The sequence below is a fragment of the Schistocerca americana genome, chromosome 4, assembly GCF_021461395.2.
Source record: "Schistocerca americana isolate TAMUIC-IGC-003095 chromosome 4, iqSchAmer2.1, whole genome shotgun sequence".
NCBI lineage: Eukaryota > Metazoa > Arthropoda > Insecta > Orthoptera > Acrididae > Schistocerca > Schistocerca americana.
The window spans coordinates 376,913,634-376,985,722 of record NC_060122.1 but is presented as its reverse complement, the minus strand read 5'-3'; the positions used below and the strand labels follow the sequence as shown (position 1 = coordinate 376,985,722).

General features: G+C 41.5%; 1 protein-coding gene across 1 annotated transcript; it reads left to right on the top strand.

Moving 5' to 3' along the window:
* The first annotated feature begins 26,385 nt into the window (after positions 1-26,385).
* Positions 26,386-37,369, top strand: LOC124613115 (glycine, alanine and asparagine-rich protein-like). Its single transcript, XM_047141726.1, has 6 exons — positions 26,386-26,473; positions 27,498-27,563; positions 27,655-27,707; positions 30,015-30,320; positions 33,033-33,242; positions 36,667-37,369. The coding sequence occupies exons 2-6, from the start codon at positions 27,527-27,529 to the stop codon at positions 36,904-36,906; spliced, it is 846 nt and encodes a 281-aa protein (XP_046997682.1). The 5' UTR covers positions 26,386-26,473; positions 27,498-27,526; the 3' UTR covers positions 36,907-37,369.
* The last annotated feature ends 34,720 nt before the right edge of the window (positions 37,370-72,089 follow it).

Here is a 72,089-nt window from a genome sequence, read left to right as displayed (position 1 = left end):
GTCGGGAAACATCTTATTACAGGTGAGACTGCCCTTAACGCTATCTACGATATAATTCGAAGCACATCTATGTAATTCTAAGTACTCTTCCTCTCCAAAAGGTTTTCCAACGACCTGTTATCCGTCATTTGCATAAGCTGGTTAATGTACTGACCAGTTCGAAAACCGCGATCTATGGATACCTCACCATGAACAATACGTCACTAGTAATTTTATTGTATTCATGATAGCATGTGTATGTGCATGCAATTCAAAAGACGCCTGTCACCCTTGTTATTTAACGCAATGTGACATTAAAAGTTTTTAGCAGCAAGCTGTGCATGTGTTTGAACTTCACAAGAAATGATCAACTGTTTTGTTCTGGATATGGATTCAAACCCTGTAGGCAATGGAAAATAAACAAAGATTTCGTGCTGGACCTTAACTCGACCATAGGACTGATCTTCATTGTTGACTAGGCATAAAGAGACTTGGCATACTTCATTTTAACTAGTATAAGTTAATAAACCTGAACTAGAAATTAGAAGACGAAAATCTTCGTACTAGGCTCTGTCCTAATCACGAAAGACGTTAAACATGACTTAATTTACAAGTAACAAACTCGAAATGACCTAACGTACAGTTCTGTGTTGGACGGGATCTCTACATCTATACGCACATCTACATGATTACTCTGCAATTCACAATTGAGTGCCTGGCAGAGGGTTCATCGAACTAAGTTCAAGATATTTCTCTACCGGGCACTCTCGAACAGCGTGTGGGAAAAACGAGCACTTAAATCTTTCTGTGTAAGCTCTGCTCTATCTTATCATGTTGATCATTTCTCCCTATGTGGGTGGACGCCAACAGGAGAAGAAAGTTGAAGTTTGAAATTTCGACGACAGAAACTTCGCGAGAAGGTCCCGCCGCAACGAAAGGCTCTACGGGACTTAACATCTATGGTCATCAGTCCCCTAGAACTTAGAACTACTTAAACCTAACTAACATATGGACAGCACACAACACCCAGCCATCACGAGGCAGTGAAAATCCCTGACCCCGCCGGGAATCGAACCCGGGAACCCGGGCGCGGGAAGCGAGAACGCTACCACACGACCACGAGCTGTGGACAGCAACGAAAGCGCCTTTCTTTTTAATGATGGCCACCCGAATTCACGTATCATGTCCATGGCTTTCTCTCCCCAATTTCGCGATAATACAACACGAGCTGTCCTTCTTTCAACTTTTTCGATGTCTTCTGCCAGTCCCTTCTGAAGTATATGCCACACCACACAGCAATACTCCAGAAGAGGGCGGGCAAGCGTCGTGTAAGTACCCTCTTTAGTAGACTTGTTGCAGTTTCTAAGTGTTCCGCAAATAAATCGTAGTCTTTGGGTTGCTTTTCCCACAAGATTGTCGATGTGATCGTTCGAATTTAAGTTATTCGTAACTTAAATCCCTAAATATTTAGTTGAGTTTACAGCCTTCAGATTTGCGTGATGTATCGTATAACAGATATTTAGCGGATTCTTTATTGTGCTCACGAGGGTGAATTTACACTTTTCATGAGTCAGAGTCGACTAGCCCTTTTTGCACCATACACATACCTTGTCTATACCCTTTTGCAATTAATTTTGCTCATTCGATGACTTTACAAGACGGTAAATAACAACAAACAACATCATCAGCAAACGATCTAAGAGAGCTGCTGAGCTTGTCTCCTATGTCACTCATGTAGATAACGAACGGTAGAGAGCACATATCACTTTCTTGGGGGAACGTCAGATATTACTTATATTCTACGCGATGACTTCCCATCTGTTACTACGAAATGTGACCTTTTGACAGGAACTCACGAATCGAGCCACACAGCTGTGGCGAGATGATATATTCCTCTCCTGGGCGAAAGTCTTCATCTCAGAGTAGCAATTGCAACCTACGTCCTCAACTATTTGCTGGATGTAGCCCAATCTCTGTCTTCCCCATAGCTTTTACCCTCTACAGCTCCCTCTAGTACCAAAGAAGTCATTCCATGAAGTTTGAACAGATATCGTACCATTCTGTGCTTTATCCATGTAAGAGTTTCCCATATTCCTTTCCTCGGCGATTCTACAGAGAACCTCCTCATTCCTTACCTTACCACTACACCGAAATTTCAACAATCTTCTGTAGCACTACATCTCAAATGATTCGATTCCCATATTTTCCGGTTTTTCCGCAGTCCATGCTGTGCTCCAAACGTACATTCTCGGAAATCACTTCCTCTGATTAAAGTCTATGGTTGATGATACTAGAAGACTTCTCTTGGACACGGATGCCCATTTTGTCAGTACTAGTCTGTCTTTCATGTCGTCCTTGCTCAATCCGTCATGCGTTATTTTGCTACCTAGGAACAAAATTCCTTAATTTCATCTATCTACTTCGTAATCACCAGTATTGGTTTAAAAATTCTCGCTATTCTCGTATCTATTTCTTACTATGTCCCTCATTCTTCGATTTACTTTTAATTCATATTCTGTATCATTAGACTCTTCATTCCATAAGCAGGTCCTATAATTCTTCTTCACTTTCACTCAGGATAGCAATGTCGTCAGAGAATCTTATCACTGATATCCTTTCAACTTCACTCTTCACTCTTGAACCTTCATTTTATTTCCGTCATTGCTTCTTCCGTGTACATATTGAACAGTAGTGGCGAAACACGACATCCCTGCGTTACTCCATTTTTAATGCAACCAGTTTGAACTTCGTCTTCCAGTCTTATTGTTCCCTCCTGGTTCTTGTACATATTGTATATTAAGCGTCTTTTACAACAACTTACCACAGTTTTTCTCAGAATTTCGAACACTTTCACTTTTTTACTTTGTCGAACGTATTTTCCAGGTAGACAAATCTTATGAGCGCGTCTCGATTTTTCTTTAGTCTCGTGCCCATTATCAACCGCAACGTCAGAGTTGCCTCTCTGATATATTTCCTAAAGCCTATCTGATCGTCCTTTAACAAACTCTTAATTTTCTTTTCCATACTCCTGTATATTACTTTTGTTAGCAACTTGCATGCATGATCTTTTAAGCTGACTATGCGATAATTCTCGCACTTGTCGGCTCTTGCAAACTTCGGAATTGTGTGAATGATGTTTTCCGAAAGCTTGATGGTGTATCGCCTGACTCATACATTCTACATATTAACGTGAATAGTCGTTTTGTTGCCACTTTCCCAAATGACTTAAGAAATTCTGATGGAATGTTATCTAACCCTTTTGCTTTATTCGATCTTCATTCGTGCAAAACTCTTTTAAATTATGAGCTGTACCGACTCCTGTTTCTTCCCCCATCACGTCATCAGGTAAGTCCTCCCTCTCACAGAAGCAGTCAATGTACTCTTTACACCTATCCCCTCTCTCCTCTGTATTTAACAGTGGAATTCCCGTTTCCTTCTTAAAGCTACCACCATTGCTTTTAATTTTACCGAAGGTTGTTTTGACCTATCTGTGTGGTGAGTCAGTTCCACAGACAATAATTTATTCTTAGATTTCTTCACATTTCCATGGAGCCATTTCGTCTTAGCTTCCCCACTTTCCTATTTCTTTCATTCCTCAGCGACTTATATTTCTGTATTCCTTAATTTCCCTGAACATTTTTGTACTACCTTCTTTCACCGATCAACTGAAGTATTTCTTCTGTTAGCCATGGTTTCTTTCCAGTTACTTTCTTTGTACCTATGTTTCTCCTTCCAACTTCTATCTACTATGTTTTCCATTTTTAGAGACCTCCATTCCTCTTCAACTGTACTGCCTACGTAGTCATTCCTTATTGTTTTATCTATAACCTCAGAGACCGTCAAGCGTATCTTGTCATGCCTTAATACTCCTGTATCCCACTTCTTTGTGTAATGACGCTTCCTGACTAATCTCTTAAACTTCAGCCTACTCTTCATCATTACTACGTTGTGATCTGAGTCTGGGTACGTCTTGTAATTCAGTATCTGATTTCGGAATCTCTGTCTGTCCATAACGTAACCTAACTGAAATCTTCCAGTATCACCCGGCGATTTCCAAGTATACCTCCTCCTCTTGTGATTCTTGAACAGATTATTCGCTATTACCAGCTGAAATTTATTACAGAACTCAGTCTTTCTCCTCTCTCATTCTTTGTTCCAAGCCCTTATCCTCCTTCCCCTACAACTGCGTTGCAGTCCCCATGACTATTAGATTTTCATCTCAGTTTTTGTACTGTATTAACCTTTTTACATACTCATGTACTTTCTCTATCTCTTCATCTTCAGCTTGCGACTTCGGCATGTACACCTGAACTATCGTTGCCGGTGTTGGTTTGCTGTCGAATCTTATGACAATAACCCTGTCAGTAAACTATTGACAGTAACTCACTCTCTGCCCTGCCTTCCTATTCATGACGAATCCTGCTCCGATTATACCGTTTTCTGTTGTTTTTGAAATTACTTTATACTCATCTGATCAGAAATCCTTGCCTTCTTTCCATTTCACTTCACTAACACCCACTGTATATAGACTGAGACTATGCATTTCCGTTTTCAGATCTTCTAGCTTCCCTACCACGGTCACACGTCTAACATTTGATGCCCCGACTCGTAGAATGTTATACTTTCGTATTAGAAGCCACCTCTGAGGAACGGTGAAAAAAGCCTTCTCTAAACATAAAAAAAATCAATTTGATACTACCTTTCGATAGCAATCATTACTCCCTGAGTATGAAGTGATAGGTTTGTTTCACAAGAGCATGGTATATGTTCCAATATCCTAGTGCAAAATTGACGTTAGTTGTATGGATCCGTAATTTAGTGAATTACTCCCATTTCCTTTGTTGGATATTGGTGGCAATTAGCAACTTTCCAGTCCTTGGGCACTGATCTTTCTTCGAGAGTGCAACTGTGTATGATTGCTAAGTATGGAGCTATTATATCAGCATGCTCTGACAGTTAACTGAGTGGAATACAATCTGGATCTAAGGCGTTTTCTGTATTAAGTGCTTTAAGCTGCATTAATACATTGGGAATATTTACTTCTAAGTTACTCATGTTGTCAGTTATTATCGATTCGAATTCTGGAACATTTACTTCGTTGTCTTTGCTGAAGGAGTTCCGGTAAACCATGTTTGGTAACTCCGCTTTAGTGACACTGTCATGAGTGACATTACCATTGTTATTGCGCAGTGAAGGTACTGATTGCGTCTTGCGTCTGGTGTACTTAACATACGAGCAGAATATCTTCGGGTTTCTGCTAGATTTCGAGTTTCGTTATGGAAACATTAAAAGCTTCTCGCACTAAAGTACCCACGACATTTCGAACTTCTGAAAACATCGCCGATCTTGATGATTTAGCTTTCTTTCAAATTTGGCATACTTTTTTTCTTTGCTTCTGCAAGAGTGTTCCGACCCATCTTGTGTATCACGGGGATCAGTGCCATGTCTCATTAATTTATTTGGTATATATCTCTCAACTGCCGTCGGTACAGATCACAGAATGTCAACCTCATATGGTCTACGCTTACATAATCAGTTCGGAAACATTGGAGACTATCTCTTACAGAAGCTCAAGTGAGTCTTTATCTGTTTTTTTTTTAAATACATGCTTTTTTTAGTTTATTTTTGGTGGGGTTAGATATTATAGTAGTCAGTCTCGCTACAACAACATTGTCATCACTAATCCCCGTATGTGTCATGATGCACCCTTAGTTATAGCTAAGAAGTCAATCATTTTGTCGCAACCATTTAAACGCCGAGTGGGCTCCTGAAGATTGTTCAAAATAATTTTTGAAAAAGAATTCAGTACAGTTTCGGACGATGTTTTACGCCTACCGCCTGCTTTAAACATGTATTTTCGCCAACATGTCGAGGTAGATTGAGATCACCACCAACTATAATTGAAATAAGACTCAAGTTTTCTTTGATCTTTTGAGCAACTAACTGTGTCATTTGAGTCAGGAGATTGATAAAAGGAACCAAGTATTCATTTATTCTGGTTGTCAAGTATAACTCTACCCATACTAGTTCACAAGAACTGTCTACTTCAATTTCGCTACAAGATCAACTACTTCTAACAGCAACAAACACACCACCGTCAACTGTGTTTTGCCTGTCCTTTCTGAACACCGTTAGGTCCTTGTGGCAGAACCTATCTCCCGCTTTAGCCAGCTTTCAGAGCATAACGATGTGAGCATTGTGATCCTTTAAGACCACCGTATTTGTCTTTCCCCGAGGACCTCTGTGCTAAAACACCGCTCACTCCACTACGCCACACATCCCCTGCTACCCACGTAGCCGCCTCCTGCACATAAGCGGCTCCTGTCCCATCTATCAGAACCTGAAACCCCACCACCCTATATTCCTCAAGAAGAGGAATCGTCAGCCTACATGGTCGCAGAACCGTCTGAGCCTCTGATTCAGACCCTCGACTCGGTTCTGTATCAAAGGACCACAGATGATTCAGTTTATCATGCTACAGATGGTGAGCTCCGCCTTCATCTCGCAATCAAGGTTGACAGTCTGTACCACTTAAACTAGTCGCCTGAAACCAGAGAGAATCTCTTCCAGTCCGAAGCGACATCACCGTTGATGCCGATATGAGCAACTAACAAGGCCCCTAGCAGGCCGAAGTGGCCGTGCGGTTAAAGGCGCTGCAGTCTGGAACCGCAATACCGCAACGGTCGCAGGTTCGAATCCTGCTTCGGGCATGGATGTTTGTGATGTCCTTAGGTTAGTTAGGTTTAACTAGTTCTAAGTTCTAGGGGACTAATGACCTCAGCAGTTGAGTCCCATAGTGCTCAGAGCCATTTGAACCGTTTGAACAAGGCCCCGGGAGTAGACAACATTCCTTTAGAACTACTGACGGCACTGGGAGAACCAGTCCTGACACAACTCTACCATCTGGTGAGCAAGATGTATGAGACAGGCGAAATACCCTCAGACTTCAAGAAGAATATAATAATTCCAATCCCAAAGAAAGCAGGTGTTGAAAGATGTGAAAATTACCTAACAATCAGTTTAATAAGCCACAGCTTCAAAATACTAACACGAATTCTTTACAGCCGAATGGAAAAACTAGTAGAAGCCAACCTTGGGGAAGATCAATTTGGATTCCGTAGAAATATTGGAACACGTGAGGCAATACTGACCCTACGGCTTATCTTAGCAGCTAGATTAAGGAAAGGCAAACCTACGTTTCTAGCATTTGTAGACTTAGAGCAAGCTTTTGACAAGGTTGACTGGAATACTCTCTTTCAAATTCTATGGGTGGCAGGGGTAAAATACAGGGAGCGAAAGGCTATTTACAATTTGTACAGAAAACAGATGGCAGTTATAAGAGTCGAGGAGCATGAAAGGGAAGCAGCGGTTGGGAAGGGAGTGAGACAGGGTTGTAGCCTCTCCCCGATCTTATTCAATCTGTATATTGAGCAAGCAGTAAAGGAAACAAAAGAAAAATTCGGAGTAGGTACTAAAATCCATGGAGAAGAAATAAAAACTTTGAGGTTCGCCGATGACATTGTAATTCTGTCAGAGACAGCAAAGGACTTGGAAGAGCAGTTGAACGGAATGGACAGTGTCTTTAAAGGAGGATATAAGATGAACATCAACAAAAGCAAAGCGAGGATAAAGGAATGTAGTCGAATTAAGTGGGGTGATGGTGAGGGAATTAGATTACGAAATGAGACACTTAAAGTAGTAAAGGAGTTTTGCTATTTGGGGAGCAAAATAACTGATGATGGTTGAAGTAGAGAGGATATAAAATGTCGACTGGCAATGGCAAGGAAAGCGTTTCTGAAGAAGAGAAATTTGTTAACATCGAGTATAGATTTAAGTGTCAGGAAGTCGTTTCTGAAAGTATTTGTATGGAGTGTAGCCACGTATGGAAGTGAAACATGGACGATAAATAGTTTGGACAAGAGGACAATTGAAGCTTTCGAAATGTGGTGCTACAGAAGAATGCTGAAGCTTAGATGGGTAGACAACATAGCTAATGAGGAGGTATTGAATAGAATTGGGGAGAAGAGGAGTTTATGGCACAACTTGACAAGAAGAAGGGATCGGTTGGTAGGACATGTTCTGAGGCATCAAGGGGTCACAAATTTAGCATTGGAGGGCAGCGTGGAGGGTAAAAATCGTAGAGGGAGACCAAGAGATGAATACATTAAGCAGATTCAGAAGGATGTAAGTTGCAGTAAGTACTGGGAGACGAAGAAGCTTGCACAGGATAGAGTAGCATGGAGAGCTGCATCAAACCAGTCTCAGGACTGAAGGCCACAACAACAAAAACCTGCATCTGGCTACGCTCTCATTTCTTCATGGCTCCTGGAAGCACCCTTTCCACATCTAGAATGACAGTCGTGGTATGCACAAAGAGTGTACACTACATTCCTTTTACTCCGTGGCAGCCATGTCCCTAAGGAGCCCCATTATCGCCTAACGATGAAGCTCTGAACTACCAGTTAACGCAACTTACGTGAATTCCCAGAAATTACAGGCCGAGAGGCTTCCTCAGGAAGAGGTCAAGCTACTGTATCTGACTGAGGGACTTCGCCGGAGAAAGGCAGCGCAGAAAACTTGTTCGTGGGACGAACTAGAAATGTCCTCCGACCGGTCCTTCTAAAAGTCCTTCGCTGCCTACCACTTCTTGGAATGGTCTCCCACTGGACCACGTGTCATCCTCAGCGCAGGCAGTACCTGGGGCAGCTATAACAGTGGCTGGATCACGGGACTCATGGGTCGTGCTGGACGTCCCTCGGATTTTCACGTCTGGCACCACGCTGTGATCCCCACTGGCAGCAGCTTCAAGCTGTGTGACCAAAGCCAACACTGCCTGGAGCTGTGAGTGGAGATCACATCTGATCACAGCAATCACTGTTCCTATTCATACTAAAGTCCCTGTCTATACACATAATCATATAGTTAACTAAGCACAGTAAGATGTTAGATATAGAATTTTTGGAGCAGTAGCGGAATGTCGGAACCTGAAATGACGAGGTGAATGAATAAATTTTGCCCTCTCATGATTCTAAGCTGATACTTATCGCCATTTCTTTAGCGAAACTGGAGGTTAAATATAGATTTCTTTCACCAGTAGCAAGATGTGCCCATGTTTGAACTAGAAATGACATGACTAAGAGTCCAATGCTTACTAGAATCGAATCCCACACATATCACTGTTGATGACATGTGAGGAGACTTAACTGTGAAACTCTTTTTCCACCAGTAACTAGCAGTGGTATGTATGAATTTGAAATGATGTGACGAAAAGCCCTGTGTCAGACTGTGAGTAAATACCGTCCTATACTGTAATTATTGACACTGAATGAAGAGGCTTTAAATCAAAGTTTGTTTTCCACAGGCAGTAGTTAACTGTGTTCATGCTAGAGCTAGAAAAGACAAGAGGAAAATTCTTGTGCTGGACCAGGATTAGAAGCCAGACACGTGCCTTACAAAGGAAAAAGTAAGGAAGATTGGGTTTAACGTCCCATCAACTTCGAGGTCATGAGAGATGGAGCACAAGCTCAGATTAGGCACCGACATTGAGGAGTTTAGAATCCTGAACAGAAAAAGAATTGATCGGACTGTATTGTCACCAATGAATCAGATCGTTCGACAAGAAAGATGAGAGTCCGAATTCCCATACAGAATCAAGATACTCAATATCTTAAGCTCAGTGATGTAGTGGCTAGCGTTGATGCCTCTGGATCACGGGGTCCCGGGTTCGATTCCTGGGCTGGTTGGGGATTTTTCTGTGCCCAGTGACTGGGAACTTGTTTTGGCCTCGTTATTCGTGACATTGCTTGTATTGGTATGTGAAAAATTTGGGCTGTGTGAAAATTGGGACTTTGTACGGGCGCTGATGACTGCGCAGTTGAGCGTCCCACACACCAAACATCATCATCATCATCATCTTAAGCTCAAATAAGAGATTGAATATGTATCTTGTGACATAACATAGGATTTCGTTCACTACTAAGGTGTAAGAAGGTTAAGTGGTGACAGAGTTTCTACATCCTGGCACTTCCACACATTTTTCCATCCAACTTAACCTCTAGCCGGTTGCTAAGTGACATCACGATTAATGTGTATTTGGAACCACAGTGAAGTCTTACGTTGTTTACTTGGCACTGTCGAATGTGAATACGATCCGTTTATACCTACTAAAAATCGTAGCCACCGTAGAAACCGAATCCAGACCGTAAGTATAGGCACCTACCCTCGATCCACAAGACAACCAAACTCCACATGTGGCTGGGTAACTATTTATTCGTAACGCATGTGAGCCACACTCACTGACTCTCTGGAGTGAATTACAGCTTGTTCAGTAGATTCATTTCCTTCGCTAATCGGATCGTATTAACCAGCGGTCTCTACTACCCAATGCAGACATTCCTCATGATTTCGTAATCACTAGAATAAAATGACAGAAAGGCTATCCACGCAAGTAGCTGACACCGTACGATGCGGAAGTTTTCACATTAATTGTTGCCTACTACTTTAGCTTCTCTGCTGCACGTGGTGAACATCGCGTAGAGCTAAAGAAAAGTTTTGTTTTTGAACTCGATTTTTCCGTAGTTTAGTAAACCAGAACTCGTCAGTCTGCTAACAATATCATTCTGTTGGAGGTTCAGTGATAATTTGGCTAACCCGCCAGAAATAGTAAATATCGGAAAAACGATTTGAATTGCAGACTTTTCTATTAGCGATTGGAGCTCTGGCTTTTTCCAACGCAACTACGACAGTTTAAATTTACGACCTTCATTGTTCCTGTGTCTACCCCCTTTTTTTCATCCTGCACCCTTTGAAACTGAAGCCCTTGCTGCACTTTTCCGAGACCCTCTAACCTAAATAACAGCCCAGTTCCCCCCACACAGCGGCCGCTACCCGTACTGCTGCTTGCTGTGTTTTGTGGACTCCTAACCTGTTTAGTAGAATCCGGAAACTCACCATGATGTGCCGCAGACCGAGGAATCTGCAACCTACACGGTCGCATAATCTTCTGAGCCTCTGATCTAGACCCTCTACTCGGCTCTGTACCAAAGGATCACAGTCGGTCCTGTCGACGATACTACAGATAGTGATATCTGTCTTCATCTCGCAGTATAAACAGGCAGTCTTTGCTAGTTCAGTTAGCTGCCCGAAACGAGAGAGAATCACTTGCGATTCAAAGCGACACACATCGTTACTATCAACATGAGTCACCACTTGCAGTTGGTTTCAACCTGTGCTGTTCATGGCATCCGGACGCCCTCGTTCCACATCTGGAATGACTCCTCCCGGTATGCACACGGGTGTACATTAGATTCATTCGCTTCCTTGGCAGACATATCTGAAAGGGACACCGTTACGCGCCTAACGTTGGAGCTTCCAGCTACCAATCCCACCGTCTGTGAATGTCCAGATCTTGCTGGCAGAGAGACTTCCTCTGGAACAGCACGAACCATTTCATCTGGGTCAGGGACTTGGTCGGCCAAATACAGTGCCCGTCCCTGTTCACCAGACGAACCGGGCAGGCCGTCCCATGCGCCCCTTGGGAAGTCTTTCACTACCAGCCAGTCTTGGAACGACCTTTCGCTCGACTACAGGTGGGGGATCAATCTCAGTGTGGTCAGTACCCACGGCAGCCGCAGTAGTGGATCGATCAGGGGGCACATAGGTCACGCGGGACATCCCCAGGATCGCCCCGTCCAGCCCACACGGTAATGCCTATTAGCAACAGCCTCAAGCAGCGTGACCGAAGCCAACCCTGCTTCGAGTTGTGAACGAAGCTTCACCAACTCAGCTCGCATCCGAACATAGCAGTCAAGGTTCCTACCCGTAATAAAGATGACCTGACAAATACACAAGCACGCACGAAATATAGGAACTGAAGCTAAAGAACACTAACGAAATTTAAAACCATTCGCCTCTTAAGAGAGGCTATGTCAGCTCACAGAACTCGTAAACATAATTCGCAACAGTACTCGCATTTATCTGCTGCAGGAACGTAGATCTCTCTCGCTGACAGTCTAACCGACATTGAGGTAATATAGCCAAAACAACCAAACAAAAATCTTGCAATACGAGGGTCGATACATGCGTTGGAGTACTTTACAATACCCTGCTGTTAAAACAAAAAACTGTGTCTAGTAAGTACAAAAACACACAAGAAGTAATAAATGGAACTAAACTAGTATCCACACAGATAACTGAAAATAGGTCGCTCCCGTCTACCGCTCGTAAATATAATTCGCAAACGAGCGGTGTATTCGCCTTTATCCGCAGCAGAAACGAAAGTCTTCTATCACTGAGGGTCTAGCCGACGAGCTTAATAACACGACGACCTGCAAGAGCTTAGGTGAATTAAACGAAATACGAGCTGGGAGTACGCAAGCTGGGAGCATCTATTCGCACACAACCAATAATGATGTGATGCAACTTTTGTCGCCTGTCCTGTAGCTGATAGGGTGGTTTGCTATTAAATATTCTAATACTCACAGCGAGAGAGTTACTTAAGCTTTGTAGAATAGTGTTTTTAGTGGAAAACCCATAGATGAAACAAGTTGCCAATAAAAGTGTACGTACTATGCTGATTGGCTAAAATGTGTAGACCATAAACAAACTCAGGGGCCATTTTGAGCTCGCAGAATTTAGGAGTCGGTGGCCACCCCGTGGGTTACGCCTTGTCGAGGGTAGAACAGAAGTCCTACTGCCCTGAGGGACGCAGAACATGTTAATTATTTTCGGTAGTACACCAATTTCATAAAACATTTGAGATCCCCACGGAATTGCCAAGCTTATTTCGACTGCGAAAAGACAACATGACTTCAAGTTATGTTCCGTGTGTAGGATCATAGTTTACGAGAAATCCTCAATGTAGTATGAGGAAGGGCAGAGTAGTGGAGTTGTAAGAGCTGTATGATGGTGTGGTAGTCTGTTACTCTTCTTTATCGCTTCCAAAACAAGGTGTTTGTCTTCTAGGAGGAAACAAAAAATCTACAAAAATATGTGCGCTTAAGATGTATTGCTGTAATTAGCTAGAATGTGACCGGACTGTGTTATATGTGGGATACAAAGGTGTTGATACTCTTCAAAAACTGCTGAGCGATTCTTTCAGCGGCAGAAATTAAGTCTGAGTTAGAATCTGTCTGCCAACGAACACTGTTAATGAATCGTGTCAGTCTGAGAAAAAGTATCAGCAGCATCTGAATCGTATACACAAATCCCAGCACCGTCTACCCATCTATACCATCGCATTCGTATCCCTAGATGTTGCTGTAGATCGTTGTGTGTAAACACCAATCCAGGCTATTTTTTAAAAATTTCTTTGTATTTAAGGACTTGCCCTTCATTAAAGTAATTAGTTAACTTCTAATTTACACTTTTCGTAGCAGTCCATTCTAACAATTACTCCTCAATAATTCTCATATGAACATTCTTATTAATTAGAGACTAAAACAAAAATAAAATAAAACAGTTATGACGAGGAGAGCTGCCCTGCTCTCAGTTTATGGTTTTCCGGTTGGCTTATATACATTAGCTTATAGCTGTCGTATTTCAGGAATCTGTCAGATTGATGACTGTTTCCGCTGCCTCTTTCAAGCGCAACTTCACTGTCGGATTGCTAGGACGCTCAAGAAACGCTCCCTCTGCTGCGAGAGTGCTTTGGACTTATAGAATATGTCTGGGAACCTGTGAGAGTCGAAATACTTCTTGGAGGGACACAGAATTATCCTGATAATTGATTTGATATTTTCTTGGTATTTTAATTAAATTTTCTGAACTATATTCAGTTATGATGTGTCATCTAACTATCAAAAGCGTGTTTTTAGCCCCAGAAGTTAATTCTGAGCGGAAACATCAACTAATTTTGACTTTTCATATCACTAGGACAGTGAGGGAGCACCAAATGCTGCATTTGGTCCCTAGGTCTATCTAAATGTCGTTGCCATGTAATGCGAAGGATGCATTGGTTCTATGTTCAAGTCTCCCAGGGGAATAGCATTTTGTCTCATAATAGACAAAGCTACAGCCATAGACTTCCGGAACGTGGCCAACAAGTCATGTCAAAACGATCCTACCTGTAGCAAGAAAACTATTTTTTGACGTGATTTCTTCTATAGGACTCACTCCATACAAGGCACAAATGTTAGAGATTCGTCCACAGCTTTCACACCACTATTAAATCCAAAGAGAACGAAATGTACAAGTGTTAAACTTTCTTCAGTTTGACTATTTTCTAAGACGTAAACAACGGTATTAACCTTGAAATAAGCTACGACCAAGGTTTCAATGCAAGAGCGACACTAGATCTTGAAATAAAAAAAAACCTTCATACTTATATGCCAAGCAAAATCACAACGAATGTATGGACCAACCTCCTTTTCCCGGATAAATTTTGCCCAAACACCTATAGTACTCCTCACGTCATATGCTGCTTGAACATTGGTTATGATGTCATCGTTGCTGCATGGTGTACACCGACACTGGAGACCAAACTACAATAGTAAATAATCTTGCTTGTCAAGGTGAGAGCAGAAATGCTCACTGTATATCATACGCTCAATACGCTGTCTCTCGTGATCACATAGACTTACGGCGACTACCGTGATGTGGTCATAGGCACGTAGAGCAGAAGTTGTTCAGATCAGGCGGGCAGGCACGTGGTCTTTCCCGAAACCGTTTTCCCAATGTTTTACTAATTTTGCCGGGTTAGAAAGAAGTAAATTATCTCTGAGTTTAGAACATATTGATACTGTTAGCAGAGAAACGAGCTGTGGTTAACTGTACTACGGAAAAATCGTCTTCAGTAACACATCTTTTTTTTTTTGCATTGCACGACGTTTACCACTAGTAAATAGCGTAGCAGAGTAGCTCAAGTAGAAAGCAATAATTTCTGCGAAAACTTACACATTCTGCACTGACAGCTGTTTTGGATGGCCGTTATGTGGTTTTATTTCAGTGATTATAAAATAACGTCAGATGTTTGCAGTGGGTAACAAAGGCCGCTGGTTAATGGTGATTCGATCAAACAAGGAAATTAATGTAACAAACAGGCTGTAATTCACTATGGGGAGTCACGGACTATGAATTCTCATCCTGTGTGTGAAGCATTATCGATAATGTATGAGTAGCGAACTGTCTTGTTTTACTTAAAAACATTGCAGTTCACTCCTGTTTACAAAAAAATGAAGGTCCTTGTGCACGAAATTACAGACCAATAAAACTGACGTCTATCTACTGCAGGATCCTAGAGTATTTGCTAAGCTAAAATGTTATGACATTACTGCAGGGAAACAAGTTTTTGTCAAAGAATCAGGACGTATTTAGGAAAGACAGCTAGCTTAATTCATACACGGGATGTGGCAAACAACGGATACAGATAAACAGATAGATTCCTGAGGGGCAGCCTGAAGGAAAACAAGTTTTTGTCAAAGAATCTGGACGTATTTAGGAAAGGCAGCTTGCTTTATTAGTACACGGGATGTGGCAAACAACGGATACAGATAAACAGATAGATTCCTATTTTGTCGAAAGTCGACATGTTGAGAAACGTGGCTGTTGTACTTAAGGTTTATAATTTATATAAAAACAGCTACCAGCCAAATGTATGGTTTAAAAAAGGTTTATTATCTTCAGTCTGAATATAATAAACCTTTTTTAAACCATACATGTGGCTGGTAGCTGTTTTTTATATAAATTATAAACCTTAAGATAGATTCCTGATGTGTGCTCGACAGTAGTAATGAGAGAGGAGAAAGACTACCAAGCAAGATATGATCACACAAAGTGTCTCCGCTGTTATGTGTTTTAGGTTGATGAATGACCATGTCAGAAGCTTGAGCGTGATAGGAAAGATACAAAATCTGAAAAGGGAAACGCTAAGGCTCAGTCTACTAACAGTGAGGGTGACTAAAGTGAAACATAAAGAAGACAAGGATTTCTGGTCAGAAGGGTATAGAGTAATATTAAGAGCAACGGAAAATGTTATAACGGTAGTAGATTCGTTATGAATAATAAGGCATGGTGAACAGTGAGAAACTGTGAATAGTTCGCTGATAGGGTTGTTCTCGTCACAATCGATAGCAAACTAACAACGATGACAATGTTTCAGATATACGCATTTACGTCGCAAGCCGACGATGAAGAAATAGAGAAAGTATATGAGGATATTGAACGGGTAATTTAGTACGTGAAGGAAGATGAAAATCTAATAGTCATGCGGAACTGGAATGCAGTTGTGGGGAAGGGAGAAGAAGAAGGGGTTACGGGAGAATGTGTGCTCGACAGTAGTAATGAGAGAGGAGAAAGACTAACTGAATTCGGCAATGAACATCAGTTGATAATAGCCATCACGTGACCAGAAGTAGACGAAGTTAAGGAATTCGGCTACCTATGCAGCAAAAATAACTCATTACAGATGGTGCAAGGACTATCGCTGAAACAAATGACATTCCTGGTCAAGAGAAGTCTGCTAGTATCAAACATTGGTCTTAATTTGAGGAAGGGATGTTTGAGAACGTACGTTTGGAGCACAACATTGTTTGGTAGTGAGAGATGAACTGTGGAAAAAACAGAACAGAAGAGGATCGAAGCCTTTGAGATGTGGTGTTACAGAAGAATGTTGAAGATTATGTGGACCGATGAGGTAAGGAATGAGGAGGTCCTCCGCAGAATAGACGAGGAAAGGAACATATGGCAGACACAAGAAGAAGGGACAGTATGATAGTACATCTGTTTAGACATCAGGGAATAACTTCCATGGTGACAGAGGGAGTGGCAGAGGTTCGCTAAGAACAAACAATAGGGTTACAGATAGGAAGATGCTGCATAGAATGCGTTTGCCAGTCAAGACAGCAAAGCGTGATGACTAACTCAGGCTCGAAACTATTAATGGTATAACAAAATCATTTCAAGAAAACTTGTGGCTGTTTGCAATATTTGTTACAGTGTAATTTACTGAAGCAGCTGCGATGTTCTCCAGCAAAAATCGATAAAATAATAACTACAATTTATTTTTTATCATCGACACGAATTACATAAGAAAATTCTGAAGTTCCTGGAGCAAGTTTTTCTTTGCGGCTATGTCGCAGCTTGTAAAACTACAGTTTTTGCCCTCTTTTCATCCGAAAATGAAAGAAAATGCTTAATTTTGGTACCAAATATCCGCCACCAAGCAATGTACCAAGCACATGTATATGTGGACGTAACAGGGAGAAGGGAATTAATGAAAAAAATGTGTAGTTTGGAGGGTAGTGGTAACTGTTTCTGTGAGTCCATTGTCGAAAACTGTCAGACAAAAATTCTGTGTAAAGGTGTACACACTTTTCATTGTGCATATGATCTCAAGTACTTGGTTTGATACAAAAATTAAAAATGAGCAGATAAATGTCTCACTGAAACTATATATTTGTAGATAGTTGAAAGTATAAATCGTAACAGATCAGGCTAAAATTTCAGACAGTTAAATTACTAATGAAAGTGTCCACTGTGATGAATCGACTGTTCCGCGGGTGTTACATCTAGATGATGTATAGTATGTGCAGAGATTCTTCGAATCGCACGCTTCAGCTAAAGGCGCCCGTTTCGATAACAGTGAGTTCCTGTTAAAGGAATTCTTCACTTGTTCGTACTGTAAAAAAGTTCGGGGAGACACCTAGCTCAGTTGAGCACTTGGTTACCACGATTCGCCACACATTCAGAGAGATGCATTATACAAAATGTAGGTAGATTTGAGCTGCTTCTAACGACGCATATTACGGTGTGTCTGATGTTGCGAGTTTAGAAGCTTGAACAGTGAGGATTCCGAATGCACTTAATAGTAGTTAGCAATTTACCTACCACAAAATTCCAATGGACGAACTTTATTATCACCATGACTGACACTGAAAAACTTATAAGGCATGCTGGCGTAATTTTTACAGCACTTTCATGTGTAGATTGGCGGAAAATGTCGAAATTATACCTGTGCTTGTCGTGAAGAAACCGGCTGCATGATTTTCCACAGGCAGCGATGGCTGTTACAGTTCATAAACTCAGTGCACGAACGCCATGCCGGCACATTTAGTTTGTGTAAAATGCGTACCGTCGTTTTAACGACGAGTATCGCAAGCGATGTCATTTTGAGTAAGTAGTCTCGTTTCCTGAATCGCAATCGTCAACTTGACTCAGCATCCGCTACGCACCCACTTTAAGTAGGATCGTTATTTATTTATGTGATGATATTCTGAAATATTTCCTTGTGAAATTCAGTGCATATGTCTATGGGACAGAAAAGCAGGGCCAACAGTACTAACAATACAACAATACTAACGAAAGAGCAACGAGTAAAACGGTGTTCACGTAAGATTTACAATTTTGATCTGCAGAGGAATATAATACAGCAGTCAGACACAATATTGATTGTAGCTGCCTAGTTAGTGAATTTCCCTCATCTTCAAAATGAAACGCACAATTGCAAATCCAATACAATTATCCACTGTTTGGGAATGTATACAGAGAATCTGTAAAGTCTCGAATCTACAGAAAGACCGAGCAGGATATAATAATTACACTGATGCTTTTCAATGACCTGGTCATAGTTGTAAGCGATAGAGAGGTATTTCGGGACACTGTTAATAGGTACTATGAGTCGAGAAACAGATTTAAATTAGAAATTAATGCGATGTAAATTGAAGTAATGAGTCTTGTAGATCTCCATTTTGGTGCTGAGAAACTAAAATCCATCGTGGAATACATGGGTATCAATGTGACGGAATCTATAGCGTTTAGCAAGTTTGTCCATTTCATGTTACAAAATTTATGATACGAAGCTCTCTGTTACAGAAATGTTGAACTCTATACTCCCTTGTACACCTCAGATTTGGTGTTCATATCGGAGACCTTACAAGAAACTGGACAGTTTCCATTTGAAACGTGTCGGGCACATATTTCACATTGAGATCTGTGTCCTCTTGAGGAACGCCGATATGCTAAAGTGTATACGCACTGAGACTCTCCTGAGATATGGTACCAGCAAAGTTGGACGCATATCTAAACCGAATGTACGATCACTCCCCGCTATAGATCTTTAACGGAGAGCTACGAACTAAAACGTGACAGGTTGGAATACAGAGATTTTGCTTCAACGACACAGCCAAACGTAACGTGAGACACTGGACCAAGACACGGAAGAGCTTGGAACGTTCTCTGTCAGGCAATCAAAATGGATCTAAGTGGCACACATATAGATGCAAGTATTCATTAAAACAAATCTACAAAGGAAAGGCAGGTGGAATGCAATGAAAGTAGGTCAAACTACAGTGTAATGCAATTTGAACTCTCTCCAGAATGCGATACACTCACATTTGTGACAAAAAATGGACCCACAGGTCATTCAAGGGCTAAAGAAAATAAAACAAAAGAAAAGACAAGTACGTCACGTATATACAAATACAGTGTGTCCCAAGCCAAATTAAAAAGACCGTATAGGATTTCAAACAGACAATAATATGGTAAGGAAGCAATGGTTAGAAATTAATACTTCTGGCGGCGCGAGGTTTGAAATGAACAGCGTGCGAGAGGCACGTATTTGAAGACTACTTACATTACTTAACGAAAAATTACCTGCCGATTCTGTAGTGACAGCGCTAGTTTGAAAAACAAAACAAGCTGGCCTGTGACGCGCACTCGAGGTAATTCACTATTCCTTACAATTCGTGACTGTTTATACAAAACTGGTCTTCAGTAGTTATAGAAACCTGCATTCACGTATTTAATGTGGAACAGACGACATTTTCTCATTATTAGTGAGAGATTTGGGTGAGCCAGACACGTTGAAACTATTCCACCTGGTGCACATGATATAAGACACTGGCGAAATGCCCTCATACTTCTAGTAGAATGTAATTATTGCAATCCGAAGAAGGCAGGTTCAAATGGTTCAAATGGCTCTGAGCACTATGGGACTCAACTTCTGAAGTCATTAGTCCCCTAGAATTTAGAACTAGTTAAACCTAACTAACCTAAGGACATCACACACATCCATGCCCGAGGCAGGATTCGAACCTGCGACCGTAGCGGTCTCGCGGTTCCAGACTGCAGCGGCTAGAACCGCACGGCCACTTAGAAGGCAGGTGCTGAGAGGTGCGAGTATTACCGAAATAACAGTTTAATAACTCATAATGGCAAATACTGACACGAATTATTTGTAGAAGAATGGAAAAACAGTTATAAGGCGACCTCGAGGAATAACGGTTTGAGTGCCGGGGAAATACAGGAACGCGCGAGGCACTACTGAGCCTACGACTTAGCTTAGAGGATAGACGAAAGAAAGATAAATATATGTAGATTTAGAAACAGCCTTTGACAGTGTTACTCTAATAGACTCTTTGAAATTCTGAAGGTAACAGGGATACCATTTGTACGTAAACGTGACTGCACTTGTGAGAGGCGGACACGAAAGGGAAGCAGTGGTTGAGAAGAAAGTAAGAAAGTAATGTTCAGTCTGTATTTTGAGCAAGCTGTAAAGAAGATCAAGGAGATATCTAGAAAATAATGTAAAGTCTCACAGGGAAAGAATAAAAACTTCGAAGCTCGTCGATGAGACTGTAAGAGACAGCAAAGGACTTGGAAGAATAGTTGAATGGAGTGCACAGCATCTTTAAAAGAGGTTATAGGATGAAAATCAACAAAAGTAAAACAAGTGCAATAAAATGTAACCAAGTTATATCAGGTGATGGTGAGGTAATTAGGTTAGGAAATGAGGAGCTAAAAGTAGTAGATGGATTTTGCTATACGCATAGCAAAATAATTGGTGATGGCCAAAATAGAGTTAACATAAAATGTACTGCGCAGGACATCTTACGGGAGTATGGATGAGGCTACTAGACGTGCCGCTGTCATTTCCACCACTTCCTGTTCCTGTCGCTAGTGATTAGCAGGAAGAACTATTATCGGGAAGCCACAGTGTGAGCTGGAATCTCACCAGTTTTACGTTCATGAACTCTTCCCGAGCGTACGGAATAGGTTCCGAGATATGTGAGTGGCTCGAAGAATTCTTAACTAATAGAACCCAATACGTTATCCTCGATTGCAAGTGCTCATCAGAGACAAGATTACCGACAGGAGTGCCCCAGGGAATTGTCATGGGAACACTGTTATTTTCTGTATTACATAAATGATGTGGCGAACAAGCTGGGCAGCAATCTGCGGTTGTTTGCTGATGACACTGTGGCACAGAGGAAAGTGCCGAGGATGTATGATTGTAGGATATTACAAGATGACTTGGACAAAATTTCTAGTTGGTGTGATGACTGGCAGCTGGCCCTAAATGTTGAAAAATGTAAGTTAATGTGTATGAGCAGGAAAAAGAAACCCTTATGTCCTACTTGACACCGTCATTCGTTTAAATATCTGGGCGTTACGTTGCAAAAGCGATATGAAATGGAACTAGCAAATGCGGAATGTGGTAGGGAAGGCGAATGGTTTATTGGGAGAATTTTAGAAAAGTGTGATTCATGTGTAAAGGAGACCGCATGTAGGACGTTAGCGCGACCTATTCTTGAATCCCTCTGGAGTGTTTGGGATCGTGACCAGGTCGAATTAAAGGAAGACGTCGAACCAATTCAGAGGCGGGCTGCTTCATTTGTTGCCGGTAGGTTTGAACGACACGCAGGTGCTACGTTAATGCTTCGGGAACTCAAATGGGAATTCCTGGAGGGAAGGTGGCTTTCTTTTCGAGGAACACTACTGAGAAAATTTAGAGAATCGCCATCTGAAGCCCACTGCAGAACGACCCAGCTGCTGCCAACATCTCTCGTTCTATCTGCGAGTGGGACAGGAAAGAAAACGAGTAGTAATGGCACAGGGTACCCTCCGTCATCTACCGTACGAGTACTAATGGCACAGGGTACCCTCCGCCATCTACCGTACGGAAGCTTGCTGAGTAAGTAGGCGTAGATGCAGGGGTAATAATATACTAGTTGACTCTTCTTGGAACGTACCCCCTTAGAATTTTAATACTAACCAACACCGTGGTGCGCATCACGTGTCTTGCAACGTCTGCGGCTGCAGTTCGTTATGCATCTCCTCGACGCTTGCGCGCTTATTAAATGAATGAGCCTGTAATGAAATGCGCTGTCCTTCTTCGGATCTTTTTTATTTCCCCCTATCAATCCTATCTGGTACGGATACGACACTGACGATCAACACTCAAGTGTTGATAGACCGAGGTTTTTGTGAGCTACCTCCTTTGTGGGTGGACTATACTTGCTGAGGATTCTTTCAACGAATCTCTGTCTAGATCTGCCTTACCTGCGTGATCTTTCCTCTTTAAACCGCTCTGTAAGCGTACTCTTAGATACATTTGTGAGTGCTTCCACTGATTGTTCTGCAATTGTGAAATCATTCAATAACTGGTCTTTCTGCCTATTTGTAGGCAGTACATTACATTTGTTCATATTGAGGATAAAATGCAAACCGCTGCGCCACGGCTCAATCCTGTGCAAATATTCCTGCATTTCAATGCAATTTTCTGACGTTACGGTTTCTCCATATACACATCTTGAATGTTAATGCTCCGCAGCTTCCAAATTTTTATTAAAGCACATCTTCAACTCACTATGGGCTGTACGACAAATGTTTTATTTGCCAAAACTGATTTTCGAGTTTATAGTCCATCATGAGTTTCATCCGATGGGAAAAGAGCAAGCAGGTACAAAGAGATAAGTTTATAACCTTACCTCACCGTAGTCACATTTTCGGCAAAATAAGTTATTTCTTTCGAAAAGCCGGCCTGCAAATTCACTCCAGGACAGAGAAAAATGTGAGATCACGTCTTACACATAAGAGGCAAAAATATGTCTAATGGGTATACAGTAACATCTCGTGAATGCGATAAATTTTACCTTGGACAAACAGGGAGAAACTTCAAGACGAGGATTAGAGAACGCATTACTGTTAATGAAGCGATTCCCTCAGCAATTAGCGCTCATTTAAGACTATACAAGCAATCTGTTAGTGATACTAACGAAAACATCACCATTCCCCATAAAGGAGAAAAAGATAGATTATTAACTATTACAGAATAAACTGAAATATACACCCACATGAGAAAACAATCAGATGAAATACTTAATTAACAAGCAGAATTACTGGATAAGATGTATATACAGAATTTCAACAATGTCTACGTTCTGCATGTAAAATTGTCTAATTTAAAATGAAATGGTATATTATTTTGCAATTTTATCCCTTTTTTAATATTCTTCCTTCACATTAAAGTTGTCAAAAAACTATAATTTATATACAGGAATATATGAATATGATATATATGAATATGATAGAAATAACAGAAGCCAGGTAACGCAGACACTTTGATCTGTAAGATCCATGTTTACTTTTTATAGTTATCTCTGTATTGTCTAATATTTGAAAGCAGTAACATACATGACTATCTGTATACGTTATAGGATAGATTTCAGATCCTATCGTATCAACAAACACGCAAGTCATTACTAAGAAGACTAATATTACTGGTACTAAATATGCAGTTATCATATTGTAGAAAGTGAAGTACATAAAGTTGTTTGTTGCTCTGTATCAGATGCCATGATGATGGAGTATAAACCCGAAATCCAGTTTTGGCAAATAAAACATTTCTAGTGCACCTCAAGGTGTATAGAAGATGTTTAATATATGCTATATATACAACATCCGAGGAAAGCTTCAAGGAACTTTCAGAACAGTGTCACTAACGAAGGACCCTCTGTGGTTCCTCCTTTAATGGCCGCTTGAACGTCGAAATGACATATATCGAGGTATCACCTCCATACGAACCAGATTTGGACTCCGAAACCAGTGATCATGTGAAAAATTTACTGGAAGCCACGGATCAGTGTAATCAGGCAGTCGTAGTAATTCTCTATTTCCAAAAAAAATTAGAATCGATGCGACATATTCGCTCATTATCAAAAATACAGTTGTATGTGGTACCAATCGCAATTCGCGTCTGGATTGAGGACCCTTTGCGAGAGGGAAAGCAGTATATTGTCTTGTACGGAAAGTGATCAAGAGATGTAAATGTAACTATGCCCAGAGAAGTCTGTAGCGACACTTACTGCTCGTCTTGTATATTAATGAGCTTGCAGATGATATTCATAGTAACCTCAAACTTTTCGCAGATGATGCAGTTATCTATAATGAAGAACTATATGAAAAAAGTGCCCGAATGTCAATGAGATCTTGGTAAGATTTGGAAATCGTGGAAAGGTTGGCAGTTGCTGTAAATGTTCAAACTGTAAAATTGTACATGACACCAAACGAAGAAACGTGGTATGTTATGGCTACAGTATCAGTGAGTCGTAAATGAAATCGATCAGCTCATACAAATACCTTGGTGTGACACTTATTAGGAATACGAAATGGAACGATTACATAGACTCAGTGGTAAAGGAGGTGGTTAAGCGGGTGACAGACTTACATTGAAATTGGTTCAAATGGCTCTGAGCACTATGAGACTTAACATCTGAGGTCATCACTTCCCTAGAACTTAGAACTACTTAAACCTAACTAACCTAAGGACATCACACACATCCATGCCTGAGGCAGGATTCGAACCTGCGACCGTAGTGGTCGCGCGGTTCCAGACTGTAGCGCCTAGAACCGCTCGGCCACACCGGCCGGCGCCTACTGTTCCCGGAAGCATCTTGAGGACAAGATTAGGTAAATTACTGCGCGCACAGGGACGTTTAAACATTTATTCCTCTCGCATTCCATACGAGAATGAAACGGGAAAAAGCGTTGATAATTTGTGCAATGGGACGTTCCCAATGCCGTATATTTCACATTTGTTTGCAGAGTATAGATATAGATTTAAATAAATGACCACAGGATAGAAGGGCAACAGAAATAGCTCTTCGAAGCAAAGGTTCAAAAAAAAGAAATGGTTCAAATGGCTTCGAGCACTATGGGACTTACATCTGAGGTCATCAGTCCCCTAGAACTTAGAACTACTTAAATTTAACTAACGTAAGGATATCACATACATCCATGCCCGAGGCAGTATTCGAACCTGCGACCGTAGCGATCGAGCAGTTCAAGCCTGTAGCGCCTAGAAGCAAAGGTCACTGGACCTGATGGGCTAACAATACAGTTATGCGAAAGAATTTGCTCCTATTCCAACAGCCGTGTACCGCATCGTTCCTAGCGACTGGAAAAAAGAGCAGGTCATTCCCGGCAGATCATCGAAGTTAAGCACCGTCGGGCTGGGCTAGCACTTGGGTGGGTGACCATCTGGTCTCCCGAGCGCTGTTGGCAATAGGGGTGCACTCAGCCCTTGTGAGTCAAACTGAGAAATAGTGGTTCCGGTGTCGTAAACTGACATACGGCCGGGAGAGCAGTGTGCTGACCACATGCCACTCCATATCCGCATCCAGTGACGCCTGTGGGCTGAGGACGACGCGGTACCGTTGGGTCTTCATGGCCTGTTCGGGCGGAGTTTAGTCTTTTTTAGTTCGACCAATATACCCCTTCAAGGATATGGCTACCACTTTATCAGGTGAACTTATTAATCGCAGCATCTCATCAGTGGACACGCGATTGATAAGGCAGAGCCGTGGCCGCTGTGGCCGAGCGGTTCTAGGCGTTTCCATCTGGAACCGCGCGACCGCTATGGTTGTAGGTTCGAATCCTGCCTCGTGCATGGATGCGTGTTATGTCCTTAAGTTAGTTAGGTTTAAGTAGTTCTAAGTTCTAGGGGACTGATGACTTCAGATGTAAAGTCCCATAGTGCTCAGAGCCATTTGAACTATTTGATAAGGCAGCGACCACTAACTGTAGGTCTCGGCGGTGGCATTTCGCTCGACCGGCGGATGGCGGCCGGCGCCGGTGAGTCTGCAGGGATGCAACGCCGCCCTCCGGTGGACTCCCGCGCCGTGCCTTGCGCCGGCTGGAACGGCTGCCGCTGCCGCGTTTTTGGGTGTCGCCGCAAGAAGTGAACTCGGCGCGCCGGCGATTTTTAGTCGGTACCGGCAGCTGAGCGGCTCTTCGTCCCGTGGTTTCTTACACGCGCCCTACTTCTGACTGCCAGTTCCTTTCCTTACTGCCGGCACGCTTGCGCCAGTGTGCTCCTGCTATACAGTTGCCTCTGAGATCTCTCGCGCGCAAAAAGATAGCAACGGTTTTGTAACAGTGTGGCGGGACAATGCCCGAGAGGGGCAGCGGTGGAGTCTCGGATAGAGAGGAATAACGCTGGACCAGAGATTCCAAACAAAAGTCTAGAGACGAGTATGCCACGGAATGTGGAGCAGGGAGGGGACGCTTGACCGAAACCTTCTCCACCTCCTACCCCCGTCCCCACCTGAGGCCAGCTGCCCACAGCGGTACTTTCGCGAGACTGGGTGAGCTACTGGTATAAATACCGAGCGACGGGCAGAGTTCGGCATCAGTCGCAGCTCCACAGCGCCGACAAGCCCTCTCTTCCCTCTCTCTTCCTCCTCACTGCCGCCTTACGTTTCGTGAGAGTCCGCTCTTGGTAAGTTCAGTTCTCCGTAGAAAATAATCTCTATAATGCGTGGAGTAACATGAAGAGCAAGTATGTCTACGTGTCGCACTACAATGTTAACGTGTGTCCGTATGTGTCAAGTGGAAAGATCTTCTCGTCTGCACATTTACGTTCGCAGTATACTTCAGTTTAACATATAGTGCTCAAGACCTTCATAATCAGCCGAGACTACTAGGCAACTAAGGGACGATAGATTAAAGCGTGATGTAGTGTTTACGTCTTTAAATGATTGTGGGGACGACAGGCATTTACTTTGGAATGTGGCATAAAATATTTTGTAGAGTCATTTTCAACGTAGTAAAAATGTAACAATTTATTTGGTCATGACGTTGTACAGAAATAGAAGCAGTGTCAATTATTACTGGCCATGGCCATTCTCGCCCTTTAAGTTCATGTGGCTTCCAGTCGGGACTTCAGCTGCTAGATACTTTACTCCCGAGAAAAGATAACTACATAATCTCCTACGATTTTTCAAATTAGCTGTGTTCATTGCTTTTCGTCTATTTGCGATCAATTTCTAAGCTTTAAAGCTTCATCCTCAGGTACTTTAGCTTGGTAAGTGATCTCGTGTACTGCCGCAAGTACACAGCTTATAATGATTGGCCATCATTGTCACATAAGCATCCCCTGACGTTGTTACATAGATAACCTTCAGGAACGATATTCGAAAGTCTCTCCAACCAGTTTTATAATATTTGGATTGTTGAGAGAAACCTGCCAAAGCTAACTGTAGCTGTGACAGCCTCGATAGTTGTAACAGCATCTATGACTTATTCTGAGTCGACAACAAAATGTCACCAAGGGAAATTCTGTATGCTGTCGGCACATAAATTAGATACCTTCAAATGCCCTTAGTCATCTAAGCCACATTTCTGTCTTGGTTCTATCTTCCTGTGCGAGTCATTAACGATACCTCTACTCATAGCCCATATTGTATAAGGCAATTTTAAGTTAAGATATTTTCTAATGTAAATCATGAACTGATACTTTGCAGATCCTTGCTACATACAGACTAGCAACAAGATGAAGACCACAGGTGTCATCGCTCTAGTCTGTTTCGGTAAGTGGGAAGAACAGAGTCATAATTTTTGCAATTACATTTCTATGTCACACAATGTTCCTTATTCGATATTGTTTGCTTACGTCAACAGCCGTCGCCTTGTGCGAGGCAGCTCCTTCAGAAATTGCTGCAGGAGAAGTCAGGGTGAGTATCACAGCGTCACATGCTACATATTTAGTCTAGTTTCGTAAGACTATATCCAATGACAGTCCTTTTACGAGTGTGCCGCCACGTAGAAACGATATCATCTGCTTCTGCAAAATCCTAGGAGCACTGTGCACCCGTCGCTGAAGTTACTCAGTAGAGAACGAAAATCATTTCAGTTAGTATCAAGAGTTAAGACGAAATAAAGATTTAAAATTCTCTAGTTCATAAACTTCTTGATTCTAGATTCACGTAAAATTGGATTCTTGAGAGGTGTGGCATTTAATGCAGCTTTTTCAGTTTTTAATAGGGTAGGATTTGGTAACATAAAAACGAATTTGCAACACTCATCTCGTTTGACGTCAGTTCAGAGAAAAGTATTCATTTGTAATTCCTAAGGTTGCAGTTTTAGTTGCCGTTTCAGTTTCTGTAATTTAAAACAAATTGATATCATTAGAGCCATTGTTCCTGTAATAGGCCATCTTAAAGTTCTGTGTCGCAACTTATTGCATGTAGGCAGATCCACGTTGCCAGAGTTTTCGTGACTCGAGCGTGTTCAATTCCTCCAGAAGCAGTAAACTGGGAATCGGCACGTCCGACGTGGAACTCGCCACACCAACGAGCGTTGAGTTGTGCTGTCTTGTGATCGGTCATGTTCTCTTGTATGTTGCTCATGTATTGTGCCGTGGAAAAATTAAGTATAGCTAAACTCAAAGCATGTAGAAAACATTCTATTTTTAAACACGAGCTGTTATTAGCTGACGGGCCAAAATTCAAAATAATTTTTAACGACATAAAGGAGTTTAAATATTTCGTTACACTAAGGCAAAGTAGTATACTGGTTTCATCGTATTTCAGAGCCTAGGTGGGACTCAGCGAAACTGTTAGGTTTCTATGACTATATGTCTGATTGAAGGTAAAGCGTCATAACTTATTATTAGGAACTAAAAATTGCGCCTGAAGGTAGTAGTTGTATTCAGGCTCCTTATACATAGCTAAGAAATTCAACATATTCTCGCGAAGAGTAACATAGATACAGAAACCAGTTACAATACGAAAAAGAAAGAAGTAATGTGAAACAGTGACTATAGATGTTGGCGTTGCGATTAGGTATGATGATATAGAACTACAATCTAGAACAATGTTTACATATTTGTACCACTTAGTGTTCTGAGAGATAGTGTTGCGTAATTATCATGGCAATAGTTGGTTTATAACAGCTTAAGAGGACAATGTATAGTAATGCTGCTAAGTTCATTGACATGCATCGTATCTGATATTAAGAAGTTGACAACACATCATGTACCTCCACTTCAAAGGTTACGCTATGTATGATGATAAAGTGACAAAACCCGTGTAACGTCTAGATTTTTTCCAATTTACATGTAGACTTCGAACCTTTGTCCATACCTAGAGTGGTTCTCCGAATTCTAAATAGTGAGACCCATACATGTTATTCTTCCTCACACTGATATGGCAGACGTAACAGTTTTTATTGTGATGTAAACTGATAACGCCCAAGGAGACGAAACTGGCTAATTGCCAAATAGTATGATAAAGTACAAAATGGGCTTACATATTGTGTGGCATTCGCTATTTTTATTTCAAAAGAACATGTTTCGGTCAATGTCGCCCATCTTCAGATGATACGTTGTAGTTAGAGAATAACCACTAGAAAAGCGACAATCAGATAACTGTCATATATGATCGACATACACGACCGTGAACTGATACTCGGTAATTACGAAATATGATCTGAAAGTGGGCGATATTGCCCGAAACCGATCGTTTTGAAATGGAAACAGCCTTCGACAGAGAGAAAAAAAAAGCTTATTTCGTGTATATGGCGATCGCAGATAATTCCCTGTGACAAATCTGCCCAGCTTTGGTAAAATAAGGAGTTTATTGCAAAACAAAAGGAGCAAGTGTTACGAATTAGCAGCCTTGGAGCCATACACGCAAAACTTCCTTTAAGAGACGTTACTGGTATTCTATGCCGTAGACTTGAGTCAGTGTTTCACTTTACAGACGAGCAGAAATGTCCGAGTGCGTCGAGGCGTTGCTCTACTCAACAGGCCATTTGTTGAGGAGACCAAAGTACTCCCACTACCTGTATTCCAGTACATTTATTCCACCCGTACGTTCCTCTGCTACGACCTGCCCACCACAAGTGCCTGTTTCCCCGTGTCACCTCGTCGAACTTACCTCATTGCCTCCACACCCCCACCTCGTGTCCTGGTAACGCGCCGCCACTCGATGCTGCTGCCGCTTCCAGTGCCTGTGGCCGCTGACGGGTATCGCCCACAGGTGAAGCGCGACCACGGCGACGGCGGTGACGGCGGCTTCGAGTACGGTGGCTTCGGCGCGGCTTCGGGCCACCACGGCTTCGCCGGCGGCTTCGGCGGCGGCCACGGCGGCGGCCACGGCGGACACGGACACAGCATCGGCGCCGGACTCGTCTCGATCGCGCAGGGAGCCGTCGACGCGGCCAGGAACGCCGTCTCCAACCAGCACGAGGCGGCGGGGCAGGCCGCCTTCCAGGCCAAGAACCAGCTGGCGCAGAACGCCGCCGCCGCCGCCGCCACCGCGCAGGCCGCCCTCGCCGGCAAGCAGGTGCGTCCAGCCCAGAGTTGAACGTGAAGCACGTAGTGCAGCAACTTCATCCACTCGTCACTAGTCCAGGCTTTTCACGCGGGTATTGCAGGTGAACATGTACTCACTCTGAGTCTTCAACAGCTGTGTCCCTTATGAAGAAGACATCACAAGTTGCTGCATCTGGCCGGCCGGAGTGGCCGAGCGGTTCTAGGCGCTACAGTCTGGAACCGCGCGACCGCTACGGTCGCAAGTTCGAATCCTGCCTCGGGCATGGATGTGTGTGATGTCCTTAGGTTAGTTAGGTTTAAGTAGTTCTAAGTTCTAGGGGACTGATGACCTCAGCAGTTAAGTCCCATAGTGCTCAGAGCCATTTGAACCATTTTGAACCTGCATCTGTTGACAGCACTTTTCTACTCTCTGGAGATAACCACAGTAGACTGCTTGGCTATTGTCAGTGAGTGCTGCAATCATTTTTAGAGCTTTCGTGTTACATTGTATTTATGACAATAACTGTGTGCTACTCGTGATCACCAATTTCAAAGTAATGATACACAGCTGAAACGGAATAGAATACACTTTCACTGTAGGCCACCACCAGCAGATTGACACCATCGCTTCGTGTCTTTCCGTACTAGAGTCTCTGTTCTAAAAACCAGCCAATCAGATGCCAGAAGAGATGATAGAGGGATGATCTCGCCATGCATTCGGGGACAAGACAACGTAATTCTCAGTTGTTTCAGAATGTCCGCCACACACATCTAATCCATGATTACGACACATCATGTGTCGGCATCTTGAATTCATCCCATATTGTAGAACACTAATGTCTCGAGTTTTTTGGCTATAATGTTTCCTCAGTAATCAACCTCACATTTGAGGTGTGGCAGAACTAAGGAGGAGGCCAAGTTGCTAAAATCATAACAACAGTTTCAGCTGTCTTGGTTGGTACCCTTCATCAGAGTAACAAAACTTTTATAATACTCAGCATAATTCTACCAGCTAAATGTACCAAGCCACAGCAGTTTCTGTATCATGGAAAAATGTCGTAAATTACGAAAGTGTAACTTGTAACTTAGTTTCAAGTCACTATGGCGACACTTCAAGAAATGAAAGGCAGGAAGATTATGGTTTACACTTCTGTCAGTCATTAGAGAAGTAGCACAAGCTGGGATTGGAGATGAAAGGATATTGGTCTTGTGAATTTCAGAGATAGTTTTCTGTTTTGGAGCAGAATTTCCATCACGGTGTGGGAAAGTAACTGAATCTGCATTACACCAAAATCAGCTTTGTTTTCCTATGAGACATTTCTGTAAATTATTTCAAGAAAACATGCCTGTCCCTTCACTGAATTATTATAATTTTTGTAAATAGTTTCATAAACTGAGGAGCCACAGTGGTGAGACACTGGAATCTTCTTGGGAAGGACAGTTCATATCGTTGCCCGTCCATCAAAACTTAAGTTTTTCATGATTTCACTAATTGGTTTAAGGTGAGCGCTAGTTCTCTTCTTCAAAGCGAGACAGCCGATCTCTACCGAGCGAGGTGGCGCAGTGGTTAGCACACTGGACTCGCATTCGGACGACAGTTCAAACCCGCGTCCGACCATCCTGAATAGATTTTCCGCGATTCCTCTAAATCTCTTCAGGCAAATGCCAGGATGGTTCCTTTGAAAGGGTATGGCCCAATACTCCCATAATCCGATGGAACCGATGACCTCGCAGTTTGGTTGCCTCCCCCGAACCAACCAATCAACCGATCTCTCTCGCAAATTCAAGTTTGTGATCAGCCTCTAATGTCATTGCAGATGGGATGTTTAGACTTATGTTGGTTACATTTTTCTTGCAAAGTGTCTCATACATTTTAAGCTGGACTAGGAGAGAGGAAAAGGAAGGATGACATTGCTGATCTGACAGAGTTAATCTGTCGGGAAGTTTCTTTAGGGTGTACTTTCTGGCACGCAATGGGGTGACACGATGGTCTCGTTTTTGGTGAACAGGTGATAGTGGCTAACCTGTCATCTTCAGAGTGAGACGCGCGGGATTAGCCGTGCGGTCTAGGGCGCTGCAGTCACGGATTGTGGTGCTGGTCCCAGCGGAGGTTCGAGTCCTCCCTCGGGCGAGGGTGTGTGTGTTTGTCCTTAGGATAATTTAGGTTAAGTAGTGTGTAAGCTTAGGGACTGATGACCTTAGCAGATAAGTCCCACAAGATTTCACACACATTTGAACATTTTTCAGAGTGAGACAGCCGAACTCCACCGAGCGAGGTGGCGCAGTGGTAGGCACACTGGACTAGCATTCGGGAGGACGACAATTCAAACCCGTGTCCGGTCATCGCGATTTAGAATTTCCGCGATTCCTCTAAATCTCTTCAGGCAAATGCCAGGATGGTTCAGTTAAAAGAGTGTGGCTGACTTCCTTCTCAGTCCTTCCCTAATCCGGTGGAACCGATGACCTCGCTGTTTGGTCGCCTCCCCCACCAGTCAACAGTTCTCTCTCGCAAATTCGAGTTTGTGCTCAGTCTCTAATGGCAATGTAGATAGGATGTTTACCACTTTTATTGGTTACGTTTTTCTTGCAAAGTGTCTCATGGATTTCAAGTTGGACTGGGAGACAGGAAATAGGGAAGGATGACATTGCTGATCTGACAGGTTTAATCTGTCGGGAAGTTTCTTTAGAGTGTAGTGCCTGGCACGCAGTTGGGTAACACGATGGTGTCGTGTGTGGTGAACAGGTGATCGTGGCTAACCTGGAGCAGCAGACGCGCGACACGCACGCCCAGGTGGAGTCGGAGCTGCTGCAGCTGGAGCAGGCGCAGCGCGCCGCCACGGCCGCCTCTCAGGCCGCCGCCCAGGCGCAGCACCAGGTGCGCGCCGTCACCGCCGCCCTCAACGCCGCCCAGGCCGCGGCAGACCAGGCGCAGCGCGCTCAGCAGGAGGCCCAGGTGAGCGCACCACGTGACACACTCTCATGAAACACGGCGACCCCCCAACAGACTTACCAAACTTCAGCTGCTCTCTGGTTGGATGCAGCAGTCCCTAATACTCTTTCTCTCTGAAGAAGAGAAATTTGTTAACATCGAGCATAGATTTAAGTGTCAGGAAGTCGTTTCTGAAAATATTTGTATGGAGTGTAGCCATGTATGGAAGTGAAACATGGACGGTAAATAGTTTGGACAAGAAGAGAATAGAAGCTTTCGAAATGTGGTGCTACAGAAGAATGCTGATGGGTAGATCACATAACTAATTAGGAGGTATTGAATAGGATTGGGGAGAAGAGGAGTTTGTGGCACAACTTGACTAGAAGAAAGGACCGGTTGGTAGGACATGTTCTGAGGCATCAGGGGATCACAAATTTAGCATTGGAGGGCAGCGTGGAGGGTAAAAATCGTAGAGGGAGACCAAGAGATGAATACACTAAGCAAATTCAGAAGGATGTAAGTTGCAGTAAGTACTGGGAGATGAAGAAGCTTGCACAGGATAGAGTAGCATGGAGAGCTGCAGCAAACCAGTCTCCGAAATGAAGACCACAACAACAACAATTGTAGAACTACTGTAGCCTACTTTCACTTGAACCCATTTACTATAGTCAAGTCTTGGAATTCCTCTACACATCTTACCCACAGTCTTACCTTCAGAATTAACGATTGATTCATGCCTTGGCATGGTCAGTCCCTCTTCGTTAGTTATTCAACCTACACATCTAATCTCCTACAATCTTCTGTAGGAAGAATGCATAAGTTACACGTGTTCTTGGGAGCGAGCTATTGTTGCAATTTTGTTATATTGGAAGCCACGATTGCTTGATATGAACTGACCAGTTTGGGCAGTTATCTGAAGATGATTGCCAGTTACTGTCAAACTAGTCACGAAATAAACTATTTCACATCAAGTGATCTTGGCTTCTAATATCACGAATTAGAATACATAAGATTAGTTTGGCTGGATAAATAACGAAGAGATACTGAGCAAAGCCAAAGTAAACGGAAATTTATGGCACACACTTCTTATCTGTATGGCTTATACTTCACATTTTTCTTCTATATTAGGCTACACTTCAGTCAAATACTAACATAGATAGCCTAAGAACTAAATTTTAATTCAGTGTTAACCTGCTTCTGGAAAGTGTTTCTCGTTATTGCCAATCTGCATTTTATATTCTCTAGATTTCTGGCGCCATCAGTTACTTTGATACCTAAACAGCGAACCTCGCCTACAAATTTTAACCTATTTTCCTCACAATCACCTGACTTTATTCAACTACGTTCATTTTATTTTCGTTGATGTTAATCTTAACCTGGTTACATGTCACTATTAAGTCTGTTCAACTAACCTTCCAAATCCTCTGCAGCCTCTGACAGGTTTACGATAGTCTCCCTACTGCTGTGATTCTTTGCTGGTAGCTGATGTGACATTTAATTTTTATTCCATCCTTATTATCTACGATTACTAGTAGGATTTTGCTGAAGTGTGATACTTGCAACAGGTATCATTCAGGCTTCTGAAGCCAGTACTGCTAGCTATGCAATACCAACTATTCTCTGTGCTTCTTTATCAGCACAAATGTCTCCTGACATCTGTCTTTCTTGCATGCTCACTGCAATTCCTGCATTCTGTCCTTTACGTCTACTTCTGTTTCACTTCTGGAAGTCTCCACAGCCACTTATTCTGAGGAACTCTATAACCATTCATATGTACCATATGGCCATAGAATTCCAATAGCCCTTATTCTATTTTTCTGCAAGTGTATCTTTTACATTACTTGCCTGATATCTTCGTTCATTAATATACCTGTTATTAAAGTTGTGCAACAGCTTCTGTAATGCATGACTTGCATCGTGTAGAATCTTTGTTTCAGTTTCTTTGCTACTGGCCAGACTTCTGTCACATATGTCTCAGTGATTCCCACAGAGCTCCCGTATAGACACTTCTTTGCAGCTTGGGACATTCTGTATTTCCATTGTACTCGAAATAGCTTCTTAATTACAATAATTTATTTCCGAATGTTCTTCTGTACACCTTGATCATCTCTTCCATCCAATATAAGTTTCACACCCTATTAATTGTATGAGATTCTTTTTAGTCTTACTCCTACCCATTATGTTACATCAGCATTTATGTACGTACACTTCGTGATCAAGCTGTTCTAGAGGGTGGAACACCCGAATAGAGCCGTGGGGGTTCTGGGTTCAGTTCTGGGCAGTGGTGTGGATTCTTTTTTCGTCCAATCCGTCCGAGACAGCCACAGCTTCACTCAGCCTGCTGTCGAAATGAGTACCGTGGGTTTTTCGCTAGGGATAAAAGGCAGGCAGGGCGAGGGACCCACCAACCTTCCACCTTCCAGTACTGTGGCAAATGAAAAGGCTGCATTCTATCTGATAGTCCAGTGAAGTGCTTGCATCGCAGAGTTTAACTTTCATCACTCTTAGCGTTCCCCGCGCTCCCAAGTATTCTAAACTCGTGACATATCTCCTTCTACATCAGCTGCAATCAGTTAGGCATTTGCAAACAGTACACTATACTTGCTGATCCATACTTTGACATTCCTTTCTAAAGTTTTCAAAGGTGCTATCAATATATATTTCGAGCACCGTGAGACGTATGTATCAACCTTGTCCCAACCCATTTGTTAACTCCATTTCCTTACATATTTCGATTTATGTTTAGAGTCCTTACCAAGCTTTTACTGAACTGTCTTCCTTAGCTCCCAGTACGTTTGTAGCCATGCGGGATTAGCCGAGCGGTATAGGGCGCTGCAGTCATGGACTGTGCGGCTGGTCCCGGGCATGGGTGTGTTTGCCCTTAGGATAATTTAGCTTATGTAGTGTGTAAGCTTAGGGACTGATGACCTTAGCAGTTAAGTCCCATAAGATTTCACACACATTTGAACATTTTTCTTGAGTACGTTTGTAATTGTCACACTGTCATAAGAGTTCTTGGAGTTAATAAATACAATATGCCCATCTATTACGTAACTGAAAGGTGGAGGGGGGACAAAGGAAAAGAAAGGGAAGGAACTAATGATACCAGCGGCATTGGGACAATGCGGAATCAGCGGCGATGAATGAATACCTGGGTCCTCCAGCTTACTATGCGGCTGGATTAACCACTGTGCTACCTGCACACAGTGCTCATGGCAAATGTGCAGACAATCTTGCCACCTCTCGCAGCTGACCCACACTCCAACCTAATGGTACCTATCTGCTGTCCACATCCATGCCTTTCTAGGTCGCTACTTTAAGATTCCTGCTGATCCCACACTGAAGGTTACGGATTCTTCGTCCATCTGGGCAAATTACGTGGGGATCTGTTCCATAAGCTGTAACTTCCCTTGCTTTACGTTGACACGTTGGTAATGTGTGGCCGCAGGGCGAGCTGGCCTCGCAGTCCAACATGGTGGCGGCGGCGCGCACGCGCCTGGGCCAGGTGGAGGGCCAGCTGCGCGACGCGCGCGCCGACCTGGAGGCGACGCAGCAGGCGGCGCTGCACGCGGCGGCCGCGGCCCAGGCTGCGCAGGCGAACGCCAACAAGCACGCGCACGGCCTGCACGCCGGCTTCCACGGCGACGGCGGCGCCGGCGCCGGCTTCGGCGGCGGCTACCACTACTAGCCGGCGCCGCTGCGCGGGGTCCTCACGCTGGCCGGCTTCTGCGCGCTCGCCGCCGCCGCCTTCCTGCTCGTCTGGCTCCTGGTGCTCGGGACGCGCCTGCTCGCAGCGCGGGACGGCGGAGGAGCGGCCTCTGCATAAGGATCTGAAGACCTCAGAGCCAGTTGCCAGTAACTTCGTATCCTGTAACTTATTTTATTTCCGAAGCTTTCCGCTCTATAATGCCTTACTGCTCGCTTACTGTCTTTCCACCTCTGTCTGCCTCTCAGCTTGTGAGGGCCGTCGCGCGCATACTGCTTCTGATCCACTGTGAAGAAAGGCGATTACGTTGAAACGTATGTCGCAGTTTCTTACAGATAATTTTTATACTATTAATTATTATCTTATATGTTTTTATATGTTTTGTATCAACAACACATTGAAGAAAGTGTAAACTTTTGTGAATAAAAGTCATACATACGTTAAATCCGTCTTTCTTTTTGAACAATATCGGTGCAAACCTCAACCTTCGAGGCTCCACATATGCGTAGTCTTTACAACGCCTGCCTTGTGTGTTCTCGAATACGAAGTGCATTATGAGCACTGGCAACAATATAGTTCAAGCCGTGTCATCCTCAGCTGAGGATGCGGATAGGAGGGTCGTGTGGTCAGTACACCGCTCTCCCGATCGTTACTATGGTTTTCTGTGACCGGAGCTGCTACCATTCGGTCGAGTAGCTCCTCAATTGGCATCACGAGGCTGAGTGCACCCCGAAAAATGGCAACAGCGCTTGGCCGGCCGGATGGCCACCCATCCAAGTGCCGGCCACGCCCCACAGCGCTTAACTTCGGTGATCTGGCGGGAACAGGTGTATCCACTGCGGCAAGGCCGTTGCAATCTTTCAATAAGAGTGGTGAAAAGGCTTACTTTCGACTACGATTTCATTTTTGGTATAAAAATATAAATTAGCAGCATATGATTGTGTGCTCTCCTACGTCCAACACAACTCACTCTGATGCCCTACAGAATTTGTCTTTATAACACTAATGCCTTGAATACGTGCAGGTTCGCCTCATTTGTGGAAGAATACTGCGAAGAAAGGAAAATATTTTCTATTTTCACAATCAGCCAGACAACCAGTAACTCTCTTTAAACAGACAACAAAATCGGTTTCTGTGCTGGCAGTTCTATCTGAAATTAATTTTTTACAGCATTAAAGAACAACAGGAATAATTCGCAGTTAAGCTAAGTGTAAGGTTTTCATCAACAAACCGTTAATGATTATTAATTCTATTTCATAAACATAATAACTGGGTTTGTTTTCACCATCGATAAACAATAATTGACCACATATCGTTTTCTCTTTAATCATCAGTCTTCTGACTAGTTTCAAGCGGCTCTCCATGAATTGCTCTCCTGCGCCAACCTCTTCATTTCAGACTAGCACTTGCACCCTACATCTTCAATTATCTGTTGGATACAATCAAACCTCTGTCTTCCCCTGCAGTTTTTACCCTCTGCAACTGCCTCCAGTACCATGGAAAGTATTCCCTGATGTCTTAACAGACGTCCTATCATCTTGTATCTTCTTCTCGTCAATGTTTTCCGTATACTGATTTCCTTGTCGATTCTGCGCACAAACTCCTCATCTCATTCCACCTAACTTTCAACATTCTTATGTAGCACATCTCAAACGCTTCGATTCTCTTCTGTTCCGTTTTTCCTACTGTCCATTGCTTCGTCGGTTGTGGATCCTTTTGCTTCCATGGTAGCAGTATTCCTATACTCCGTCTTCTTTTTAACACCAGCCTTTCGGTGTTGAGCTTCTCGCTATTCTCCTTTCTGCTGAATCTCATTACTTTTGTGGTTTTCTGGTTTACCCTCAAACCATATCCTGTACTTATTAGACTGCTCATTCTATTCAACGGATCTTGTGATTCTTGTTCACTTTTACTGAGGATAGCAATGTCATCATTGAATCCTGTCATTGATACCCTGAATTTTAATTCCACCCTTCAACTTTTGTTTTATTAGTGTCATTGATTCTTCGATGTACAGACTGAAAAGTAGAGGTGGAAGACTGCATCCCTGTCTTACACGCTTTTTAATATGAGGACCTAGTTCTGGATTTTCCAATCTTATTCTTCCCTCTTCGCTCTAGTACATATGGTATATCACCCACCTTTCCCCTGTAGCCTACTCCTATTTCTCTCAGAATTTCAAACATTTTTCGCCATTTCGCATTGTCAAACGCTTTTTCTACACCTACGAATTCTATGCGTGTAAATCGATCTTCCTACAAGCTTACTCCGGTAGTAAAGCATGAAGTCAGAAATGTCTCTCAAGTGCCTTTACCTTCCCTAAAGCGAAATTGATCGTCATCTAAGAGATCACCAGTTTTCTTCTCCGTTCCACTGTACATTATTATTGTCTGCAGCATGAAATGCTAACATGGTTGTGCCACTGTTTCATATCCAAATCCCCTTCCTATCTTCGTAATTGTGTGGATGATAGTTTGTCCAAAGTCTGACGGTAGGTCGGCAGCCTCATAGATTCTACACACCAACTTGAATAGTAGTTTGGCTGTCATTTCCTCCAGTGATTTTAGAAATTTTGATGGAATGTTATCTATCCCTTCCGTTTCATTTGATCTCAAGTCTTCCAGAGCTCTTTTAAATACCAAGTGTACTACTATATTAAACTGCTGTCTGCGCTCCATCAGCGCTAAATTAAGATCTTATAATCAGTCTGGGTATGTCTTACATTCCAGTATTTGATTTTCGAATCTCTGCCTGACTATGACGTAATCCACAAAAATCTTCCCCTGTCTCCGGGTCCTTTCCAAGTATAGTTCTTTGTCTTGTTGTTGTTGAACAGAATATTTGCTACTATCATTTACAATGTATTGCAGAACTCAATTACTCTTTCTCCTCTTTCATTCATACTGCCTATACCATATTCTCCCATAACCCTTTCTTCTATTCCTTCACCTACAACCACATCAAATCCACCATATTAAATTTTCACTTCCCTTCACGTACAGAACTGCCCGTTCAGTATCTTCATGTACTTTCTTTATCTCTTCATCTTCTGCTTTCGACGACGGTAGGTGTACCTGAACTACCACGGCCGGGGTTGGTTTGCTGTCCAATCAGATGAGAGTAACCCTATCGCTCAACTGTTCACAGTGGCTCATTCTCTGGCCTGCTCTATCATTTATAACGAATCCTACTCCTGTTATACCATTTTATGCTTCTGTTGATATTACGCTGTACTCATCTGACCAGAAATCCTTGTATTCTTTCTATTTCGCTTCACTGACCACCACTATATCTACATTGAGCCCTTGTATTTCCCTGTTCAGATTCTCTAGCTCTTCTTCTGCATTCAGACTTCTGATATTCCACGCTCTGTCCCCTAGAGTAGTACCCCTTTGTTGGTTATTCCATCTTTTGACCATCGTTACCTCCCCCTTTGCAGTCTCATCTTGGAGTTAGGAAAGGGAGACTAATGTTGAAGCTTTTACCAATTGAGAGATCGTCATGACACTTTTTCAATTACATTCCACATGTTGTGTGGGTACACATTGTGTCTTTCATACAGTGGGTTTCACTGCCTTCTGCATCCTCATGCCCCTGATCATTGCTGAGTCTTCCGCCTTTTGGGGGCAGTTTCCCATCCCAAGGGCAGGGAAGTGGCCTGAAACTCTGTCCGCTCGTCCATCCTCTTTGACAGAGTTGTTGGCAGAATGAGGGTGACTTCTAATGGCGGAAGACTTCGGCCGCCATTTTGGAAGATTTTTATTCAAATTATAAGCAGTGGCTGGATTTGAACGTAGTACCCATTACGTTTTCTTTACTACTGAGAGACGCTAAGCCTCGACGACGGGTTCACATATTAAAAAAATCCGTAAACTTGAATACTGATTCATTTATTTCTTTATAAGCTGTAGGAGACGTGGTATAGCTTAAGGTTTCTTGTTGCCTTGGGCGAACGTCGATCAGCTGGGTATAGTGTAAGGTGACGTGTTAACTCGTACCGCGCATTGTATAGCCTTGAACACTCGCCATATGTCCCCGACGCGCATGAAACAAGTGAAAAAAAAACGAACCACTTTGTAGCTTATATTAAAAAAGTCCTTTATAATAAACTCTTTAGATTAATTATATGGAGTACCATATACCGAATACGCTACGAAGTTCTCCAAGATACTGTGCAACTTCTATAAAATTTTAAAAGACTATGTACACTGGTGCTGCCAAGAAAGAAAGGAGTAAGTACTCGACTGTTAGTTAGTCACTATGTCCGCATTCAGTTTAATTGAAAATATATGTTGGTGGCCCTTCACATCTGAAGCGCTGCACACACGAATATCGTTATCACCATTCCATGTCTTGATAAACACAAAGAAATAGAGGAGTGACTGCACAGGTCTGCAGGTTCCATTCACTCAGATTGACAGTAAAAAACAAACCCCGAAGACATCAGTAGTTGTGAATATAAATGTCGTGTGACTAGGGCCTCCGTCAGGTAGACCGTTCGCCGGGAGCAAGTCTTTCGATGTGACGCCACTTTGGCGACTTGCGCGTCAAACATCAGTAGCTAAAAGTTTCACTTTATGTGCATAGTAGACGAGTAACTGCTTTACCCTCATTACGTTCCACAAAGCAGTGCACATGACGACCGTTTCACGTTCAACTGATTAACAGGTGACTGCAGACTCTACATTTGGGTAAGTAAGCAGTATGCTACGTATGTCAATTCGGTAAGTGATCCAGTGAAATTTGTCAGTTTTGTCAGTTGCCCACAGTTCCCATTTGTTCGTCTGTAAACGAAAATATAACCAGATAATTCCATAAGCGTATAAAACACAATTTCGCTATGACTAATAGAATTTACACTTCGTCTTGTGAAGAGAATGCAGTCTTACATTTCTTTACATAAGGCTGACGTGCTAGTGTACACGTCACGCTATTTGTAGTGCGTTGGTTGAGCTTCCTGTTTCCTCGTCTTCGTGATGTACTGCCGTATGTTGGTCTAATTTCTCAGTCGCACAATGCTAGCGACTACTTACATAATGGATCAGTTTATTACATAGTACAAAGCGCTGCAGTCATGGACTGTGCGGCTGGTCCCTGCGGAAGTTCGCGTCCTCCCTCGGGCATGGGTGTGTGTGTTTGTCCTTAGGATAATTTAGGTTAAGTAGTGTGTAAGCTTAGGGACTGATGACCTCAGCAGTTTAGTCCCATAAGATTTCTCGCACATTTGAACATTTTACACAGTACAAATAACGATTAGTAGGTTCTCGTATCCCTTATCAGAATGATACATATTTGGCTTCGTAACATTTGCTGACAGTTTTGGGCTCCCCACCTCAAATTTGTGCATGTGCCCTTTTGTAATAGTCCTGGAAGTTTGTATCATCACTCAGCTAACACCTTGTAAAAAGAACTCTGAGTGGCCTGATTGCCTTTTACTGGAATTTCGAAGAAACAGGAGTGCGTCATATAATTTTATGGTTTAGCTCTAAGGTAGTCTTAGAATCGATTAGGTTTTCAGCGTAGTCATGAACCTATTTGTTTAAGGTACATTACATATGAGGGTGAAATATTAATATTGAAGCAATGTAACAATATAAATTCTTCAAATATTTCCTTCCTTCGCAATTCGGAGTTTGATTAAACTGAATTGTGCGATTAAACTGAAACAAGTGGCAAATTTCCATGATTTCAGTTCGTGGACCCTCGCTTCCCCTGGGGAGATTAATAGTTGGTTGGTTGGTTTGAGGAAGGAGACCAGACAGCGAGGTCATCGGTCTCATCGGTTTAGGGAAGGACGGGGAAGGAAGTCGGCCGTGCCCTTTGAAAGGAACCATCCCGGCATTTGCCTGGAGCGATTTAGGGAAATCACGGAAAACCTAAATCAGGATGGCCGGACGCGGGATTGAACCGTCGTCCTCCCGAATGCGAGTCCAGTGTCTAACCACTGCGCCACCCCGCTCGGTTGGAGATTAATACCTGCTCGAGTTTCCATATCTTACGTGTATATTCCGCTGTTGACAGAAAGTACTGATTTAAGCTCACGCTTTGATAATCTTTCTGAATAACCGAACAGTATTCTTGCTAAATACACAATTCTTTCATATTTAATTCGGAAAGGCTGCGAATACTTTTCACCGAATGCCGGCTGTGTCATACAGATCTGAAGATGATCAATGTGTGGCCTAAACCGCCTACGATGATTATCACATTATGTTATTATGTCTCAAATAAAAATTTATATACGTCACACTTATCCATTGACAGAATGTCATAGTTTCCAACACATTCATTAATAGTAGCGGCGAAATAATTTAAACGAGTCACGTAAAGCAATATTTACTTTGACTACCGTGAAGAAACGACAGTTTTTAGTACATATCGTAGAACGAATGCGCAGTTTCAATGATTTGTTTCAATGATCTCTATTTACAGTTATACTTTTTTACGTATGGGAGTAACGATTGCTGATATGCTGATTATAAGAAATGAGGCGCTAATCCATGTTTCAATAATTTTAATTTTAATACGTATTATTAATAAGCTATTGGATTATGGTGAATAATGAGTTCTACCATACTTTATTACTTTCCATATGCATTTGAAAATTCTGTATACATATTGATGAAATTTATTACACGGAGAGGCATTTGCATACATATTCAGTTTCAATATATTTGATATATTTTAAACAGTTACGTCGAAGCTGGTTGCTGATTGCAGAGGCATGATGATTTGAAAGAGGACTTAATTATGTTAGCGTACTTACGTTGCAGACAATTATGGTTCAGAGTAAAATGTCTAAATTAAGAGAGGAAACATTTAGAATTGAGATGATGAGAGAAACATGTATTGGCTCTTGGTTTACAGTTCTTAGATGTCTAATTTATATCGATTATTAAAAAATTAATGTGTTTCTATATAAGTATGTATATAGACGTATACTTGTTATAATAGGTCACTTAATAGGATATGGTTTATATGATGACCTACGAGGTGGCTCTGTTATTCATTACTTGTCTAATGGCAGTGTCGCACACGCAACATGCTGAAGCTCGACTTTCTTGAATTGTTGATCGCTTACACTTACGTATTATCTACATCTACCTCTGATACATCTCCCAATTTTTGCAATATAGGAAGTACCATTTTCTGTTCAATTTAATAATTATTCCATCCTCTCTCCTCACCCTCCATAGGCCATGGACCATAACGAGGTAGGGTGACTTGCATGCCTTAGCGATACAGATAGTCACACCGTAAGTGCAAACACAATGTAATAATAACTGGAGAGGCACCAGACATTGGGCAGCAGCCTTTTCATTAGTTGCAGGGTAAATAGTACGGATGATTGACTGATCAGGCCGCGTAACGTTTTCCCTCATGACCTAACTGCTGAAAGCAAGAGGAAAATGTAGCCATTAATTTTCCAAGGTTATACGGTTGTACTGTAGATTAATTAACGAGTAAAATATTCCGGAGATAAAGTAGTCTACGGGCGAATCTACGGTGGGTGACTACTCAGGAGGATGTTGTCACCATGAAAAATATAACTGCCATTCTACGGGTCGGGGCATGGAATAAGTGATCCCATAGTCGAGTAGGTTGGTTACAGATTTTAAATCAGGAATGGATAGGTTGTAGTTAGAAATAGTGGGGTTGAGGAATGGTGGCAGGAAGAACTGGGCTTCTGGTTAAGTGAGTGCAGTCTTAGAGATAGTATATCAAATAGGGGCGATGCAGGAATAGGTCCAAGAATGAATAAGAAACAGGTATGTGTGTAAGCTACTATCAACAGCATAGTGAATGCACCATCATAGCCAAGGTAGAAGTGAAGGAAATACAGACGCTTGAAAATAAGGTTGTTGGAAACTGTAAAACAAGTGAACAGGAATGACTAAAGAATAAATGCATGGTTCAGAAGGATGCATAAAAGTGTTAAAGGTAGATACCAGTTACCGGTAAATGAAAGTGGCCTTTGCGGGAAATAAAAGCAGTTGCTTGAGTATCAAGAGCTGAAATAACGAGCCATTACTTACAGAAAGTGAAGAGAAAGTTGATGGAGATTCTCCGGAGATACGACACTGCGAAAAGAATTTGACAGAGCTCTGAAAAATCAAAGACAAAAATGCTCCTGGCATAGACAACATTCCCCAAAATTATAATTTTGAGGAGGCAGCCATGACAAACATATCCCACCTGCTGTTCAAGGAATATGAGACACTTGAAATACCCTCAGACTTCAAGAAGAACGTAATCATCCACAAGAAGAATGCTGTCATTCGGAAGAATGCATATACTGACAGGTGCGTGAATTGCCAAATTATAAGTTTAACAAGTGATGGCTGTAAAAACTGATATATATTATTTGCGGAATCGTGGAAAAATGTTTACGGCTGGAAGACGATGGTGATGTTTGGTTTGTTGTGCGCTCAACTGCCCGGTTATCAGCGCCCGTACAAATTCCCAACCTTTGCTCAGTCCAGTCTCGCCACTTTCATGAATGATGATGAAATGATGAGGACAACACAAACACCCAGCCATTTCGAAGCAAATGAAAATCCCTGACTCCGCTGGGAATCGAACAAAGAATCCAGTATTTGGGAAGCGAGAACGCGACCGCGAGAGCACGAGCCGCGGACACGGCCGGAAGACGCAGTGGGTTTCCACATTACTGTGAGACATACATGAAACATTGTTCTGTTGTTTATCATTTCCTCTTCCGGCAAATGTTGTGGGTTCTATCGTTTTACACATCCTCGAGATAGAAAGAAGGAACTGGGCACCCCATTTCTAGAAATACCTGTACCTGCTTGATAAGTCCACGGTATTTGTAAGTCTTCTGAAGGTAGTGACAACAGCTTTCAGTTGAAGAAAATTGGAATACTCTCCCGTAAAAGTGGTTTGAATGATGTAGGAGGGAGGGATGTGATAGTGATACTCGTCTGATCAATACTGTGAAACCATTTTCCTGTTGTGAAATCATGTATGATGAAAACAATCGGAAGTAGTTGAATAACGATGCCAATGAACCGCAATATCAACAGATAATAGACACGGACTTAGTGAACAAAGTGTGTTCGGTAGGGGAAGAGAGAGAATAAATTGATCAAGAAATTCGTTATCTCGCGCAACGAGGCTTTTAATGCGTTCTTCTGTTCTTAGGGTACACAGGATAAAATTTGTTTGCCTAGAGAGGTGTTTCGACTCTCCAGAAAATTAGAACTATAGTCAGGATGAAAAAGAATGAAAACCAGAAACAGAAATAAATTGGGCAATAGTTTCCTAAAAGAGAAGTGAAATTAAGCGATACGATAAGCAGTGCGTTTTTAAGTGTAATTTTGTAAATAAGTTGTAAATATGTAGAGAGTAACGCGTAAGTAATGCAGTGGACTCTCAGGTATGACGTGAAGCGTGTTTTTATAAATATACCGAATAAGAGGTCCTGTTAACAATCTGTGTATTTTGTATGATCTATGTTTCTTGGTTGTCTTACGTACGCTACGTGATCAATAGTATCCGGACATCCCCCAAAAACATACGTTTTTCATATTAGGTGCATTGTGCTGCCACCTACTGCCAGGTACTCCACATCAGCGATTTCAGAAGCCATTAGCCATCGTGAGAGAGCGGAATGGGGCGCTCCGCGGAACTCACTGACTTGGAACGTGGTCAGGTGATTGGGCGTCGCTTGTCTCATACGTCTGTACGCGAGATTTTCACACTCCTAAACATCCCTAGGTCCACTGTATCCGATATGATAGTGAAGTGGAAATGTGAAGGGACATGTACAGCACAAAAGCGTACAAGCCGACCTCGTTTATTGACTGACAGAGGACACCGACAGTTGAAGAGGGTCGTAATGTGTAATAATTGGCAGACATCTATCCAGACCATCATACAGGAATTCCAGACTGCATCAGGATCCACTGCAAATACTATGACAGTTAGGCGGGAGTTGAGAAAACTTTGAGTTCATGGTCGAGCGGCTGCTCGTAAGCTACACATGATGCCGGTAAATGCCAAACGACGCATCGCTTGGTATAAAGAGCGTAAACATTGGACGACTGACCAGTGGAAAAACGTTGTGTGGAGTGATGAATCAAGGTACACAATGTGGCGATCCAATGGCAGGGTGTAGGTATGGCGAATGCCCGGTGAACGTCATCTGCCAGCTTGTGTAGTCTTATATATATAATCCCATAACATCATGGAATAAGAAACAACAGTATAAACTGTAATTAAATGTGAAACACAAAGACCGAAAATTACAGATAAGAATACAAAGAAAAAGTGAGCAATAGAAAATACACATGGGAGAGCTGCTAAGTAATCATGAAATCAGAGAGACAGCTGTAACATATTGTAGAGACAATTGAAAAAACTTATCTTAGGTTATTTGGGCACGTTTCTAGACACCTATGGGCAGATGGATCAAACGAAAAATAGAACTGACACTCCCAAAGAAGAGAAAGGCAAAAGCGAAGAAGAAGGAGATGTCCTTGACCGTGTTTAGTACTGTAATTCAGGAAGCCGTGGAAGACTGAAGGCTACAAGAGGGGAGCTGATAACGCTAGCAAGAAAGGCTGCTAAGACGCAACTAACGGTAGGAGTTGCAAGAAACGCAGATGATGATGTTGGTTTCCTTTCTAAATATTTTTAATTTGAAATATTGTTTAAAAATTTTTTATCCAAAAGTTATGGGAGCCTCCAGCAGCAAAATATTTGATGAAGTGAACATCTGCAACTGAAGAACATATTTATAGAATAAATATTGGCTTCAACTATCAGTAATTTTCTTAATGTATTCCACTACCAGTTTCGAAGCGTAAAGCTTCATTTTCAGGTGCCACAAAATAATTATGAGAACCTACATGTGTGGCGGTCAGGCAGTCAGTCACGGGGGATCACACCCACTTCAAACTAACGCATGGCAGCGTAGGATCAGCAACCACAACGCCTACCTGGTCAGCACGAAACTACATCAGGAAGCAAACCCCCTTATTGTCGACATCCAAGTTACGTCTCGTATGAAACACCTGTTGATAAATAGGCTGCTTTAAGGAGAGCAAATCAGACGTGTTTAACCTACAGTTCACTTCCGCTTAATGGAGCTGCATGCCATGTCCTCCAGATTAATTTTCCGTCTGATACTACTGCTGAAACCTCTCTACTGTCTATTCTCGGAGAGCTGTACGTGATGCTGGCGCCTGAATGACGACAACCACATAAACACGGAAGATGTGCAGAGCAGCAGACGAACAGCACAGATGAAACTAACGAAGTAGTGCCTGCACTCATGGTGCGGGGGTGGGAGTGGGGGTGGACCAGACAGTGGCAAGCAGTGTACGAGCGGAGAGATAGGCGTGTTGCGAGGAGGATTAATGAGGACAGCAGAGAGAAGGAGAGAGAGACAGAGAGATGGAGAGAGCGCTTAAGCGGTGTCCCGTTACAAGCGCAGCCAGCGCGGCTCTTGCAGGGACGCCTGCTCTAATCCACGGCAGCCAACTGCGCAACGCAGCCAGCCAGCTACTCTGGAAACAGCGGCTCGCTTGGTGCCTGCCGTCGAGTTTCGTTAGGTTTTATCCTCGTTGTGGCAAGGGCTCCTGAGTTGATGGCGGTGTAGCTCTGTACTGCATCAGATTAAAAAAAAAATCCAACGCACTAACAGCAAAAAAGCCACAAGCAGTAATAGCTACAAGGGACGATCAAAAATGTGGAAACACCGCGGGAAATGCATGACTGTACATAAATGAAGATGGTAGACAAACCTGCAACTTGCGCTCTTATATTTCACCATGAACGGCATCTTTGCAATGTCCTTAACACGTTGCAAGTGTCAATCGTGGTCGGAAGTGTTCCGCGTGGTTGTGAGAGTGTTAGGTCGGAGATAGCGAATCGGAACGTTGGCAAATTGTAGGTGGTCGTATGGTGGGTGCTTTCGTAGTAAATGCAGCCGAAGTGATTAGTGTTTCAAAAGGCTCAAATGGCTCTGAGCACTATGCGACTTAACTTCTAAGGTCATCAGTCGCCTAGAACTTAGAACTAATTAAACCTAACTAACCTAAGGACGTCACACACATCCATGCCCGAGGCAGGATTCGAACCTGCGACCGTTGCGGTCGCTCGGCTCCAGACTGTAGCGCCCAGAACCGCACGGCCACTCCGGCCGGCTTTCAAAAGGCACCGTATCGAAGATCGATAGAGCATACACGGCAGTGGAAAAACATCATCCGCTTTGTCACAAATTTTTTGTTGCGTGATCGTGACAGGTAGTCATTGAAGAGGATTATGACGAAGAATACGGGAATGACAGCTGCAAAAATGACTGCAGAACAGAATGTCGCACTCGGGAATCCTATCAACACCAGCAGTATGAAAGGTTAGTAGCTAACGCACCTGCCTAGTAAGCAGGAGATATGGATTCGATTCCCGGCGTCGGTATAAATTTTCACTCTCCTCTTCAGTGTGTGTACATAAAGTCTCTGAAATTGTGTCATTTCATTTGTGTAAGCACGTGTACCTCGTTTCAGGCTGAACCCCCATTTATGTTAGATGATGAGTTGCTATTCCACAACATGGAGAGCCTCGGCATTTCTGTTCGCATATAAGAGGCAATTTAGAAGTAGACTGGAAGTCAGTGACAATTTGGATGGAGAAGGGAGGCGTTTCAGGGTAATCCACGCAGTTACGCGAAACGCTGTGGCAAGGTGGCTTATTGGCTAACGCACCTGCCTAGTAAGGATGAGATCCGGGATCGATTCCCGGCCTTGTAACAAATTTTCAATCGCCGCTTCGGTCTATGTACCGTACGTAAAAAAATGTAATTTGCTCGGATGAGTCTTGTTTACACTGGTTCCAACATCTGGCCGAGTTTACATCGCAACATTGAAACATGATGGATTTCGTTGATGATCTGGACAGCCATGTCGTGGTATTGCATGGGCCGCATGTTTATTCAGCAAAGTCCCATTACTGCTAAGGATTATATAAACATTTTGGCTGATCAGGTCCATCGCATGGTGCAATGCTGGTTCGCCAATGGTAATGCTGTGTTCCAAGACGACAAGGCGCGTGTTCGCATAGCTCGAATCGTCCAGAATCTCCCCTGGCGACCAGAGACACCATATATTAATAGTATTGAGACTTGTTCTCTGCTTTGAAGAGAAAGGTCCCTGATGGTCATCCACCTCCACCTTCGTCACTTGAACGCGCCCCTTTTTGCACATAGAATGGTATAAGATTCTTTGGAAACCGTTCAGGATCTGTATATATCTCTTCTACTAGAAGCTGTTTTGAATGCCATCAGGTTCACTGCATCGTATCAGGCACGGTAATGTGTTGTATTTTTGGTGTCTACATGTGTCTTTGGTCTTGTCTCCCACTGTCACGTAGCATGTTCTAACATGTTATTAAATAAAAACAATTTGACTACATCTTGTGAAGGTCTGAAAGCAGTTTAGGATTTCAAATAATGATAGCATATCAAAAGTAAAAATAGTCACAAAATGTGAATGTAATTAAGAATATGGTGGTATACGGGTTCAAATTGACTGACATATTCAGCGTCTTAAAAAGTGAGGATTATGTAATCATAGGCAGACACACAGTAAAATATATTCTAAGAACAAATATATGTAAAGGAAAGAAAAAAATGTTCAAATGTGTGTGAAATCTTATGGGACTTAACTGCTAAGGTCATCAGTCCCTAAGCTTACACACTACATCACCTAAAGTATTCTAAGGACAAACACTCACACCCATGACCGAGGGAGGACTCGAACCTCCGCCGGGACCAGCCGCACAGTCCATGACTGCAGCCCCTTAGACCGCTCGGCTAATCCCGCGCGGCTAAAGGAAATAAATTCTGAAATACAGGAATGATAACTCTTACAGGAAAGTGGTTCATGTAAACAGAAACATGATCCAGTAATTTGAATTAAACAGAAACTTTTCGGGCCTAGTTCCGCGATTACTTAAAACTTATGTTTCACCAAAGTAACAATTAATGCAGTGTTTTCTTCATTGTGTTTTTAATTCTCAAGTCTACTATATCATTTCATCAGTTAAGCTGGTATACAATCAGGTAGCTAATAACAGAGAAAAAACTGAACAAATATTCGAGGACTTCTGTAAAATTGCGTGTTAAGTTAAGCTATGAACCAGAAACGTCAATATTTGATTTTGAAACCACTAATATTTAGAATAGGTATAAAATCCTTCAGATAAAGATAGGAAAGCCAATGTAACGTATTGGAATTGTGATTGAATATATTAAACCAGTAAGTGCAAAATTATGAACATTATGCACATTACCCAAAACTGAAACACTGCTGAATCTATTAATGTAGTTCATAGACTTATTTATAGACAAACATTTATTTAACAAATGATTTAACATATGAAATGGTGACGTCATCTCTTCATTGCAGATTTATTAAAGTGAAACTACGGGAATGATGACCTCATCAAGTTATAAAAATATGATATACGGTGACGAGTCAAACCAAATGCCTACGTACTCAACAGCACGTTGCTCCAACTTTGGAATAAAATGCAGCAGCAATACTGCGTGATATGGATTTGGCAAATCCTTGGTACGTTTCCGGGGATGTGTATGTCGCTGGTGGCCTGTCGATTTCGCCATTGTATGCTTTTCTGCACTCACAATCCACACTCGGATTATTCTGAACATCTGTCTTGCTCTTGGTTGAGCATAACACATCTTGGATTCAAATGACTCTGAGCACTATGCTACTTAACTTCTGAGGTCATCAGTCGCCTAGAACTTAGAACTAATTAAACCTAACTAACCTAAGGACATTACACACATCCATGCCCGAGACAGGATTCGAACCTGCGACCGTAGCGGCCGCTCGGCTCCAGACTGTAGCGCCTAGAACCGCACGGCCACTCCGGCCGGCACACATCTTGGATCTTGGTGCTGTGGAAGACGGCGTGGACATCAATCCAGTGAAGATGTTTCCCTATTTGGTCACTGGTTCACTTCGCATAAGATGAGCTCTGAGTTGACTCCATCCAGTATGCACCTAGTGATGAAAAAGTTGTTTGCAGCCATTATATTGTGACCATCACTTCGACGCTGCCCGTGAGTGGGCAGCGAGTGTGTGACAGAGTTCCTCTACGCTGAGTGGTAATGGCATCCGGCATGTAAATAGCTGTATGTGTGTGTTGGGATCCGGTAGACGCTATGCGATTTCCTACAAACTCATATTTCAGTATACAGGCATGGAATCTTATAAGCCTTCTCTACTTCGCACGTGAGTTGTACATTCTTTTTCAAGCTCTTTAAGTATTCGTGAAACATACGCAACTCTGACTCATCATGCATATATATAGCGAATGTGTTGTTCACGCATCTTAACCATCACTGTGAGCGAAATAAAGCCTAAGTCAGTGATTCTAAGACCTCCGTGAAAACGTCAGCTGTTAACAGAGACAAACGTGAACACATTGTTACACGGTCTGTCTATTTGTAGCATTTTCCCTGCCTAGACATACATATCTCTTACCTTACTTGAGACGTATCAGCGACTTCGTAATTAAGGTGTTGGACCGCGGAGAAATTACGCCGGTATTTAAGAGCTGCCACAAGATACAAGATTAAAGCCGACAAAGATTTCCGTAGATACTCTCCATGAATGGTGAGTGCCTAGTTCGAATCCTCGTCTGGCATGAAAATTTTCGTTGTGTCGTTTAAAGTCGTAGCGTGTGCACACCAAGATTTTTAACGCGTTTCCATGCTTTGTCAACAATAACTATTGGTGCCATGGTGCCAGTTTTCACATCCAGTCACACACAGAGCTTCTCATCATATCGTAATGATATAACTTACACGGAATTTTACAGAAAACCTCATCGCATCATGTCACTGCTAGTTACTGTTGAATAAGAATTTTACAGTCAAAATCTCTTCGGGTGTAGCCAACAACGATGATATGTCAATGGTTCGACTCTCAGAGAACACAGAACTGTTCCTCACGTTGTTTCCAATTCAGAGACGTGCAAATCGCGATACTGGTGAAATACATCGATAATTAACGTCTATTTGTGACAAGAAAACAACGAGGATAAGTGCTTGAATCGAATCTCCGTCCAACACAAAGCTTTATGCAACATCATTTCAATATTTGACGTGCGCCTGCTTTGTTGCTTGTGACTGAAACATTATGTAAGATCCTTCGTGGTCAGTTAACAGGGACAATAGGGTCCTGGGTCCCAGACCAATACAAAAAGTTTCGTCACTTAATTTCAAGTTGAAACTTGATTCTTTAAATATCATTTATCACAAAAAAATTAAGTTTACAAGTGTAAAGGCTGTGTAATCTGTAATAACGTTTTTTTTATATTTGTAATAGTGACAGTAATTTACGTTTGCATTGATAGCCATACAGAGCAGTTTCCTCTAGATCTCTTGTACTAACCATTTTGCATAGTCAAGCAGCTCTACAGAAAAGGTTGGTGAGAGCTTGCAAGACGGTTACGTTTAATTACATACATATCAGGCGGAACGTAATTCAGGTCATTCCGAATAGGGTGGCCGGGCGGAGACTCCTCGTATGAAGTGAGCATAGCAGTTGGATACCTGCGACGCGTCTCTGACGGTAGTACAGCATTGCCGAAGTTCAGTTGTTTATTAATCATATTTGCAGTCGACTTCTAGCCGATGCCTCATTCAGCTGCGTGTTGGATTCTCACTGACGGCAGCCAAGTCGGCTCCTCGTCTGCAGCGCCGGGCGAGGAGGGAGTGACCTAGCGCTGCGGCGCGCTGCCGGCGCGGCCATGGTCCAGCACGAATTGATCGGTCGACCTCCATCCTACTGTCCAGGTTGATTTCAGCACACGGAGGTGACTAACTGTTGAACAGGAACGTGGATCCCACGAGGCCCTGCTACCGGAAGTTCGGTACTGTCAGCACTTTGCGATGTTATATTGTCGGAAGACAATCAGCTTCCCCATAAGCAATGCTAGGTGATGCACAGTACGAAGTTCATCAGGAAAAGACCGTCATCTCAAGTACATCTTCGGCTGGTTCGCACTCTGTTCTGTAATATCTAGGAGACAGATTCGCTACAGTTTCATGATCATGGAGTCGAGTGCTATTACTGTGAACGCCGTCGATCCCAGTGATCAGTTCTTGAGAGGTGGATAATTCAAGTATTTAAAAGGAGCCAACTTGAGGCTATGACGTCATTCTCAGTTCTTAATGACCGTAAATGTCCTTTATATTCTGCTATAATCACTCAATAAATTCTTTGATACTGGTTCTAATGAAACAGGTAGCTTGTTTGACATCTCTTATGAGCTAATGAATATGCGTCACACGTTTCCGTTGGTTCTCTGTCCCGTGCTGTTTTCGGCTGGACTCGTCACCTGTCTCTCTCTCTCTCTCTCTCTCTCTCTCTCTCTCTCTCTCTCTCTCTCTCTCTCTCAGCGTAGTATAGTTGTAACCCGTCGAGACCTGACCCACTTGTAACATACCGCTTATTTCTTCGTCCTGTCTGTGCTTCTGGCATGACTACACTCTGCTTGTAACAAGGTGCATGAGTTTTAACAAAATTTACTGACTTTCAACCCATTACTATTCCCTGCCGTGGTCTTCAGTCTGAAGACTGGTTCGATGCAGCTCCCCGTGCTACTCTATCCTGAGCAAGCCTCTTCATCACCGAATAACTACTGGAGCCTACAACCTTCTGAATCTGCTTGCTATATTCATGTCTTGGCCTCCCTGTAAGATTTTTATAGCCAACACTTCCCTCAAATACTAAACTGGAGACCCCTTGATGTCTCAGAATGTGTCCTATAAATCAATCCCTTCTTTTGTTCAAACTGCGCAACAAATTTCTTGGCTTCCGTAATGCTATTCCATGTCTCCTCGTTAGTAGCACAATCTTCCTATACAACTTGCAGCATTTTTCCGCAACACCACATTCCAAAAGCCTCTATTCTCTTCCTATCTAAACTGTTTATTCTTCATATTTCACTCTCACACATGGCTACACTGTAGAAAAATACCTTCAGAAATAGACTTCCTAACACTTATATCTATTTTCAGTGTTAACAAACATATACCATAAAAAAACTTTTGCTTACCATAGCCAGTCTACATTTTACATCCTCTCTGCTTCGGAAATGTCAATTATTTTGCCGCTGAAATAGCAAAACTCATCCAATACTTTTAGTCGTTTCCTAATCTAACACCCTCAGCATCATCTGATTTAATTCGAATACTTTCCATTATCTTTGTTTCACTATTGTTGATGTTCGTCTTAAATCCTTTCAAGATGCTGTCAATTCCGTTCAATTGCTCTTCCAAGCCCTTTGCTGTCTCTGAACAGAATTATAGCGTCATCGGAAAACTTCAACGTTTTTATTTCTTGTCACTGAACTTTCCTACTCCAAATTATTCTTTTGTTTCCTTCACTGCATGCTAAAGGTACAGATTGAAAAATATCTGGGATAGGCTACAAACCTGTCTTAATCCCTTCTTAACCACTGCCCCTGGACCATTATAACTGCTGTCAGGTTTCTGTAAAAGTTGTAAACAGCCTTCTGCTCCCCGCGTCTTACCCCTGCTATCGTCAGAACTTAAAAGAATGTATTCCAGTCAACACTGTCAAAAACTTTCTCTAAGTAAACAAATGTTATAAATGTGTGTCTGTCTTTCCTTAGCCTATTTTCTAAGGTAAGTCGCAGGGTCAATATTGTCTTGCATGTTCCTACTTACCTCCAAGCTGATTTTCCCTTAGGTAGGCTTCTACCAGTGTTACCACTCTTCGGTAAATATTTCGTGTCAGTATTTTTCAAACATAATTTTGCAACCATGACTTACTAAACTGACAGTTTGGTAATATTCTCACCTGCCAGCACTTGCTTTCTTTGGAATTGGAATAAATACGTTTTCTTGAAGTCTGAGTATATTTTGCCGTTGCCAACATCTTACACGCCAGATGGAACTGTTATGTCGTAGCTGGCTGTCCCAAGGCTATCAGTAGTTCTCACGGAAAGTCGTCTGCTCCAGAGACCTTGTTTCCACTTAGGTCTTTCAGTACTCACTCAGATTCTTCTTACTGTGTCATATCTCTCACGTCATCTTGATTTACATCCTCTATCCCTTATATAATATAGCTACCATCTCCCTTCTGAAGTTAGTCTGTATACTCCTTCTACTTTTAAACTCTCTCTTGTTTGATTAGTATTGGTTTTTCGACGTGAGCTCTTGATATTCATACAGCTGCTTTTTTGTAAATTTGAAATTTTCCCGGCGACTCATCTGTTCAAAAAGATTTCGGACTTGCAGCCGATCGCCGTAAACTTATTGCACGATATTTCGGCTGGACAACTGCCAGCCATCTTCGGCTCACGGCAATGAAGTTTACGACGACCGGCTGCATGCCCTAAATCTTTTTGAACAGCTGCTTCTTTTTCCCCCAAAGGTCTCTTTAATTTTGCCTACTGAAATATGCTTCTAAATCCTTATACATGTCGTCTAGCCATACCTGCTTAGCCTTTTTGCATCTCCTGTCAATCTTTTCCTTTTTTAGTCCTTTGCATTTCATTTCGCCTGTTTCGTTTGCTGCAGTTTTATACTCTCTTGTTTCATCAGTTTAATCACTATCTCCTTGGATAGCCAAGTACACTACTGGCCATTAAAATTTCTACACCACGAAGATGACGTACTACAGACGCGAAATTTAACCGACAGGAAGAAGATGCTGTGATATGCAAATGATTAGCTTTTTAGAGCATTCACACAATGTTGGCGCCGGTGGCGACACCTACAACGTGCTGACATCAGGAAAGTTTCCAACCGATTTCTCAGATACAAACTGCAGTTGACCGGCGTTTCCCGGTGAAACGTTGTTGTGATGCCTCGTGTAAGGAGTAGAAATGCGTACCATCACGTTTCCGACTTTGAGAAAGGTCGGATTGTAGCCTATCGCGATTGCGGTTTATTGGATTACGACAATTCTGCTCGCGTTGGTCGAGATCCAATGACTATTAGCATAATATGGAATCGGTGGGTTCAGGAGGGTAATGCGGAACGCCGTGCTGGATCCCAACGGCCTCGTATCACTAGTAGTCGAGATGACAGCCATCTTATTCGCATGGCTGTAACGGATCGTACAGCCACGTCTCGATCCCTGAGTCAACAGATGGGGACGTTTGCAAAGACTACAACCATCTGCACGAACAGTTCGACGACGTTTGCAGCAGCATGGACTATCAGCTCGGAGACCATGCTGCGGATACCCTTGACGCTGCATCACAGACAGGAGCGCCTGCGATGGTGTACTCAAAGACGAACCTGGATGCACGAATGGCAAAATGTCATTTTTTCGGATGAACCCAGGTTCTGTTTACAGCGTCATTATGGTCGCATCCGTGTTTGGTGACATCGCGGTGAACGCACATTGGAAACGTGTATTCGTCATCGCCATACTGGCGTATCACCCGGTGTGATGGTATCGGGTGCCATTGGTTACACGTCTCGGTCACCTCTTGTTCGCATTGACGACACTTTTAACAGCGGACGTTACATTTCAGATGTGTTATGACCCTTCATTCAATCCCTGCGAAACACTACATTTCAGCAGGATAATGAACGACCGCATGTTGCAGGTCCTGTACGGGCCTTTCTGGATACAGAAAATGTTCGACTGCTGCCCTGACCAGCACATGCTCCAAATCTTTCACCAACTGAAAACGTCTGGTCAATGGTGGCCGAGCAAGTGGCTCGTCACAATACGCCAGTCACTACTCTTGATGAAGTGTAAGAGGTGAGGTACTCAGGAGAGTCTCTGACCAGAGAGCAGTATGTCGTTAGTTGTTGCTTGTCGCGAGTCTGCGCTAGTCTGCGCGTGTCGACAGTAGTCTTGAGTTGTCTGCGTGTGTCGGCGGCAGTCGGCGCGTGTCGGCTGTCTGCTTAGCTCGGGGCTCTGGTCAGGACTCTGGAGGATGAGTATTGTTGCAGAAGGTAGAGAAGCAGCCTTGCGCATATCTAATAATGTATGTTGTCATTTAATTTGTTTCAAAAAAATGCCCCAATAATAATTTTTATAATATAAAGTAATTTTTTTTTTAAAAAAAAGCATTCATTTCAATTTAAAGATTTTATCCAATGAATAATTAATTCCTTTCACGAATCACAAAGCATGGGCCAGCATTGCACGGAGCTGTGCCGAAAATTTTTATGTAAGAGCAGATATATTTGCAGTTTTTATTGAGGTAAGAATTTTTGCTTCTTTTTTATTCAGAATACAGGCCCGCAGCGTTGCTGTCGTCATAAAATTTACCAGGTTACTAAATTTTTTTTATTATTTTGGTGTTTAGGAATTTTTCTGTTTCGAACTTAACATTAAATGAGAAAAGAATTTTTGTGAGAACATTAAATGTGAATGCATTTCTGCACACAGATTATAAATGGGAGCCAATTTTTTCCAGAGGTTACAATATTAAAAATTCATTTAATTATTACTTTTGCGTGGAGTTTACGCTAGGTTCATTATCATTCTTAATAATATTTTCTGTGGGGAGGTTACACTTGGCAACATCCGGCCAGGATCGTATTTCTTTGTGAATCTTCTGATAAGTAGTCATATATCTGCTCTTATTTACTTAAATGTAGTTTGCATCTGACGCAATGCAGTTACTAATTTGTCAATGTTTCTTTCACAGATCATCTGCAATTTGTTGCTCTTTGTTGTAATTGTTTGTTGCATTTTGCATTGTCTCTGTTTCATTTGTGATTAATTTTGATTTGTGAAAAATGCCGCGAAAAACTGTTAACAGTACATTGCGATGTGTAATGAGTGAAATAGCCGACTCTAATAATTTGATCGATAATACTTGCAACACTCAGTGTAATGATGACAATCCTCCATTTACAGACAATCAGTGCGTACCGACCACGTGTAATGATTTTGATCCTAATGATGAGCAAATAAATTCAATTGTGTCGTCTGTTAATTTAACGACAATTGATGACGCGGGAGGTTCTGTTACAGTGAACGTTACCAGTTTAACACACCCAGTTTGCAAAATTTGAATTGTGAACAGATAAATTTTTGTAACGAAAATGAACAGTGTCCTCAAAGTACGACAGATTTATTTGATTCCGATTTAGTGACCAACAGTGCACATTCGATTGGCAAACCTTCTCAAGAATCACAGAATGACCAAATGGTTACACAAAACGTGACAATTGCAGGTACGTCATCAAATAGCACAACGAATAGAGCCGATAATTTTGTCTGGGATCAAGTTATGGTATTATTACGACAAGTGAATGAAAAAATAGACAGCAATTCCAAACAGTCCAATGATAAGCAAGACAACAATCACAAACAACTTAGTGAAAATCTCAAACAACAACTTAATGAAAATAATGAAAATCTCAAACAACAACTTAATGAAAAACTAGACAACAATTCCAAACAGCTTAGCGAACAGATTACAGCCGTTGCCGTGCAATGTCATGATACTAAGGAACAATTACGTGAGGAAATTAAGGCTTATGCTAGAAACAGTAGTGAAGAAATTAGATCTGTGGCACAAGAATTAAATAATAGACATGCAGGAACAACTAAATTACTTAGAGACGAAATTAGTGCAGTCGGTAAACAATGCTCTGAAAACGCAACACAGTTACGCGACGAGTCTAAATTGATGTCAGCAGAACTTTCACGCACACTGGATGCAAAAGTAGACGCGAAATTTGACCAACAGAACAGTCAATTTGACGAACGTTTTAATCACCACCTCCAAAACAGTGAAACGCGTTACCGTAAATTCATACAGGAACAGAATAAAGTAAAGCGACAAGTCATGGAAACAATTACCGCACAGAGACAGGAAGATAAACGTAAATTGTTTACGAAAGCAAAAACATACGTAGACAACAATATTGCTGCAGTATCAGACGAAATTAATACTATCAAACAGTTGAACACCGAATTGCGTGATGGAATTTCCGATCTTAAAACAAAAACAGACACTCACACAGTAGACTTTCAGACAGTGACCGACAGACATGAACAATTAGAACTAATTCAGGATCCCGATGTCATCAAAGCAGACGTTAAAAAATTGAGCGAAACCACACGTAAAATACAAAAACAGATTAATGCTTGTGACACTAAAAACGATGATCAGGTAAAAATACTGACTGAAAAATATGATGAATTGGCCAGTCGACGTTATTGAAAGTAATAATGACAGCAAATCAGACGATATTTCACTGATTTCGTTTAATCAAACACCTGAATTCCAAAATTTACAGCAGACGATCAGTGAGATAGATTCGTCCAATAATACACTACGTAGAAAATTGTCGACTTTACAGCAAGAAGTGACAGAGATTAAAAATATTTCAGTCAATAACACGTCACAGCATACGGCACATTCCGAACATTTGTCACACTCACACAGCCAGTATAATTTAGGTAATTTACAGAGAGTGCGTGACTTAGATTCCGAACAATCACAGACAAATAGATTCTCATACAATCCTGAACCTGTTCAGACGTACAGAGACGATAATTTTGATTACAAGCATTTTCTATCCGTGAGAAAATTTAAAGTATTTAAAAATAACAGAACAAGGATTCACCCAATGGATTGGACACAACAATTTAGCTTTGTTTATCCACCGGCTTGGCCCGTAACACATAAACTTGAATTTATTTGTAGTTTTTTGGAAGGCGAACTGGCAACTCGTATGAGACCGATCACGAGACAATGCTACTTGGTAGAAGAATTTCAGAATGTTTTTCTGTCAGCGTATTGGTCGAAGACGACACAGCGCGGAATCAGGAATCAATTAATTAGTTTACCAAATTATGAGAATTCAAATTTTTTCCACTGTCACGCAATTTTTTTAGAACATGGTCCAACAAAACCAGTACTTAAGTGAACCATACAGTGAATCTGCACTTATTCAATTATGTATTTCGAAATTACCACAGTCATTAAGAGTGTCACTTTTAATGGGTCAGCAGAAAGAAAATATTTCGGCATTCAGAGATCTGTTACAGCTTTTGGAAGTGCAGCAATCGGATTATTCCTTCATAAACAAAAATTTTTCATATAATAACCAAGGTCAACAAACATACAGCAATTACGATCAGCCACGCAATTTCAATAGCAAAGGTAATAGACGCTTCAGAAACGACAACCACCAGAACTTTAATAACAGACAAAATTTTAATTATCAGTATCGTCAAAATTATCAGCAACAGGAACCACATTTTGGTAACAATAGAGGTTTTTCTCCGCAACAGCAACAAAACCAACAGGTTAGCATACCTAACCAACGATGTAACGTACAAAGTCAACCAAGCTTTAATGTTTCGCCGCATGCACGTATAGCGTCAGCCCCAACAAATAGTAACGCACAGCAACAAGGAAACCAGTACATATAGAAAACACACCATTTCAATTCCTATCGCAATGACTATCATGACAGATGTAAAAATAAAGAGCACAATTTTCAGCGTACGTTTAATAACAGTCGGTCTTACCAACAGCAAAATCATCCACAACGACAGATTATCATGAATGAACCAGACAGCAGGTATCATCCCAAACGTAATATGTCAGGAAGAAATAACAGAACTGTACAAATAGTGGAAATGCCACAGCATCCTCCCGAAAATAACAGCACGTCAGATAGGATTTGACTAGATACAGTACAGGTTGCATCTTCCAGCAACGTAAGCGATACTTTTGACACAGAGAATAATGTTCACGAAAATGTTATTACTTTTGACGACATCCGAGACACTCTTTTGCAGGAAAGACCAGTTATTCAAAAAACCATTTCACACCCTGTCATCGAAATAAAAATTGGATCATCCAAATTTTCAGCAGTAATCGATTCTGGATCACCTATGTCAGTTATAAAGGAAGAAACTTTCAACGAATGTAACAAAGAGAATACCTATCCTACGTTACCATTAGGCAAAACTAAAGTAAAAGGAGCAGTATCTGGTAAGGGAGTAGATGTTAAATTACAGACACATTTATCATTTTGTATTGCAGGTCATACATTTCACTCAAATTTTTGGATTGTTCCCTTATTGACGACAGACGTTATTTTAGGTAAGAATTTTCTGGTACAACACGACGCAGTTATTGACTTTCAAAACTCTTATTTAATGTTGAAGGATGAAAGTGTACAACTGGCTTTAGAATTTCAGCATTCTTTATCTGCAGAAGAACAAACAATTAATCGGACAGAGGTCATTTCCGTATCACGTAACATAGACTGTCATTCCACATTGTTCACAGATACGTACTTACACAACTATAATACTCCAGACGAAGCCGACTATGACGTTATACAGATGATTTCTGATAAAGTTAAATAGAGCAGTGCAAATACAGACGACGAACGCACACGACTACGCAAAATTCTTTTACAGCAAGCTCCAGTTTTTGACAACGTTCCTGGTACTATGTCCGGTTTCATGTATGAATTTCAAGTTAAACAGCACGACACGTTTAAAGCCAAGCATTATCCCATTCCGTATATTTACAGAGAACAAGTTAAGAAAGAATTGCAAGTTATGCTTGACCAAGGAATTATTGAACCGGCAGTTAGTCCGTACATAAACCCGCTCCATATTGTTAAGAAAAAGGATGGTTCACTTCGCCTCGTACTTGATTCGCGTCACATCAATGACATTATTATTAATGAAACAGATCGCCCACAGACACTAGAAGAACTTCTACAGAAATTTCATGGTACTGCTATTCATTCCACATTAGATCTGATATCTGGATTTCGGCAAATTCAACTTCATCCGGACTGCAGAAAGTACACGGCTTTTCTCTGTTTTGGTGACTGTTATCAATTTTGTAAATTACCGTTCGATTTAACTATTTCTTCAGCAGCATTTATTCGCGGTTTGAATACAATACTTCCGACAGAACTTAAAGACAGAATCACAACGTATGTAGACGACATTCTTATTGCAGAAGCTAACTGGTCTGAACACAACCTGATTCTTGAACAACTGTTACGAACTTTTTGTGCACAAGGACTCACAGTTAATCTCATTAAATCGCACTTTGGCAAAACTTCTATAAAATTTCTTGGACATGTAATTTCAGTAGAGGGCATTGCGCCTGACCCGGAAAAACTTCAAGCTTTACGTGACATTACTGTTCCTACGACGAAGAAACAACTACGCAGCTTTTTGGGTTTAATTAACTTTTTTCGTAAATTTATTCATTACTCGGCTTTAGACACCCGTAGATTATGTCACTATTTGGTCCTGGGATAAGCAAGCACGTTCTGAATTTGTGAACCTGAAACAAGCTTTGTTGAATGCACCACTTTTATCACATACAGATCTTACTAGAAATTTTTCCATTGCCACCGACAGTTCTAACACCGCTTTAGGCGTACACATTTTTCAGGAAATTGAAGAAGATGGCACTACAGTAATTAAAAACATAGCCTTTGCGAGTCGCATTCTCTCACCTGCTGAACGCAATTATTCTGTTACAGAAATTGAAACATTATGTGTTGTTTGGACATTTACGAGATTTCGGCATTTTCTTTATGGAAGACATACTACCGTTTACACAGATCATAGAGCTATACAGTTTTTACTTTCCGCTAAAATTACACAGGACAGATTAAGTAGATGGAAACTTTATTTGCAGGAATTTAATTTTACAGTTGTCCACATTCCCGGTACACAAAATATTGTAGCAGACGCACTATCCCGTTCTCTCAGCAACAATCAGCAAGACATCGCAACCAACTTCTGCAAAGCAAATTTCGGCGTCATGTACATTCAACAAGTTGCATTTGAGAATTTCATTTCGTCGTCATTACAAGACATAGCGCAAGAGCAAAATAAAGACAACGTATGGAAAGAAATTAAACACCTTTGGCAAGATAGGAATAATGTTACCATTAGAAACCATTACACTGTACGCAATAATATTCTGTTTCGCCGGTCTCACCCTGACAGCAACAACTGGTTATTATGCATTCCTGACGAACTTGTTAACAAATTAATCTGGTATACTCATTTAAGTTACGAACATTACGGAGCCAGAAAATGTTTTCTTATACTGAGACAGAACTGTTATTTTACCAACATGGAGAAACGTATTCGACGAGTTTTAGCGTCATGTAAAATCTGCCAGAAAGCTAAGTCAGATACGACTTCACATATTCCTCCATTACATCCCATTGTACCGGTTAAATTGAGACACACGGCTGCTGTAGACATTTTTGGTCCGATTCCCAGAACTAATAGAGGTTTTTGCTACATCTTTGTCGCTGTTTAATTCACTTCAAAATTTGTTACCTTCACTCCGTTACGCAAAGCTACTGCTAAAACTGTTTCGAAAGCATTTGTAAGACATTTTCTATTTCATGTAGGACATGTATTGTAAGTAATTTCCGACAATGGATCACAGTTTCGATCTGCTATATGGACACGTATGTTACGAGCTAGAAACATTTCTCCGATCTATATATCCAAGTATCACGCTTCTTCGAACCCTTGTGAACGATTAATGAAAGAAATTGGTAAACTATGTAGAATATACTGCCATAAAAAACATATTGATTGGGACACGCACATACTCTCGTTCCAGGATGTAATTTATTCCATACCAAATGAATCTACTATGCTGTCTCCGTCTATTATACTGAAAAATGTTGAACCACCTAACAAAATTAAAGAATTAGTAACCTTTCCTACATCTCGTCGACTACGACACCATGGAATAATTGACATTGCGCTGAACAACATCAAAAGTGCCGCAGAGCGCCGGAGAAGACAGCAAAAACAGGTTTGTACACGCCGTGACTTTCACATTGGACAGAAGATATTAGTACACACACATTATTTATCTAATAGAGGAAAAGGTAGGTGTAGTAAATTTGAGCTTCTATATGCAGGTCCATATCGAATTCGCAGCATTCCTCACCCCAATGTAATACACGTCGAAACTTTGAGAACCAGAAAAACCAAAGGGAACCACCACGTCTCCAACGTCAAATCTTTTATTGAATGAACATATTTTATGATTTATCACACTGTAATGCCATTTGCTGATTCTTTTATGACCACTTATGCAATTATATTCACATGAACACTTACTGATGATTGTCGTATTTTTTCTTGGCAAGTGCCCGGCAAGGTAAAGTTAGCAGGTCGCTCTTCTTGTCGTTACATATCAGACCGTGCACATTTTCCATTTTTTATGTATGTATGATTGTTTTATTGTTTTGTTTGTATGCACTATGTAATCTTTAAGATATAACAAACACCAGTTGACTTTGACATTTTGCCTTATGATATCTCAACATCGTGACTATTTTTACATTTTTTTTTTTTTTTTTGCTGCTACATTATGATATTCTGTGCACATTTTTGCATCTGAACACTGGCTATGTTTTTTGACATATTACGTTTTCTGTCATGCTACGCTGTATGCTCAATTATATCACTAGAAACCAGCTTTTATGTAATGGGTATTTGATTTAAATGCAAGACATTAATCATTGTTCATTATTTTCAGAAAGAAATAACGTGTAAAAGAAATACATTAAACAGAAATGAGAATTTCACCTTCGGAATAACCGAAAGAAGATGCAATACCTCGTCACGAAGAGTAAATGGATCAGAATTAACAAGCATTAACAAGAATATACTATACACATGGTATGATAGCAGTCTTAACTAGTTTTTTCTTTCAGAATACGAGGTGATTGATGCAGACTGTCAGACAGAACTACACATCTTAGTTTTAGTGATGAAATATGCTAGAAATAAGGAATTCTATACTATGAATAGTTGTGTAATGAATAATGAAGTGACTTTTTTGTAGATGATAATGAATGGTGATGAATAATGATGCAGAATATGCTAATATGGATAATGAAGTTTTTCTTTACAGGTGATGATAATAATGGAATTATGGTGATATGGATAATGAAGTTTATCTTTGCAGGTGATGATAGTAATGATAATGAAGTTTTTCTTTGCAGATGAAAATAATGATGAAGTTTATGTATTTACTGTTAGTTAAGAAATGCTATGCAGTTATTTAGGTATTTGTTGCAGTTCGTTTTGACAGTATGTCTTATGTCACATGGTATGATGACTGAAGGTTTTGTAAAGGACAGCTAGAGAACTTATATATTTTTTTTATACATTTCATTACCTGTTCATTCGAAGTTCACTACTTTTCAGCATAATATACATTTCTTCTTTCAGTTTAATAATCCATTTTGTATTTTTTCCAGGAGAAGCTATTCATGAAATTAATGTGCTATAAGCAGTTAGTCATTAAATCTATTTTAATACTTGCATTTTTTTTTTACCCATTTGTGTGTATCATTCATGAATGTGATCACATATACTGCCTTTGTTTCATAACCTTGCTACAGCTGACTCATGACGAATGACGTTACACATCTTCATTTCCAGCAATATGTCAAATGCAAATATTTTCATGCCCCAGCAATTAATTATCGATCCCAACGCAATGCATTGCTAGCAAAAAAAAATATTACCAGTCCCAACTATTGCCAGTATACAACCAAATAATGCTACCAGTTTAAGATATATTTCTAGTTATAAATATAATGCAAATTTCTGTGTTGTATTGAATCCATTATGTCTATGTATTAGTCGACTACAGACCTCGAGTAATAGTTACAATGCGTTACATTTTAAATATGTCCTATGTCACTTGAATGATGAGTTCTGAGTAATACTGAATGATGACTTATGCATTAATGCTATTCCAATAATTAACTCTTATTTTGAATGATGAATTCTGAATAATGTTTTGTAAAACTATATGAATACTTTGTAACTGGCCAATGAGTGCCAATAATTATTTTTAAATAAGTCATATGTCACTTGAATGATGAAAAATGTTTTGTAATATTCAATACTTGCTATATGTTTAGTAACTAGCCAATGCGTGCCAATAATTATTTTTAAATATGTTATATGTCACTTGAATGATGAGAAATGTTTTGCAATATTCAGTACTTGCTACATGTTTAGTAACTAGCCAATGAGTGCCAATAATTATTTTTAAATATGTCATATGTCACTTGAATCATGAAAAATGTTTTGTAATAATCAATACTTGCTGACCAACGAATGCCACTGTTTCTTATACATTAAATTTATATTATGTCACTTTTATGCTATATATATGAATTAGCTCCTGTTTTGAATGATGACTTCTGATGATTTGTAACTGGCCAATGAGTGCCAATGTTCTCTGTAAACAGATAACTTGTGAACATTATTCTGTAATACTTCATACATGGTACAGAAATGTTCAGTAACTGGGCGATGAGTGCCACTAATTACTTAAAAATCAGTTAATAGACTAGTGTAATTATCAATGATGACTGGCATAAGATTTAATGTCCTTCACCTTCTGACCTAATTACCAGAAATTACTGCAATATCCGTCTGTCCTGTCTATCCTCATGATCATGGAGCACTATATTTGGTTTTTGCACTGATTCTACGTTGGTGTACCTTACAAGAACGTGGTGTTGACACGACATGCTGTCCACCACCTTGAGCGATGGAGATATTATTATGGTCCCACTGTTTGTTGTACCTAATGTACTACCAAAATGATAACATGGAATATTAATACGACATTTCAGTGTCTTGGCTACACTGATTGATACTTCAGGGAAAAGAACTTCAGATTGTCTCACTTGGTGTTGTGCTTCTGTAGAAAGATATGGACTTTTAGTGCAGCTGCGTGCAACCTAATGTGCTACAACCATGATGCAATCCTTCCCATTCCTTTCCTAGTTCTTGTAAAATGATAATGACATATACAGTGCGTGTGCACTTCATTTTCATTTGTTAACAAGATCAGTTGTCCTAAATATGCTAAAGACTTTTACAGTGCGTGTGCACTTTATTTCACTCCATGACATGTTATGTAAAAATGCTAAAGACTTCTACAGTGCGTGTGCACTTTATTTCACTCCATGATATGTTCTGAGCTACAGTGCGTGTGCACTTTATGTCATTTGTTAATATGATTTGTATTCATTGCACATACATTTTATGTTCTGCACTACAGTGAGTGTGCACTTTTTGTCATTTGTTAATATGTTTTGTACTCATTGTGTACACATTTCTCTTTGCTTGATATGTTCTGTACTCAGTGCATGTGCACTATATTTTATTTCATGTTCTGCAGTTATATATATGTATATATTCCGTGATTGTAACTTAATTAATTAAGAAAATTTTGTGGCTCATGGCGGGTCCAATTGACTTACCATCGCTGCAAAATTTTTGCCCCCCCCAGTGGAGGGTTATGTAAGAGGTGAGGTACTTAGGAGAATCTCTGACCAGAGAGCAGTATGTCGTTAGTTGTTGCTTGTCGCGAGTCTGCGCTAGTCTGCGCGTGTCGACAGTAGTCTTGAGTTGTCTGCGTGAGTCGGCGGTAGTCGGCTCGTGTCGGCTGTCTGTTCAGCTCGGGACTCTGGTCAGGACTCTGGAGGATGAGTATTGTTGCAGAAGGTAGAGAAGCAGCCTTGCGCATATCTAATAATGTATAATTGTCATTTAATTTGTTTCAAAAAATGCCCCAATAATAATTTTTATAATATAAAGTATTTTTTTTAAAAAAAGCATTCATTTCAATTTAAAGATTTTATCCAATGAATAATTAATTCCTTTCACGAATCACAAAGCATGGGCCAGCATTGCACGGAGCTGTGCCGAAAATTTTTATGTAAGAGCAGATATATTTGCAGTTTTTATTGAGGTAAGAATTTTTGCTTCTTTTTTATTCAGAATACAGGCCCGCAGCGTTGCTGTCGTCATAAAATTTACCAGGTTACTAAATTTTTTTTATTATTTTGGTGTTTAGGAATTTTTCTGTTTCGAACTTAACATTAAATGAGAAAAGAATTTTTGTGAGAACATTAAATGTGAATGCATTTCTGCACACAGATTATAAATGGGAGCCAATTTTGTTCAGAGGTTACAATATTAAAAATTCATTTAATTATTATTTTTGTGGGGAGTTCATGCTTGGATCATTTTAATTTAATTATAATAATTTTGTTGGGAGGTTACATATGGTTCAAGTATATAAAAATTTTTGTTGGGAGGTTACACTGGTTCATTATCATTTTTAATATTTTCTGTGGGGAGGTTACAGAAGTGTGGTATCGTGTTGAAGCTGTATGGATAGCTGTACCTGTACACGCCATCCAAGCTCTGTGTGACTCAATGCCCGCCGGCCGCGGTGGTCTCGTGGTTCTAGGCGCGCGGTTCGGAACCGCGCGACTGCTACGGTCGCAGGTTCGAATCCTGCCTCGGGCATGGATGTGTGTGTTGTCCTTAGGTTAGTTAGGTTTAAGTAGTTCTAAGTTCTAGGGGACTGATGACCACAGATGTTAAGTCCCATAGTGCTCAGAGCCATTTGAACCATTTTGTACTCAATGCCCAGGCGTATCATGTCCATTATTACGCCCAGAGGTGGTTGTTCTGGGTACTGATTTCTCAGGATCTATGCACCCAAGTTGGGTGAAAATGTAATCACATGTCAGTTCTAGTATAATATATTTGTCCAATGAATACCCGTTTATCACCTGCATTTCTTCTTGTTGTAGCAATTTTAATGGCCGGTAGTGTATTTATACTAGGCTTCATCTTTTTACCTATTTGATGATCTACTGCCTTCACTATTTTGTGTCTCAGAGCTATCCGTTCATCTTCTGCTCTATCCCTTTTCCTTGTTCTAGTCAATCGTTGCCTAATGCACCATCTGAAACTCTCAACAGCCTCTCGTGTTTTAGACTTATCCATGCCTCAACTCCTTAACTTCCTACCTTTTTGCAATTTCTTCAATTTTAAATTACAGTTCATAACCAATAAACTGTAGTCGGAGTCCACGTCTGCCCTTGGAAATGCTTACAATATAAAATCTGGTTCCGAAATCTCTGTCTTAAAATTATTTAATCAGTTCGAGACGTTCCCGTGTGACCGAGTCTCTTTCATGTATACAATCTTCTTTTATTGTTTTTAAATCAAGTGTTAGCGATGATTAAATTACGCGCTGCGCAAAATACTCCGAGGTGGCTTCCTCTTTCATTCCTCCCCCCCCCCCCCCTCCCTCATCACCTACCCCTTAGCCCAGATTCACCTGCAACTATTATTCGTTTCTGGATTTTCCCACTACCGAATTACAGTCTCCTGTCACAATTAAATTTTCATCTCTCTTAACTGTCATACATATCTCCAACCTCTTCATCATCTGCGGAGCTATTTGGCATATGAAGTTGTACTATAATGGTGGTGTGATAATGCGTTCACTGTCCTGCTCGTTGTAGCTAATTCCCATTCTTGGTTTCTTTTCCGTTATTAAACTTACTCCTGCATTACGTCAATTGATTTTGTATTTATAACCCTCCATTCACCTGGCCAGAAATCCTATTCTTCCTGCCACCGAACTGCAGTAATTCCAACTATATCTAACTTCGACATATACATTTCCCTTTTTAAATTTTCTGACATACCTGACCCTTTAATACATCTAACAGTCAATGTTCCTACCCGTTGAACGACAGTTTTGTCTCTCCTGAAGACAAGATCCTTCTGAGTAGACTCCGCGTGCATACCATCAGGTAAAATTCCGGCTGTGTTGTTTGTTTGCTTTCAGCCGTCCGCAGTAACAGCAACGCCAGGGCTATTTCGATTGATGTTACAAGAGCAGATCAGTCATCTCCCTCAACTACTGGAAAGGAACCACACATTTGTCTGGGCTCTCAACAGATACCCCTCTGTTGCGGTTGCATCTACGGTTCGGTTATGTGTGTCGCTGAAGCACGCATGCCACCCCACAAACTGCAAGGTCCAAGGTTCATTGGGGCAAGGGGATGGCGAGTATTATTATCATAAATTAAACTGAATCGCTTAAATGCGTTTTAGTATATACAAAACTATACTCATTGGCTTAGTTCTAAAATTCGCTCAGCCCATCGTCAATGCAACGTGTTATGAGTTGTTACTGCAGGTTCACGTACTGTCTGGGTGACCCAAAGCACAACTGGTAAAGTTACCACATCTCATTGGGTCAGTAAGAGGCATATCAATGTACGAAGTTGTAAGCTGTCACATGAATCACGTCAATGCTGAACTGGAGAAAGTTAGTTTTATCTTCTGGCACGACTTTCACACACGTTATGAGCCCTTATCGATCCGATTTATATATTTTGCGAACGCGGGTAAATTACCAGCTTTAGTTTACTTCCACAGTTGCTGATGTGTGTAACAGGAATCAGTTATGTAAGTCTGGTGTAAAAAGTAATGTCGCGTAAGTAAAATACAATAAAATATGAAAGTCTGTCAGCCTGACAAGAAACATCTGGTTCTTTCTCAAACAAGTATTAAGTACGTAAGAAACCGAAAAAACAACAAAGACCCATCCGGAGGATAGACGAGCGCATTATCGCGGAGCTTCCGTTATTCAGGGAGGTGCGCGTGCCCCGGATCGAGTCCGCCCTTCGTATTAACGATCAGAGTCGGTATGCCCCCAGCTTCGGTATGGTCTTCAGGCTGTTTCCTACATCCTACTAGGTAAGTACTGGGCTGATTCCCACGTCCCCCCTCATGTGTATGATACGCAAGCATTTTGAAAACGATCTCATGCTTGGACGTGTGCTTAACTATAGAATCGGCCAGGTGAGGTACACGGATTCCCTACTGGGGGGAGGGGTGGCATCAGGAACATCATTCAGCCACCCGCTGTCACCAGAGTTGCTTCAACCCGTTATGGTCCATCGTCTTTTGTCACGAGTTATGAATTTTCTGTTCAGCAGAGTTCCTATTGTCTGCGAGGAGGTGGTGTTCTGCTCCCGGTGCGTATTAATTCCTCTGCTGCTAGTCTTTTTTTCCGTTATACATCGTCATATGAAGGAATGAAATAGTAAGTACTCTGTATCGATTCATGGTAGAAGTGAGATGTGTGTGTAGAATGGGCAAGGAGATTGTCGTCTCGATTAGTCGAACATTATATCGACATTTTTGGAGTACAATTGAAGTAAATGTCTACACTGGCTCATTGTGAGACTTCTCCCTGTATCACAGTGTCCCCGTCGTTACTCTTAG

Bases quoted from the DNA above. Each gene is read 5' to 3' on its own strand.
- LOC124613115 (XM_047141726.1), top strand. From the start codon at position 27,527: ATGAAGACCACAGGTGTCATCGCTCTAGTCTGTTTCG. The intron at 30,321-33,032 runs GTGCGTCCAGCC...TGTGGTGAACAG, and splicing joins CCGCCCTCGCCGGCAAGCAG to GTGATCGTGGCTAACCTGGA. The intron at 33,243-36,666 runs GTGAGCGCACCA...GTGTGGCCGCAG, and splicing joins GCGCTCAGCAGGAGGCCCAG to GGCGAGCTGGCCTCGCAGTC.